Below are 72089 nucleotides of genomic sequence, written 5' to 3' on the forward strand. Positions count from 1 at the left end.
CAGACCAGATTCCCCTCCCCAAAGAATCAAGGGATCACCCTTCTTTTGTAATTCTGCCTCATCCTCTGTCGGTAAGCCACTAGCCTGGCTGGCGTCCGCTCGTGAATTTCGTTAATAAAATCCAGCTCTGACAGTCGCCGCTCGGTATTACCTTCATCATATAGCATCCGTCTGACGGAGGGTACCCTAATCTCTATAGGTACCACTGCCTCATTACCATAGACCAAATGAAAAGGCGTGAGTCCGGTACTCTCTCGGGGAGTCGTACGATATGCCCAGAGGATACTAGGAAATTCCTCCACCCAATCACCTCCGACATGATCTAACTTCACGTTCAATCCTCAAACGATTTCTCGATTGATAACTTTAGTTTGTCCATTGCTTTGCGGATATGCCACGGAGGTGAATGCCAGACTTATACCAAATCCCTGACACCAGACCCAGATTTTACAGCCCTGGAATTGTCTCCCATTGTCAGAAATCAGTTTGTGGGGTATTCCAAACCTACAAAGGATATTTCTCCATAAGAACTGTATGATAGCTCCCTCCGTGATCCTGGCCAGAGCTTCTGCCTCCACCCATTTAGAGAAGTAGTCCACAGCCACGAGCAGGAATCGCTTTTGACCAGGTGTCATAGGGAACATCCCACAATATCCATGCCCCATTGATCGAAGGGCAGGAAACTATGGATGTCTTCAGTAGGGCGGTTGGATGATGCATCAGACTTTGATGTTTCTGACAGGACAAGCAAGTATTTACCAACCGCTGAGCATCTTTCTGTAGGGTGGGCCGGAAATATCCGGCCAACAGCACCTTTCGAGCTAACGTCCTTCCTCCAGCATGACTGCCACATCATCCTAGATGTATTTCTTACAAAGCATATTCCGCCTCCTCCACGCCCAAACACTTGAGTAGCGGCCTAGAGAATGCTCGCTTGTACAATTGATCCCCGATCATGGTATAGGCATGAGCTCTTTTCTTGACCAGTCGCGCTTCCTCAGGATCCAACGATAAGATGCTCTGCTGAAGGTAACTGATCATTGGTGCCCTCCAGTCAATTGGCTCCTCCACGTTGTTTTGGAGATCTATTTGAGTTATTAGGAAGGTCTGAGCTATTGACTTGTCCAACACCCAAGTAGTCAAAGAGCTAGCCATTTTGGCTAACTCATCCACTCTTTTATTTTCTGCTCTGGGAATCTTAGCTATGGTGACTTCTTTAAACTCCCCCCTCATCTTCTCATAAGCCTCTTGGTATACTTGCAGCTTATCACTGTTGACTTCAAAGTTGTCTGCTACTTGTTGGGTTACTAATTGAGAATCTGAATAGCTTATCACTGTTGACTTCAAAGTTGCCTCCCGTCAAGAAATCTGCCAGAGCTTGCGCTTTAATGGTCGTGCGAGGTTGATATTATATATCATATTCTCCCAATTTAGTCGCCCACTTGATGAGCCAACCGACAACTTCCACATTAGTAAGGGCCTTACCCATGGTGCTATTAGTCAAGACCATGATGGGATGTGCCAGAAAATAAGACCTCAAGTGTCGAGCCATGAGTATCAACCCGTAAACTAACTTTTCTAGGGTTGTGTATCACGACTCAGCCCCCTTCAATAAATGGCTAAAAAAGTATACGGGCCGTTGTACATTATCTTGTTCCTTCACCAGCACCGCCCCCACTGCCTCAGGGGTGGCTGATAGATAAGCCCAGAGCGGCTCCCCCGTAGCGGGCTTGAATAAAGAAGGTAATGTCTCCAGATACTTCTTCAGTTCTTCAAAATATTGAGTGCAGATTCTTTCGCAACCAGCGGTTGAGTCTACCATCTGGTCAATTCTGGGAAGAGGATAACAATCTTTAGGGCTGACCCGATTGAGATCTCGAAAATCGATGCAAACTCTCCACTTATTGTTGGGCTTAGCTACCAGGACTACATTAGAAAGCCAAAACAGGAATTGTACTTCTCTAATGTGGCCAACTTTCCTGAGTTGGTCCACTTCAGCTTTGATGATTTTATTTTGATCGGTCGAGAAATTCCTCTTCTTCTGTTTTACCGACCGACAATCGAGCAGGAGATGTAATTTGTACTCTGCTACTTCAAGTTTAACCTCGGGTAACTCCTTGGGGGACCAGGCGAAGACATCTCAGTTGTGAGTCAAGCACTAGATTAGCTCATCTTTAAGCTCAGCGGGTAAGTCACTCGCTATACAAGTGAGACTCTCTGGACGTTCGGGATGTAATTGAACTTCCTCCTAGGGGATGAGCTCTTCTGCTACAGGGAGAGGTTCCTCTTGAATGGCGTGGACGCCTCTATCTTGATTCCTTTGTGCCTTGCGGGCCTCCACTTTGACCATATCTACATAACACCTACGGGAGATCAGCTGCTCTCCCTTAACCTCCCCAACTTGATCTCCCACTGAGAATTTGATTTTATGATGAAAACTAGAAACCACGGCCCAGAACTCATGTAATGTTGGTTTACCCAAGATGACGTTGTAAGACGAGGACGAATCCACCACAATAAATGTGCTTCTTCTTGTTCGTACCAGTGGTTCATTACCCAGAGATATAGCCAACTTGATCTGGCTCATGGGTTTCACTTCGTTGCCAGTGAAACCATATAAAGAGGTGGCCATTAGTTGGAGTTCACCGACGTCAATCTGCATTCCTTCAAACGCAGTTCTAAACAGCACGTTGATAGAGTTTCCGATATCAAAGAAAACTCTGGCCACGCGACTGTTGGCTATGATAGCTTTGATGATGAGGGCATCATCATGTGGTAGCTCAACCCCTTCTAGATCTTGTGGTCCAAAACTGATTACAAGGTCGGCAGCTTGCTCTTGATTGTATCTCACGACATGAATTTCCAAACGACGCTCATGAGATTTCCACGCTCTGCCAAAATCCCCATCTGTGGACCCTCCGGAGATCATGTCTATCTCTCGAATGGCTGTATTACCTCTATTCTCCTCCTCCCGAGCTTCTTCCTACCCTTGATCCTGAGCATATTGCTACATATTTGGACCGACATGATATGATCAGGATCTGCCTGCTTGACCAGCTCCAACACCTTGGCCATCCATCATCCTTAGTACCTGAGGGGCAAGCTCGGGGGTGGGAGACCTAACTCGGCCGCGCGTCTAGAGTCACGAGCGAATTGGAAGCAATCGTTGGTAGCATGCGTATGAGACCGATGATAGGTGCAATAACATGGACCCACAGACCAAGCCTAGGACAGTGGACTGCTGTGACTCATGGAGCCGGCCAGGAATCCTGACCAGGCGGGAAAGGAGGTCGGGTTTCCCAAGCACACAGAAGAGGCTGGGCTGGCGGCTGGGGTATCCTTATTTCTGGCTTTTTGACAGGCTCCGAAGCTTAGTCTGCTTTCCTGCATGCTGCCTGCGCCTCCTCCACGTTGATATAGCTGGCAGCCTTTTCCAACATCTCATAAAAATTTTTCACGGGATTTCTGCTGAGATCTCTAAAGAACTCTCCTTCTACCAATCCATGAGAAAAGACACTCATCAATATTTCTGAATTGGCAGACGAGACATCCTGAGCCACTTGATTAAAACGCTTGATATAACTCCTCAGGGGCTCCATGGACCCCTACTTAAGGGCAAAGAGGCAATGGTATGTTTTTTTAATATTTCCGACTACTGGCGAAGTGATGCAGGAAAATGATTTTAAAATCTTGGAAGCAAGTGATAGACCCATGGGGTAGTCCATCGAACCATTTTTGCGATGAGCCTGATAAAGTGTTCAGGAATACCCGGCACTTGACAGCAGCACTGTACTGATGTAGCAGGGTTGCATTCCTAAACTTGCGAAGATGGTCCTCGGGATCCTTGCTACCATCATATTCCTCGATAGCAGGGGGCTTGTACCCTTTAGGCAGCCTTTCTTCTAGCACCCTCAAAGAAAAGGACACTTGCTCTTCAGGTTCTGGTTAAGGCTCCTCCCTGAGGACGATAGCTTTTCCTTTCTTGGAGTTCCTGGGTGGAGAACTTTCCGCTATGGAGGTCTGTGGTTGCTCCTTCTTGTTGTTGAGGCACCTCGGGCCTTGCTGATAATAACCCAGACCGGGATCTCTATAGAAGGCAGGGGGAAATTCCTCGGACTATTTTCTCTTCGATCCCCGATTAGAAATATTTGTCGGCTCCTTAGAAACTTTAGGCAATTTGTGAGGTCTGGAAATAGTGGTTTGCTTTGCTAAAGCCACTCGTCTCTTAGCCTCCTTGAAGAGCTCGTACTCTTCGGCTGTCATGCTGATGTTGATTTTGTCGGTATCCTCCATCATTACGTTCCGAAACAGGTAAGTGTGTTCCCACAGACAACAGAGGGTGACTGAGACCCTCTCCTGGTACAATACTTCAAGGGAGGATCTCCGCGGGTTGCTGACAGGTGCAATGACGAGGAATACCAAGTGAAAGTTTTCTGCACACACTCGAACAAGTACACGGAGCTTTAGAGACCAAGAACCAGGGGAAAAGTCCCCAGAGCAGACCCTCCGACACTCAAGTCAGGTATTTTTTCCCCAGAAAAATAGTGAATCAAAGGAAACAGTAAAGGACCAGTGCGAAAAGGTGAGTGAACGTACCTGCATAAGGAAGAGGGCTTCCCTTTTTATATGATAGTGGGTAGGAACCTGACAAGTATCAGGGAATGTCGGGTGTCAGGTCTTGTTCACCAACGAATGACACGTGGCCTCCTTTCACTGGCAAGGGGAGCGTTCCATTAGCGGAAAATCTTAGACCATCGGAATATTCCCTGACATGCGATAGTTATTCCCTGACAGGTGGCTACGATTCTCTGGCTTGATTGTCGTATAGTGCCTGATCAACCAGGTCAGTTTATCCCGACCTGTGTATCCAGTCCTGTAAATCCTGACCTATGTATCCAACCTTGTAAATCCTGGCATATGTATCCAACCTTGTAAATCCTGACCTGTGTATCCAACCCTGTATATCCTTATTCGTGTATCCAGCCCTGTAAATCCTGACCCGTGTATCCAGCCTTGTAAATCCTGACCTGTGTATCCAGACATGTAAATTCTGACCTATGTATCCAGCCTTGTAAATCATGACCTGTGTATCCAGCCCTGTAAATCCTGACCTGTGTATGCAACCTTGCCCCCTTATCTTCTGATTGCCACGTCTCCTTAACTTTTGACTGCCACATCCTCTTGACTTCTGACCGCCACGTCCCCTTGACTTCTGACCATCACGCCCTCTTGACTTACCCTCATCTCACCTCCCGGGGCCCCACTATTATGCACCGTATCAAGTACCATATTAAACTCTATCAATGAAATCATCCCCATATATACATAAAGTCTATTGTCCTCTTCCAAGAAAGATGTCATACCCCATGTAGTGTCTGTCAAAAGAAATTTCGGTAGCATCTCCCTTGTACACGTGACAATCTGAGACATTCTACATACAAAATATACATCAGCCACATACGACTGGAATATATATACAACAACGCAGTTTATATCATCAGCCCACTCAGCTGGAACAGAAAAAAATAACAACTATATATATATATATATATATAAACAACCCACTCGGTTGTAATAAAAACAAGAACACATTGGAAAATGATAGAAACCATCACAGACAAAAAACATGACTGCTAGCCGACTAGGCTACACACCACAACAACAACACAAAATACCACATCACAATAATTCAGAAACAAAATCGGAGGATACAATGCTAAGTACACTTAGTACATAAAACAAATACATACAAACGAAACCATAAAACCAGTCTTTTGATGTGACATGGGAACCGACAATCAGGATACTCCAAGCGACTCCACATACCTCTACTTGGTATCTGAAAAAAAAAATATCCACTGGGTGAGTCCAAGAACTCAGCGGATACCAGATAGATAGGCATAATAAGTTATAACTAACAGCAATAATCATGAGGTACAGTTTTCTGACAAAAGTAGGAAATGCATATTGAAAAGAGCTGAAGAAAACTGTACTCACCAGGACCTCCTATCAGGAAACAAGGGTCATCAGACCAAATACAAAATGTCACCTATATGCATGTCAAACATATGCAACATAAACAAATGCAACAACCAATATGCAGCAATCACAAGTAATATATGCAATCATACAAAATGATGCAAAATGACATGGTCACCCCTGACGCCAATCATCCATCTCGCACATGATGGTGAGACCGAGTGGGTAGGGCTATGACAATTGTGCACTCTACCGTCACTGCTCCTGAGTGACCGAGTGGACAGGATGCTGTCGGAGTATACCTATCCTCATACCCCAAATAGAGTGGGGGAGAGCAATGCCCTCATCTCCCTGAGACAATCTAGAGGAGGGATCCCTGACGTGCTACCATGCTGCGACACGCTACCCATGAGTGAACCAGCGGAGCACTGACAGAGCAAATTGCACACACTGCTTGATGTATCACTAACCCATGAGTTGTTGTACGTGCAGAACATGTAACTGATGATGTACTCAACATTAATGGAGCCGCCAATCGCACAGCATGCAATCGTGCAAGATGGTGCATGATACTAAACATGTAGATACAGACAGTATACAACTCCATATAAAATGTACCAAAAAAAAAATAAATCATAAAATGATCCAGGTAACAAATAACTAGGTACTCAAATCAGATATGTCAAATAACAAGTCTATTATACAGTAGGTCAATGTATGCCAATATTTCTAAGAGCAAGAGTGAACATGGCAACTAACAAGAGAATATAAATATGAAGGCATAACAGATAACAATCAAGACAGTCTACATGAACAGAGTAGTGACATACCAAGCAAACACAAACATAACCATTACTACTAGAAATAAACTATTATGCATATCTAAAAATGACTATATCAAAGATAAGTCAGAGGTACCCGCCTCAAAGAAAGTCGAATCCAGAAATCCTTCGTCGAGACGCCCGTCTCGAATCAAAGTCCTGTAACGCATGATATATAGATTTAGCTAATTCGAAGAACCAAATCCAAATTTCCTATTAAACCAAGAAATCCTAATTCATCATTTAATCTCGGTTAGCTCGTTAACCCAAATCTAACTTGAATCCTAGATTAATTCCTGAATAAATGTTTAACTCCTTTAATCACGTGGGTTGATCAATCTAGAGTTAGCTCGATCACATAAATCAACCTAACTCATCCAAAATTGACCTATCCTTTACCCATGCAATCAAACTCATAAATTTCTGGAAGATTACCTGCTTATTCATTGTCGGAGCGCGTTCACCGCTGTAAAGGTGACCGAATGATAACGAGTCTGTCACACTCGTAAAACAAATTAACAATGTATTATTCCATGAACCCCTTATCTACATAATCATGTTGTAATAACAAGCCCAGGATCGAACCTCGAGGAACTAACGGTAGGATGTAATCTAGGATTGTATTTTATTCCTATTTTTGGAGTTTTAAACATGAAAATGGGGGTTTAAACTTTGAATCTAAATCTAACAATTGACAAGCAAGTAAATAAGAAACTGATTTAATGCATAAATGAAATCTACCTAGGTGCCAACAATTAAACCATAACGCATTGTCACTCTACGTTGTGATTAAATCATTAACACGTTCAATCTAAAAATGAAATATAAAACACAAGATAAATCTGATCTAAAGCATAATTAAAATCCTAACTTAGAAATTAAACACTTAACAATTAACTAAGCATCAAACAAGAATTAAACTAAATTGTATCAACGAAATTACAACTACTAAACATGAATTAAACTTCAACAAAACAAAGAAATGCTAAATTACTTGCATAAAAACATAACAAGCATAAAAAGAATATGTTCTAAGCTATAAAACAGTACCAAAATGAAATAAAACCCTAAACCAATCCATTCTCACAATCAATTCCACAAACTTCACTCTCTTGCCGTCACACAAGAGGCCAAAGTCGAGAACACCCAACTCCGGACCTCAATGAAGAATCTCAGCTGTGTCTCAGTTCAAGGAATGCTCAGCAACGCCGACGGATCACCTCCGGCGAGCTTGAACAACCCTAAACCCAAGAATGGTCCGAAAATCTGCAAATCTGAGCTCTGGATCTGTGATAAAGTTGCGGATGATGGTTTGTTGCCGGATGGAGCTCAGGAACACCGGAGGACTACCGCTGATAGTCTCTGATGGGAATCGGAGTCTCAGATGTGGAGGAACACCTCATATCTGAGCTGAACAGAGAGATACGGAGAGCCAAATTCCACCGGAGGGAACACCCTTCGATGGCTCCAGAAGATCGGGATGAGCTGCCGTGAAGCTCTGCACTGAAGTTGAAGCTCGAGAGATTGATCGGGGAAGGAATCGGGGTCAAAATCCACCGGAAGAAGAACGCGCGATGCCAAGAACAGCGGAGGAGATCGACGAAGCCACGAAGCTACTGTAGTTTCTCTTTTGAATCTGATCCAGATCTGAACGGATGGCTGTGATTAATTTGGCGCTTGATCAACGGTGAAAAGTCACCCAAAATCCGATCCGGAGGTACTAATTTTGATCTAGGGTCTGGATCTACTCTCCCTTAGGTCGGATCGACCAGATCTTCACTGGATGGTTCAGATCTGTCTAATCTTTGATGAACGGTTCATAATGCTCCGCAGCTTGATCTTCTCGTTTAAACTTCGATTCGAGCACAATTTCGATTCAAATAGATCCACATCCACGATCTTTTGATGTCTACAAAATAAGAATCAAATATTAACATCAAATAATATCAAAAATAAAATAATTTACAATTAGGTCCAAAAATCGATACAATGCATAAAATATGATGTAACCATGATTTAAACTTATGAAATCAACATCAAATCATGTATATATGAATCAAAATAATACAGTAAAATCATGGTTATCACCGAACCAGTGCGATATCACTGTCCAACCTCGGATTTTAACAGCTAAGAAGGGATTAGCGATTGAAAATCTGTCCAACAACTCCCTTCAATATCAATGAAGACAGCCAACTTAAAAGAACAAAATATAGGGGAAGCTTGAGACCTCACCGTGGATTGATCTAGGCAAAGGGCACTAGGGCAGCGACACTGCTAGGGTTGAGAGACGGCAGCGGCGTTAGCAGGAAACAGTGGCGACAGTCGGCGCTAGGGCAGAGATGGAAACTCGACCGGTGCTAGGGCTGAGGAAGACGGCGGTGGTGGCGTCGACTATGGCAATGGAAAAGCTGCTGCCAGCGGTGCTCGGCTCGGAAGGGAAAAGGAGATCGGGCGGGTGTGCTTGCGGGAACTCGCGAGGGAAGGAAGAAGGAGCTCGGCCGACGGTGGCTCGAGTGTCTCAGGCGCTAGGGCAGAGGAACCGTGGCCTGCTCCGGTCGAGAGACGACAGCGGCGATCGATATCAGGCCGTGACAACCCGAGCGACACGAGAGGCGATCGGCGTTTGGGTTTTCGGCGAAGATCGAGGAAGATGAGGGCTTGGCGCTGCGCGGAGGAGAGGATCGGGATGAGGGAGAGCTGGGATCGGCGGCGCGAGAAGATGAGGGAGAGAAGGTCGGGCTCGGGAGGAAAATAAGGGGACGAAGGGGAGAAGGAAAAAAAAATAAAAAGAAAAAGGAAAGTTTAATAAATTAAGAAACTTAGATTTATTTTAATTAAAGACTAGTTATTTCAACTCCCATATTTGGATAGTTTAACTGGCGACGACTCATTTGTTCCCAAACTCGCCTCCTAAAAGTCTTCAAATAATCTTCCACTCCTTAATTTAATTGTTTATTTTTAGCAAAGTGTAAGGATTAGGATTTATTTTTTTTCTTAAAGACGGGATTTAGCTGGCACGATCAGGTCTCAGGCGTTATTTTCAAGTACTATTTATACCTGATCTCCATGCTTTCATCTGCGCTCTCGTTTCCTTCTTTTTTTTTTTTCACTCCCGCCCCGTTTTGTTTTTTTTTATTCTACTTGGATTTTTTTTACTAGGCGTTTGGTCGGCCGGCGGGGGATGGGACCGCGGCGGGGAGCTGGGTGGGTGCTGGCGCTTTTGGCTCTGGCACATTGGTGGGCGGTGGCCATGGAGGCGTCGCATGCAGTCTACGAATCACCTCGGTCCGCGCCGCCCGCCGCTACCGTCAGCAGCGAGCTGAGGACCAGGTACCACTTCCGGCCGCCGAGAAATTGGATCAACGGTTCGTTTCATCGCGCCTCTTCCTCTCCTCCCCTTTTTACTTTTTTATGTGTTCGCGGAAGCTTCGTACGGTTCCCCGGTCGGTGTGGATCCCGCCGGCAAGATCCACGGCGCACGTTAGATATGTACTTCTGGCGTTGGATAAGGTGCTCCGGAGTGGACCCCCGCTGGGCAACCTCGACGCCGGGAAACCAACCGAATAGTGCTACCTACATAACCGTCTGCAGCTTGCACGCATTTTTTTTTAATTAATGCGTCAAAACAACTTTTTGTTTTCAATAATTTTCTACGCCCATAATTGACGCGGTTGCTGTTTTGACTTCTCCTCCACGTTCGCAACCGAACTTGAATGTTCAAATTACGGACGCAATTGTGCGCAGATCCGAATGGTATTCACTCTCACCAACTCGCTTATTATTATTATTATTGCTATTTTTTCCCAATTCTGTCCAATTCGATTGTCGTAAACGAAACCCAGGCCCGATGTACTACAATGGGGTCTACCATCTGTTCTACCAGTACAATCCTAACGGTTCGGTCTGGGGCCACATCATCTGGGCCCACTCGGTCTCCACCGATTTAATCAACTGGGAGGCGCTCGAACCGGCAATCTACCCCACCATCCCGTCCGATATTAACGGGTGCTGGTCCGGATCCGCCACCATCCTGCCGGGCAACCGCCCCGTCATCATGTACACGGGCATCGACTCGCAGAACCGCCAGGTCCAGAACGTGGCGTACCCGAAGAACCTTTCGGACCCGTACCTCCGCGAGTGGGTCAAGCCCGAGTACAACCCGGTGATCGCGCCCGGTTCGGGAATGGACGCGAGCGCGTTCCGCGACCCCACCACGGCGTGGCTCGGCGGCGGCGGCCACTGGAAGCTGGTGGTCGGGAGCAAGTGGAACAAGAAGGGGGAGGCGATCCTTTACCGGAGCCGCGACTTTGTGCGGTGGATCAAGGCGAAGCACTCGCTGCACGCGGCGAGGGACACCGGGATGTGGGAGTGCCCGGACTTCTACCCGGTGGCGCTACGCGGCCAGCGGGGGCTCGACACGTCGGCGGCCGGAGGCTCCGACGTGAAGCACATCCTGAAGGTGAGCCTGGCCCTGACGCGGTACGAGTACTACACGATCGGGACGTATGACCACGTCAAGGACAAGTACGTGCCCGACGGCACGTCGCCGGACGACCACACCGGGCTGCGGTACGACTACGGCAACTTCTACGCGTCGAAGACGTTCTTCGACCCGAAGAAGAACAGGAGGATCTTGTGGGGGTGGGCCAATGAGTCCGACACCGTGGACGACGACGGGGCCAAGGGATGGGCAGGAATCCAGGTCAGTTCAATTCCCTATACGATTCATTTCATTTAAAGTTAAGAACTTTTTTCCTTAATTATTCAAATATTGCTCTCCTTTTATCTTTAGGCTATTCCAAGAACTATTTGGCTTTCCAGAAACGGCCGCCAGCTTATGCAATGGCCCATCGAGGAGCTCGAATCTCTACGAAGCAAGCACATCGTTGTCCAAAACACGCAGGTGCCGAGAGGTGGTTTCTTGGAAGTGCAGGGAATTGATTCCTCTCAGGTCCTGCTCTTTTCCCATGCTTAATTAGCACACGAAAACAGAATAACATAATGATCGTAATTTGGAGTGCAGGTGGATGTAGAGGTGACTTTTGAAGTGACAGGGCTGGAAAAAGCTGAGGCCTTCGATCCTTCATGGACGACTAATGCCGAAGCACTCTGTGGCCAGAAGAGAGCAAACGTTAGGGGTGGAGCCGGGCCATTTGGTCTCCATGTTCTAGCTTCAGCCAACATGGAAGAGAGAACTTCCGTCTTCTTCAGAATCTTCAAAGCTCAAACAAAATACAAGTTCCTCATGTGCCATGATCCTACCAGGCAAGTTCCATGTAGCTTCTTGGATGAGCTAACTGTTATCTAATAGACCAAATATTCATCCTTTTGCTATCGTGCATAGGTCAACGCTGAGACCAAATATGTACAAACCGACGTTTGCGAGCTTTGTCGATGTCGATATACCTGAAAGTGGCAAAATATCTCTGAGGAGTTTGGTATGCTCGATTAATCTTTTGGACAATGGTTTTCCTTGTATCATAATGTATATTTCTTTCTATTCGAACCTGGTTAAATGCCATATTACAGATTGACCACTCTGTGGTAGAGAGCTTTGGGGTTGGGGGGACGACATGCATTACATCCAGAGTTTATCCCAGCACAGCCATCGGAAGAAACGCTCATCTATTTGTGTTCAACAATGGATTAGCCAATGTGAAAGTATCAAAGCTCAAAGCATGGGAGATGAAGAGGCCCTTCATGAATGGAGCATGAGGCTGCATTCATCGTAATGTCCTCTCGAAGGTTTCTTAATTTATTTCGGACTGAGAATTTGATTCGTAATGTTGAGCATATTATCTTCTGTCACTGTCATATATAACAGATAAATGAAAGTCAGGATATATTTTCTGATATGTATGTATATATACGTAGGCCTGGGTTGGTACGGTATACCGTATCCAAAATTGAATACCGTATACCGGACCAACATTTCGATATACCGAAATGTCGAAACGGTATCGGTAAAATACCGACATGCCGAAGTTATATATATATTACATATAATATATAAAAAATAATTTTCTTGTAATGAAGGGCGGTTATCACTATTCATCAATACAAAATAAATCCTTCAAGAAACTCAAAGAGAACAAGAAAGATATATACAACAAAATAAATTCTCAGAACAATAAACACCAACCATGAATAGAAATAAAAAAAAAATGAAAACTCAAGTTTTCGAGTCGAGAGCACGTCGTATGGCAGCACGAATTCACTAGATCATATACAATCAAATAACATGAAGTTTAAACAGTCGTGGAGCAATTTGCTTGAGCAATAACAGAAAATTTAAATAGTGGAACAATTAAATAACATAAAGAGATACTCTGGCTATTCTAACGTAAAAAGATTGGAGCAATCTGAATTCGGTTTGGGGAAGAATTTAGTCGTTTAAGGTTTGGTTTAGGCTTTAGGGGAATCTAAATTAATCATTTAATCTATAGTTACTCGGTATTTCGGTATACCGAAATATTTTAAATCGTTACCGTTACCGTTACCATTACTAAAAAATTCGGTACGATATGATACCATACCAAATTTTTTGGTATACCGAAAATTTGGATATATATGGTATTTTTTCGATATGATTTTTTGGTATTTCGATATTTCGATAATTTTTTCCAACCCTATAATATACACAATCTGTTTCCAAAGATATACGAGTACACTTTCAATGGACCAAAATAAATCGAAAAAACATGGTCCACTACCACAGTGGATCAGAGTGTAGTGAGAACCCATGTGGAGATGATCTTGTTGAGATATCAATAAATATTGGAACAACTTGATATTTTGACAAGACTCATGGTTGGCCAACTTGCTTTAGTTTTGAGAAATTAGTGTCTTTTACAACTCCACTTAAGTATCCATTGTCAAATGTGTCTGTTCTTTACTATAATTAATTTATTTAATGTTATAATGAGGTTCTATACTATAACTAATTTATTTATATTTTAATTTTCCAGTGTTTTTAAGGTGGTTCGTGTGTACCATCGAGGAGCTCGAATCTCTGAGAAGCAAGCACACCATTGTCCAGAACATGCAGGTGCCGAGTGGTGGTTTCTTTGAAGTGCAGGGAATCGATTCCTCTCAGGTCCTGCTCTTTTCCCATGCTTAATTAGCTTACGAAAACAGAGTAACATAATGGTCGTAATTTGGAGTGCAGGTGGGTGTAGAGGTGACTTTTGAAGTGACAGGGCTGGAAAAAGCTGAGGCCTTCGATCCTTCATGGTCGACTAATGCCGAAGCACTCTGTGGCCAGAAGAGAGCAAACGTCCGGGGTGGAGCAGGGCCATTTGGTCTCCATGTTCTAGCTTCAGCCAATATGGAAGAGAGAACTTCCGTCTTCTTCAGAATCTTCAAAGCTCAAACAAAATACAAGGTCCTCATGTGCCATGATCCTACTAGGCAAGTTCCATGTAGCTTCTTGGATGAGCTAACTGTTATCTAATAGACCAAATATTCATCCTTTTGCTATCGTGCATAGGTCAACGCTGAGACCAAACATGTACAAACCAACGCTTGCGGGCTTTGTCGATGTGGATATACCTGAAAGTGGCAAAATATCTCTGAGGAGTTTGGTATGCTCGATTAATCTTTTGGACAATGGTTTTCCTTGTATCATAATGTATATTTCTTTCTGTTCTAACCTGGTTAAATGCCATATTGCAGATTGACCGCTCTGTAGTGGAGAGCTTTGGGGCTGGGGGGACGACATGCATTACATCCAGAGTTTATCCCAGCACAGCCATCGGAAGAAATGCTCATCTATTTGTGTTCAACAATGGATTAGCCAATGTGAAAGTATCAAAGGTCGAAGCATGGGAGATGAAGAGGCCCTTCATGAATGGAGCATGAGGTTGCATTCATGGTAATGTCCTCTCGAAGGTTTCTTAGTTTATTTCGGACTGAGAACTTGATTCGTAATGTTGAGCATATTATATCCTGTCACTGCCATATGTAACAGATAAATGAAGTTAGAATATATTATTCTGATATGTGTGTATATATACGTAGGCCTGGGTCGTTACGGTATACCGTACCCAAAATTGAATATCGTATACCGTACCGAAAAAATCGATATTTTAAGAAATAATACCGTTACCGTACCGACATTTCAGTATACCGAAATGTCGGTACGGTATCGGTAAAATACCGTCTTGCCGAAGTTATATATAAATATTACATATAATATATAAAAAATCATTTTCTTGTAATGAAGGGCGGTTATCACTATTCACCAATACAAAATAAATCTTTCAATAAACTCAAAGAGACCAAGAAAGATATATACAACAAAATAAATTTCTCAGAACTATAAACACCAACCATGAATAGAAATAAAAAAAAAATGAAAACTCAAGTTTTCGAGTCGAGAGCACGTCGTATGGCAGCACGGATTCACTAGATCATATACAATCAAATAATATGAAGTTTAAACAGTCGTAGAGCAATTTGCTTGAGCAATAACTGAAAATTTAAACAGTGGAACAATCAAATAACATAAAGAGATACTCTGGCTATTCCTACGTAAAAATATTGGAGCAATCTGAATTCGATTTGGGGAAGAATTTAGCCGTTTAGGGTTTGGTTTAGGCTTTAGGGAATCTAAATTAATCATTTAATCTATAGTTACTCGGTATTTCGGTTTATCGAAATATTTTAAATCGTTTCCATTACCATTACCATTACTGACAAATTCGGTACGATATGATACCGTACCAAATTTTTCGGTATACCGAAAATTTTGATATATAAGGTATTTTTCCGGTATGATTTTTCGGTATTTCGATATTTTTTTCCAGCCCCATAATATACGCATTCTATTTCCAAAGATATACGAGTACACATTCAATGGACCAAAATAAATCGAAAAAGCATGGTCCACTACCACAGTGGATCAGAGGGTAGTGAGAACCCATGTGGTGATGATCTTGTTTAGATATCAATAAATATTGGAACAACTTGATATTTTGACAGGGCTCATGGTTGGCAAACTTGCTTTAGTTTTGAGAAATTAGTGTCTTTTACATCCCCACTTAGGTATCCAGTGTCAAATGTGTCTGTTCTTTACTATAATTAATTTATTTAATGTTATAATGAGGTTCTATACTATAACTAATTTATTTATATTTTAATTTTCCAGTGTTTTTAAGGTGGTTCAAGTGTACCATCGAGGAGCTCGAATCTCTGAGAAGCAAGCACACCTTTGTCCAGAACACGCAGGTGCCGAGTGGTGGTTTCTTTGAAGTTCAGCGAATCGATTCCTCTCAGGCCCTGCTCTTTTCCCATGCTTAATTAGCTTTCGAAAATAGAGTAACATAATGGTCGTAATTTGGAGTGCAGGTGGATGTAGAGGTGACTTTTGAAGTGACAGGGCTGGAAAAAGCTGAGGCCTTCGATCCTTCATGGACGACTAATGCCGAAGCACTCTGTGGCCAGAAGAGAGCAAACGTCAGGGGTGGAGCTGGGCCATTTGGTCTCCATGTTCTAGCTTCAGCCAACATGGAAGAGAGAACTTCCGTCTTCTTCAGAATCTTCAAAGCTCAAACAAAATACAAGGTCCTCATGTGCCATGATCCTACCAGGCAAGTTCTATGTAGCTTCTTGGATGAGCTAACTGTTATCTAATAGACCAAATATTCATCCTTTTGCTATCGCGCATAGGTCAACGCTGAGACCAAACATGTACAAACCAACGTTTGCGGGCTTTGTCGATGTGGATATACCTGAAAGTGGCAAAATATCTCTGAGAAGTTTGGTATGCTCGATTAATCTTTTGGACAATGGTTTTCCTTATATCATAATGTATATTTCTTTCTGTTCGAACCTGGTTAAATGCCATATTACAGATTGACCACTCTGTGGTAGAGAGCTTTGGGGCTGGGGGGACGACATGCATTATATCCAGAGTTTATCCCAGCACAGCCATCGGAAGAAATGCTCATCTATTTGTGTTTAACAATGGATTAGCCAATGTGAAAGTATCAAAGCTCAAAGCATGGGAGATGAAGAGGCCCTTCATGAATGGAGCATGAGGCTGCATTCATCGTAATGTTCTCTCGAAGGTTTCTTAGTTTATTTCGGGCTGATAACTTGATTCGTAATGTTGAGCATATTATCTCCTGTCACTGCCATATGTAACAGATAAATGAAAGTCAGGATATATTCATCTGATATGTGTGTATATATACGTAGGCCTGGGTTGGTACGGTATACCGTATCCAAAATTGAATTCTGAAACCGTACCAAAAAAATCGGTATTCTAAGAAATAATACCGTTACCGTACCGACATTTCGGTATACCAAAATGTTGGTACGATATCGGTAAAATACCGTCATGCTGAAGTTATGTATATATTACATATAGTATATAAAAAATAATTTTTTTGTAATGAAGGGCGGTTATCACAATTCACCAATACAAAATAAATCCTTCAAGAAACTCAAAGAGACCAAGAAAGATATATACAACAAAATAAATTTCTCAGAACAATAAACACCAACCATGAATAGAAATAAAAAAATATATGAAAACTTAAGTTTTCGAGATGAGAGCACGTCGTATGGCAGCACGGATTCACTTGATCATATACAATCAAATAACATGAAGTTTAAACAGTAGTGGAGCAATTGGCTTGAGCAATAACTGAAAATTTATACAGTGGAACAATCAAATAGCATAAAGAGATACTCTGGCTATTCCTACGTAAAAAGATTGGAGCAATCTGAATTCGGTTTGGGGAAGAATTTAGCCGTTTAGGGTTTGGTTTAGGCTTTAGGCTTTAGGGGAATCTAAATTAATCATTTAATCTATAGTTACTCGGTATTTCAGTATACCAAAATATTTTAAATTGTTACCGTTACCGTTACCATTATTGACAAATTCGGTACGATATGATACCGTACCAAATTTTTCGTTATACCGAAAATTTTGATATATACGGTATTTTTTCGGTATGATTTTTTGATATTTTGATATTTTTTTTCCAGCCCCATAATATACGCAATCTGTTTCCAAAGATATACGAGTACACATTCAATGGACCAAAATAAATCGAAAAAGCATGGCCCCATAATTAATTTATTTATATTTTAATTTTCCAGTGTTTTTAAGGTGGTTCGTGTGTACCATCGAGGAGCTCGAATCTCTGAGAAGCAAGCACATCGTTGTCCAGAACACGCAGGTGCCGAGTGGTGGTTTCTTTGAAGGGCAGGGAATCGATTCCTCTCAGGTCCTGCTCTTTTCCCATGCTTAATTTGCTTACGAAAACAGAGTAACATAATGGTCGTAATTTGGGGTGTAGGTGGATGTATAGGTGACTTTTGAAGTGACAAGGCTGGAAAAAGCTGAGGCCTTCGATCCTTCATGGACGACTAATGCTGAAGCACTCTGTGGCTAGAAGAGAGCAAACGTCAGGGGTGGAGCCGGGCCATTTGGTCTCCATGTTCTAGCTTCAGCCAATATGGAAGAGAGAACTTCCGTCTTCTTCAGAATCTTCAAAGCTCAAACAAAATACAAGGTCCTCATGTGCCATGATCCTACCTGGCAAGTTCCATGTAGCTTCTTGGATGAGCTAACTATTATCTAATAGACCAAATATTCATCCTTTTGCTATCGTGCATAGGTCAAGGCTGAGACCAAACATGTACATGTTGGGGCAATATTTCCTAGGTCAAGGCTGACCTGGTTGACTGAGCTTGAATTGAGTCAAGCTCGAGTCTTGATGTTTGGATTTCGATGTTTGACAATACATATAGACAACACATGAAGATTGCAGGTGCAATTGTTCATGTGGGAAGATTGTGAAGGAAAGTCAAGTAGGTCAAGGTTGACTGGATATTTGACTGGAAAATCCTAGTGAGTGAAGCCAGGTGAAAGACCTAGTGAGTGAAGCTAGACAGAAGGAAATCCTGATGAGTGAAGCCAGGTGAAAGTCCTAGTGAGTGAAACTAGGCAGAAGAAAATCCTGGTGAGTGAAGCCAGGTGAAAGACCTAGTGAGTGAAGCTAGGTAGTTGGAAGTCCTGGTGAGTGAAGCCAGGCAATTGGGAAAGTTCTAGTGAGTGAAGCTAGGAAGAAGAAAATCCTGGTGAGTGAAGCCAGGTGAACGACCTAGTGAGTGAAGAAAGGCAGTTGAAAGTGTTGGTGAGTGAAGCCAGGCAATTGGGAAAGTCCTAGTGAGTGAAGCCAGGCACGAGGAAATCTAGATGGATCAAGGTTGATCGGACGTCTGGTGTTGGAAAGTCCAAGAAGGTTAAAGGAATTGACTGGATACTTGGCACGAGTTGGAAAGACCAGGTAGGTCAAAGGGATTGACTGGATACTTGGCATGAGCAGGAAAAGTTCAAGTGGGTCAAAGGGATTGACCGGACACTTGGTGAGCGAGTCCTAGCAGATCAAGGGTGACCGGATGCTAGGCATGATGGACCAACAGGTCATGGTTGATCAGATGTTGGTTTAGGAGGCTTTGGACTTGTTTTTGGGCAAAAACAAGAAGCTGGATCGATCAGCCGATCGATTGGCAGATGCCCAATCGATCGGCCGATCGATTGGGTGAGTCCTCGCGACAAACCTCCTCCCTATCGATCAGTGGATCGATTGGGGAGAAGCATCACGAGAACAGAACAGCTCTGGATCGATCAACCGATCGATCCAGAGCCCCCAATCGATCGGGCGATCGATTGGGAGCTGCGACTTCACGCGATAAGCCCTGGATTGATCGGTCGATCGATCCAGGTAATTCCCGAGAGCACAGAGGCGCTCTGGATCGATCTGTTGATCAATCCAAAGCCTCCCCAATTGATTGGGAGCAATCCAATCGATTGGTATCTGACCGTCGGCGTCGTATTTAGCTGCTGGCGAGCTGTTCTCTCGGAAGATCTTCGACGGCTTCGATTCTTCTCTTCAGCGATCTTCACAGCAACTCCACAAAGTTCTCACCACCAGATCTTGAGGGTTCTTGGAGGCATTTCCAAGTCAAGAGGCGGATCTACAACAAGAAGAAGAAATCTAGGGTTAGGGTTTTCTTGTGCAAACTTGTAAGCTTTTGCTTGTATTTTGTTCCCTTTCCTTTTCTTCTTGTAGTGTGAACTTGTAGGGCTTCTCCGCCTTCGGTAGTTACCGTAAAGGAGTGTTTTATTGGTGGAGGGTGCGTGAGTGTGTGGATTCTTGGATTAGTCACCTCTTGTGAGGTGGATACCAAGTAAATCCTCGAGTTAGCGTTGTGTGTTTTGTTTCTTTGTATTTTCCGCTGCATTTCTTTGAAGAAATAAGCAACGACGAGAATGAGATCGCGCCGAGCTATTCACTCCCTCTAGCTACATATTCGGTCCCAACAAGTGGTATCAGAGCAAGGTTGCTCTTCACCAGAATCATCGCCGGAAAGGGAAAAGAGCTAGAGGGTGAAGAAGTTGGAGCAAAATTCTTCAAGTCAAAGATTTTATCAAGCTCAACTTCAATGGAATTCCAAGACGGACTTGGATTCGATACAAGGGTACCTCCATCATTTATTTCAACAAGCTTCGATCTTTGGAAATCAAGGATCGATAATTTCTTGATGATGGAGATAGAGCAATGCTTTGCTCTAATGGAAGGATTTGAAGCTCCAACAAATTCCAAGGGCAAAATTCTCAAGAGCAGCAAGTGGAGCCAAGAATAAATTCAAAGATGTGAGGCCAATGACAAAGTGACCAAGCTTTTGATCAATTTATTGCCAAGCAACATCTTGGAGCAAATTGGAGATTTTGAAGATGCCAAAGAGCTATGGAGCAAATTGGCAAAGATTCATGAGATCCCCTTCACTGTACCAAACCAAGAAGAATCCAAAGAGGGTGACTCATTGGATCAAGATCAAGAGGAAGAGGACTCCGAGGTTGAGAGATGCTCAACTTCCGAAGAAGAAGTCCAAGAAGCTTCATCTTCAAAGGAATTCAATGAAAAGAGCAAAGAGGGAGCATACTCTTTGTTCCATGTACAAGATGAAGATGATGAATCCTCCACCTCTAGGATTGAGGGGGAGCGATTTTCATTAACACCGGATCAAGAGGAAAAAGAAGTCTCCACATCCGGGTCAAGAGAAGAAGAGGATGAAGAAGCTTCCACCTCCACAAGTCAAGTCAAATCTATTGGAGGAGCATCATTATCGGATCAAGAGGAAGCTTCTACCTCCGGATCCAAAGGAGAAGATGCCACCCCTACATGTGAAGGTATAAATATTTCAATTAAAAATAAAAATCATATCATATGTTTTGGATGTAGGGAACATGGGTATTATAAGAGCAAGTGCCCTAAATTGACCAAGAAGAAGCGCCAAGTGGCACCAAAGGGCAAGGAGAAGTCCAAAGAGACCGCTCCCGGAACAAAGAAGAGCAAGGAACACATTGTTTGCTTCTCTTGCAATCAAAAGGGACACTATCGAAGTCAATGTCCCAAGGGGAAGAAAGTGGTCAAGGCTCAAGGAGGAAGCATGAGTCAAGGAGGAGCCTCCAAGGTAAAGCGAAAGGTATCATTTATTGAGCCTACTCTTTTGAAAAATGGTAAAAAGCATGTTAGTTCAAATTTTTATCATTTTAATGTTATTTACCATGAAAATAGGAAGCTTGATGCCATTCAAGAAAAACATGTGGCTTTACATGCTAAAACTACCACACCTAGAGTTAGGAAGGTAGATGAAAATCTAGGCAAGAAAACTAAGGATTTGAGTTATAGGTCTAGAAATAAAAATGCTCATGGATTTAATGAAAAATCAAAAACTAAGGACTTAATGATGGAAAATCAAGTTTTGAGGTCAAGACTTGATAAATTAGAAAAGACCCTAAAAAGGATGAAAAATATCCAAAAAGGGCAAAATGAGCAAAACCTAGGTTTATGACAACAAGGGTCATCCAAGGGTCATAGAGGTTTGGGATACAAACATAAAACCAAAAAGGATGTGACTTCTTACCATAGAGTTTCATATAGTTATGGAATTAACCCTAGGTCTAGTGGTCAAGTCAAAAATACAAAGGAAGTTATCCCTAGAAGTATTTTTGCAACAACAAACGTGACTAAGACTTCTAAAAAGTCTAAGAAAGTCACTAGGAAGGTCACAAGGGAAGAAATCCCTAGAGTTCATCTAGAAAAAGTGACCAAGGCTTCTAAGAAGCCAAACAAGGTCACTAGGAAGGTATCTAGGGAAGTTATCCCTAGTGAATACCTAGAGCATCCAAGGAGCACCAATAGATTTTGGGTTCCTAGGAGCATTTTCTCTACCCTTAGATGGGTTAGAGAGTGTCAACTCTGATGAGAAGGGTAGTTAACCCAACTTTGATGAAGTTGACACTCGGAGAGCATTTTTAAGGTTATTGTTAACCTTTGAAAATGAAAAGGATTTTGATCTACTCTTGGAAAGAGTAAGATGTGCCATAACGTGAGAAATTTAATTTTACAATCAATCTGGCACATTTGGAAAAATCATAAGAACTATCAAGTTGGGATTTTGGTATGTTCTTAAGGAATTAAAAGCAAATCCGGGCCTAAAATTTTAAATGGTTACTCTTGGAAGAGTAAATGGTGCCAAAATTTGAGGAATATGTTTAATTTAAATTGACATAAAATTAGGAAAATTAAAAGAAATGTCCAAATTGGGTTTTGGCATTTTCTTGAGAAATAGTGGGCAATCTAGGATTTAAAATTTTTAAGTTTGCTAAGGTTAAGGATACTTGGATAGGTAATCTAGGTATTTTATGTATGCTAATTTGCCATGTCTTGTTTGCCCATCATATGTCATGACATCATACTTATTTATTTGTTTCTGCATTCATGTGTTATTATGAAAAATACAAAAATACCATGTCATGTCATACATACATCATATAGTTATAGGAAATTTTCTTTCGAAAATTACTTCTTTTTGATGTATGCCATAACATCATCATGCATTATTTTTATTTCCTTGTAGATTAAGGACTAAATGACATTTATCAACAAGTAACATCCTTGGTGGATGTTCACAACTCAAAATGCCTAGGTAGATATGCATGATCCCTAGATTAGGGCAAACACCAAGTTTACATCTCACTAAAGACCTATAAGATGCCTCGTATGTGGTTTTGTACACATTAAATACAAGTGAGATATTAGGATGATGAATAAAACTCAAGATGTTGATTTAGTGCATTTATTTGAGTTTTAGGTTCATCAAAACACATAGCTATATGTTTTCCAATCATTGGGAAAAGCTAATATACAAGTCATGTGCATTGAGACCAAAGAACATGGTTGGATATTGGTTTTGAAAATGATTTTAAAATGCTTTTGGAAAACCTTGGTGAAGGCTATCCTTTGATAGTAATCATCATTGAATAGTTGAACACAAACTTGAAGAAAACACTAAAGTTTTTACAAGTTTTCAAGTTTGTGTCAATCTTTGAAAATATGAAGTATTTTCTTAGAAAACTATTTTTCCATGATAATATATACCCTAAATAATGTCTACAACGGTTTTCATGATTTTTAGAATTTTGTAGAATTTTTGGGAAGTTTCTGAAATTCACTGAAACGAACTTTCAGTTTTTCAGAGCTCCAATCGATCACCCGATCGATTGGAGTGCCTCAATCGATCGGGCGATCGATTGAGAGGAACTTTCCCGTGATCAGAAGCTCGTTGGATCGATCAGCCGATCGATCCAAGCAGTCTGAATCGATCAGTGGATCAATTCAGCAGGGTTCAATCGATTGGAACCCAACTCCAATCGATTGGGAATGCTGATTTTGGCTGGGAAAGCCTGATTTTAGCATTTTGGACCATGTTTTAGTCTATGTAACCATTCCTTACCCCTCAAAACATATTTTTATACATCTAGGGTGAGTTTTCATGATGAAAACTAGGATGGATTGGTTAAGGAAGACTAAGTAGAGGTTAAGGTTGAGGTTTGGTTTCATTATTGAATTTATGAACCTCAAAACTTCTAAATTTGAGTTTCCTAAAGGTTTAGGGATTCCAAGTCATTGTTGGTACAATGACAGAAGTCACGACCATATTTTTGGGGGGAGTTACTCTTTAAGGACATGAAAATTATTTTCCATACACCTTGGAAGGTGGTTAACCTTCTTTCGTGAGAATGCTCAAGGTTGGACATTTGACTACAATGGAGAGTGGATATCTTCATTGTTTCAGTGATATATGCTCAAGGATGAGCATGTGATGAAAATGAAGGACATGGGACCTTCATTTGAATCGTGTGAATATACCAAGTGGTACATGCTCAAGGATGAGCGTTGAGAATAATGAAGGGTATGAGACCTTCATTATTGTGTTGTGAGCAACGAGTGAAGTTGTAAACAACGAAGGATAACTCTTCAGGAGGAGAGTTTGTTTTTGATGTGTGCCCAAATATGGGGAATGTTTGTGATGTGTGCCAATAGGGGGAGAATGTAGGGTTTAAGTTAGGCCTTCATTCCCTAAATAGGGGGAGAATGTGCATCGCCCTATGGGAAAAGGGAAGGATGAAGGGAATCTTCATTCATATATTGGCATGAAGGAAGTTTAAGCTATGAGATTAGCCTAACTAAATAAGGTATTGTCAAACATCAAAAATGGGGAGATTGTTGGGGCAATATTCCCTACGTCAAGGCTGACCTGGTTGACTGAGCTTGAATTGAGTCAAGCTCGAGTCTTGATGTTTGGATTTCGATGTTTGACAATACATATAGACAACACATGAAGATTGCAGGTGCAATTGTTCATGTGGGAAGATTGTGAAGGAAAGTCAAGTAGGTCAAGGTTGACTGGATACTTGACTGAAAAATCTTGGTGAGTGAAGCCAGGTGAAAGACCTAATGAGTGAAGCTAGGCAGAAGGGAATTCTGGTGAGTGAAGTCAGGTGAAAGTCCTAGTGAGTGAAGCTAGGCAGAAGAAAATCCTGGTGAGTGAAGCCATGTGAAAGACCTAGTGAGTGAAGCTAGGTAATTGGAAGTTCTGGTGAGTGAAGCCAGACAATTGGGAAAGTCCTAGTGAGTAAATCTAGGCAGAAGAAAATCCTGGTGAGTGAAGCCAGGTGAAATACCTAGTGAGTGAAGCTAGGCAGTTGGAAGTCCTGATGAGTGAAGCTAGGCAATTGGGAAAGTCCTGGTGAGTGAAGTCAGACACGAGGAAATCTAGATGGATTAAGGTTGATCGGACATTTGGTGTTGGAAAGTCCAAGTAGGTCAAAGGAATTGATCGGATACTTGGCACGAGTTGGAAAGACCAGGTAGGTCAAAGGGATTGACTGGATACTTGGCATGAGGAGGAAAAGTTCAAGTGGGTCAAAGGGATTGACCGGACACTTGGTGAGCGAGTCCTAGCAGGTCAAGGGTGACTGGATGCTAGGCATGATGGACCAACAAGTCATGGTTGACTGGATGTTGGTTTAGGGGACTTTGGACTTGTTTTTGGGCAAAAACAAGGAGCTGGATCGATCAGCTGATCGATTGGCACATGCCCAATCGATCGGCCGATCGATTGGGTGAGTCCTCGTGACAAACCTCCTCCCAATCGATCAGTGGATCGATTAGGGAAAAGCATCGCGCGAACAGAACAGCTCTGGATCGATCAACCGATCGATCCAGAGCCCCCAATCGATCGGGCGATCGATTGGGAGCTGCGACTTCGCGCGATAAGCCCTGGATCGATCGGTCGATAGATCCAGGCAATTCCCGAGAGCACAAAGCCGCTCTGGATTGATCGGTTGATCGATCCAAAGCCTCCCCAATCGATTGGGAGCAATTCAATCGATTGGGATCCGACCGTTGGCGTCGTATTTAGATGCTGGCGAGCTGTTCTCTCGGAAGATCTTCCACGGCTTTGATTCTTCTCTTTAGCGATCTTCACAGCAACTCCACAAAGTTCTCACCGCTAGATCTTGAGGGTTCTTGGAGACATTTCCGAGTCAAGAGGCGGATCTACAACAAGAAGAAGAAATCTAGGGTTAGGGTTTTCTTGTGCAAACTTATAAGCTTTTGCTTGTATTTTGTTCCCTTTCCTTTTCTTCTTATAGTGTGAACTTGTAGGGCTTCTCCGCCTTCGGTAGTTACTGTAAAGGAGTGTCTTATTAGTGGAGGGTGCGTGAGTGTGTGGATCCTTTGATTAGTCACCTCTTGTAAGGTGGATACCAAGTAAATCCTCGAGTTAGCGTTGTGTGTTTTGTTTCTTTGTATTTTCCGCTGCATTTCTTTGAAGAAACCAGCAACGACGATCACGAGATCACGCTGAGCTATTCACCGTCCCTCTAGCTACATATTCGGTCCCAACAGTGCAAACCAACGTTTGCGGGCTTTGCCGATGTGGATATACCTGAAAGTGGCAAAATATCTCTGAGGAGTTTGGTATGCTCGATTAATCTTTTGGACAATGGTTTTCCTTGTATCATAATGTATATTTCTTTCTGTTCGAACCTGGTTAAATGCCATATTGCAGATTGACCACTCTGTGGTGGAGAGCTTTGGGGCAGGGGGGACGACATGCATTACATCCAGAGTTTATTCCAGCACAGCCATCGGAAGAAATGCTCATCTATTTGTGATCAACAATGGATTAGCCAATGTGAAAGTATCAAAGCTCAAAGCATGGGAGATGAAGAGGCCCTTCATGAATGGAGTAGGAGGTTGCATTCATCGTAATGTCCTCTCGAAGGTTTCTTAGTTTATTTCGGACTGAGAACTTGATTCGTAATGTTGAGCATATTATCTCCTGTCACTGCCATATGTAACAGATAAATGAAGTTAGGATATATTCTTTTGATATGCATGTATATATACGTAGGCCTGGGTCGGTACAGTATACCATATCAAAAATTGAATACCGTATACTGTACCGAAAAAATCAGTATTCTAAGAAATAATACTGTTACCGTACCGACATTTCGGTATATCGAAATGTCGGTACGGTATCGGTAAAATACCGTCATGCTGAAGTTATATATATATTACATATAATATATAAAAAATCATTTTCTTGTAATGAAGTGCGGTTATCACTATTCACCGATACAAAATAAATCTTTCAAGAAACTCAAAGAGATCAAGAAAGATATATACAACAAAATAAATTCCTCAGAACAATAAACACCAACCATGAATAGAAATAAAAAAAAAATGAAAACTCAAGTTTTCGAGTCGAGAGTACGTCGTATGGCAGCACATATTCACTGGATCATATACAACCAAATAACATGAAGTTTAAACAGTCGTGGATCAATTTACTTGAGCAATAACAGAAAATTAAAATAGTGGAACAATCAAATAACATAAAGAGATACTCTGGCTATTCCTACGTAAAAAGATTGGAGCAATCTGAATTCAGTTTGGGGAAGAATTTAACCGTTTAGGGTTTGGTTTAGGCTTTAGGGGAATCTAAATTAATCATTTAATCTATAGTTACTCGGTATTTCGGTATACCGAAATATTTTAAATCGTTATTGTTACCGTTACTGACAAATTCAGTATGATATGATACCGTACCGAATTTTTCAGTATACCGAAAATTTCAATATATACGTTTTTTCGATATGATTTTTCGGTATTTCGATATTTCGATATTTTTTTCCAGCTCTATAATATACACAATCTGTTTCCAAAGATATACGAGTACACATTCAATGGACCAAAATAAATCGAAAAAACATGGTCCATTACCACAGTGGATGAGAGGGTAGTGAGAACCCATGTGGAGATGATCTTGTTGAGATATCAATAAATATTGGAATAGCCTGATGTTTTGACAGGACTCATGGTTGGCCAACTTGCTTTAGTTTTGAGAAATTAGTGTCTTTTACAGCCCCACTTAAGTATCCAGTGTCAAATGTGCCTGTTCTATACTATAATTAATCTATTTAATGTTTTAATGAGGTTCTATACTATAATTAATTAATTTATATTTTAATTTTCCAATGTTTTTAAGGTGGTTCGTGTGTACCATCGAGGAGCTCGAATCTCTAAGAAGCAAGCACATCATTGTCCAGAACACGCAGGTGCCGAGTGGTGGTTTCTTTGAAGTGCAGGGAATCGATTCCTCTCAGGTCCTGCTCTTTTCCCATGCTTAATTTGCTTACGAAAACAGAGTAACATAATTGTCGTAATTTGGAGTGCAGGTGGATGTAGAGGTGACTTTTGAAGCGACAGGGCTGGAAAAAGCTGAGGCCTTCGATCTTTCATGGACGACTAATGCCGAAGCACTCTGTGGCTAGAAGAGAGCAAACGTCAGGGGTGGAGTCGGGTCATTTGGTCTCCATGTTCTAGCTTCAGCCAACATGGAAGAGAGAACTTCCATCTTCTTCGGAATCTTCAAAGCTCAAACAAAATACAAGGTCCTCATGTGCCATGATCCTACCAGGCAAGTTCCATATAGCTTCTTGGATGAGCTAACTGTTATCTAATAGACCAAATATTCATCCTTTTGCTATCGTGCATAGGTCAACGCTAAGACCAAACATGTACAAACCAACGTTTGCGGGCTTTGTCGATGTAGATATACCTGAAGTGGCAAAATGTCTTTGAGGAGTTTGGTATGCTCGATTAATCTTTTGGACAATGGTTTTCCTTGTATCATAATGTATATTTCTTTCTATTCGAACCTGGTTAAATGCCATATTGCAGATTGACCACTCTGTGCTGGAGAGCTTTGGGGCAGGGGGGACGACATGCATTACATCCAAAGTTTAATCCAGCACAGCCATCGGAAGAAATGCTCATCTATTTGTGTTCAACAATGGATTAGCCAATGTGAAAGTATCAAAGCTCAAAGCATGGGAGATGAAGAGGCCCTTCATGAATGGAGTATGAGGTTGCATTCATCGTAATGTCCTCTCGAAGGTTTCTTAGTTTATTTCGGACTGAGAACTTGATTCGTAATGTTGAGCATATTATATCCTGTCACTGCCATATGTAACAGATAAATGAAGTCAGGATATATTCTTCTGATATGTATGTATATATATGTAGGCCTGGGTCGGTACGGTATACCATATCTAAAATTGAATACCGTATACCGTACCAAAAAAATCAGTATTCTAAGAAATAATACCGTTAACGTACCGACATTTAGGTATGCTGAAATGTCGGTACGGTATCGATAAAATACCGTCATGCTGAAGTTATATATATATATTACATATAATATATAAAAAATAATTCTCTTATAATGAAGGGTGGTTATCACTATTCACCAATACAAAATAAATCATTCAAGAAACTCAAAGAGATCAAGAAAGATATATATAACAAAATAAATTCCTCAGAACAATAAACACCAACCATGAATAGAAATAAAAAATAAAAATGAAAACTCAAGTTTTCGAGTCGAGAGCACGTCGTATGGCAGCACGAATTCACTGGAACCTATACAATCAAATAACATGAAGTTTAAACTGTCGTGGTGCAATTTGCTTCAGCAATAACAGAAAATTTAAATAGTGGAACAATCAAATAACATAAAGAGATAATCTGGGTATTCCTACGTAAAAAGATTAGAGCAATCTAAATTCGGTTTGGGGAATAATTAAGCCGTTTAGGGTTTGGTTTAGGCTTTAGGCTTTAGGGGAATCTAAATTAATCATTTAATCTATAGTTATTCGGTATTTCGGTATGCCAAAATATTTTAAATCGTTACCGTTAACGTTACCGTTACTGACAAATTCAGTACGATATGATACCGTACCAAATTTTTCGATATACCGAAAATTTCGATATATACGGTATTTTTTCGGTATGATTTTTCAGTATTTTGATATTTCGATATCTTTTTCCAGCCCTATAATATACGCAATCTGTTTCCAAAGATATACGAGTACACATTCAATGGACCAAAATAAATCGAAAAAGCATGGTCCACTACCACAGTGGATCAGAGGGTAGTTAGAACCCATGTGGAGATTATCTTGTTGTGATATTAATAAATATTGGAACAACCTGATGTTCTGACAGGACTCATGGTTGGCCAACTTGCTTTAGTTTTGAGAAATTAGTGTCTTTTACAGCCCCACTTAAGTATCCAGTGTCAAATATGCCTGTTCTATACTATAATTAATTTATTTATATTTTAATTTTCCAATGTTTTTAAGGTGGTTCGTGTGTAACATCGAGGAGCTCGAATCTCTGAGAAGCAAGCACATCATTGTCCATAACACTCAGGTGCCGAGTGGTGGTTTCTTTGAAGTGCAGGGAATAGATTCCTCTCAGGTCCTGCTCTTTTCCCATGCTTAATTTGCTTACTAAAACAGAGTAACATAATGGTCGTAATTTGGAGTGCAGGTGGATGTAGAGGTGACTTTTGAAGTGACAGGGTTGAAAAAAACTGAGTCCTTCTATCCTTCATGGTCGACTAATGTTGAAGCACTCTGTGGCCAGAAGAGAGCAAACGTCAGGGGTGGAACCGGGCCATTTGGCCTCCATGTTCTAGCTTCAGCCAACATAGAAGAGAGAGCTTCCGTCTTCTTCAGAATCTTCAAAGCTCAAACAAAATACAAGGTCCTCATGTGCCATGATCCTACTAGGCAAGTTCTATGTAGCTTCTTGGATGAGCTAACTGTTATCTAATAGACCAAATATTCATCCTTTTGCTATCGTGCATAGGTCAACGCTGAGACCAAACATGTACAAACCAACGTTTGCGTGCTTTGTCGATGTGGATATACCTGAAAGTGGAAAAATATCTCAGAGGAGTTTGGTATGCTCGATTAATCTTTTGGACAATGGTTTTCCTTGTATCATAATGTATATTTCTTTTTGTTCGAACCTGGTTAAATGCCATATTGCAGATTGACCACTCTGTGGTGAAGAGCTTTGGGGCAGGGGTGACGACATGCATTACATCCAGAGTTTATCCCAACACAGCCATTGGAAGAAAGGCTCATCTATTTGTGTTCAACAATGGATTAGCCAATGTGAAAGTATCAAAGCTCGAAGCATGGGAGATGAAGAGGCCCTTCATGAATGGAGCATGAGGCTGCATTCATGGTAATGTCCTCTCGAAGGTTTCTTAGTTTATTTCGGACTGAGAACTTGATTCGTAATGTTGAGCATATTATCTCCTGTCACTGTCATATGTAACAAATAAATGAAGTCAGGATATATTCTTCTGATATGTGTGTATATATACGTAGGCCTGGGTCGGTACGGTATACCATACCCAAAATTGAATACCGTATACCGTACCAATAAAATCGGTATTCTAAGAAATAATACCGTTACCGTACCGACATTTCGGTATACCAAAATGTCGATACGGTATCGGTAAAATATCGTTATGCCGAAGTTATATATATATATATATATATATATATATATATATATATATTACATATAATATATAAAAAATAATTCTCTTATGATGAAGGGCGGTTATCACTATTCACCAATACAAAATAAATCCTTCAAGAAACTCAAAGAGACAAAAAAAGATATATACAACAAAATAAATTCCTCAAAACAATAAACACCAACCATGAATAGAAATAAAAAAAAAAATGAAAACTCAAGTTTTCGATTCGAGAGCACGTCGTATGCAGCACAAATTCACTGGATCATATACAATCAAATAACATGAAGTTTAAATAGTCGTGGAGCAATTTGCTTGAGCAATAACAGAAAATTTAAATAGTGGAACAATCAAATAACATAAAGAGATAATCTGGCTATTCCTGCGTAAAAAGATTGGAGCAATCTGAATTTGGTTTGGGGAAGAATTAAGCCGTTTAGGGTTTGGTTTAGGCTTTAGGCTTTAGGGGAATCTAAATTAATTATTTAATCTATAGTTACTCCGTATTTCAGTATATCGAAATATTTTAAATCGTTACCGTTAACGTTACCGTTACTAACAAATTCAGTACGATATGATACCGTACCGAATTTTTCGGTATGCCAAAAATTTCGATATATACGGTATTTTTTCGGTATGATTTTTCAGTATTTCGATATTTTGATATTTTTTTTCCAGCCCTATAATAACGCAATCTGTTTCCAAAGATATACGAGTACACATTCAATGGACCAAAATAAATCGAAAAAGCATGGTCCACTACCACACTGGATCAGAGGGTAGTGAGAACCCATGTGGAGATGATCTTGTTGAGATATCAATAAATATTGGATCAGCTTGATGTTTTGACAGGACTCATGGTTGGCCAACTTGCTTTAGGTTTGAGAAATTAGTGTCTTTTACAACCCCACTTAAGTATCCAGTGTCAAATGTGCCTGTTCTATACTATAATTAATTTATTTAATGTTTTAATGAGGTTCTATACTATAATTAATTAATTTATATTTTAATTTTCCAATGTTTTTAAGGTGGTTCGTGTGTACCATCGAGGAGCTCGAATCTCTGAGAAGCAAGCACATCATTGTCCAGAACACGCAGGTGCCGAGTGGTGGTTTCTTTGAAGTGCAGGGAATCAATTCCTCTCAGGTTGTAATGACCCAATTTTCCTCATTAGGAGTTCTAAAAGTTCTTAAAAATATTTAGAAATACCTTAGAAATATTCTAGATATTTTTAGAAAATTTTAGAGTATTTTTATGCAATTTTTGGAGGTCGTTTGATATTTTTACTAAACGAAGGAAGTTTTGACAAAAAAATGTCCAAGCTGAGGTTTGAATCAGCAACCTTTGACTCGATCAAAACCCAACTGACCAAGTGTGCTGGCGGTCGTTGCTGGTAAAATAGGAAGTGAGATTTAATTAAGCAATGATTTAAAACAGAAAATAAAAGGGGAAAAAGGGCGCGGCTGAGGAATCGAACTCGCGACCTTTGACTTAATCAAAACGCGGCTGACCTGGTGTTCCAATGAATGTTTCGTATTAATAGGGAAGCGAAATATTCTTAAGCAATAACAGAATACCCTAGTTATAAGAAAGGAACTTAGGTTTTCCCTTTTGGCCCGAGAACCTTAATTCCTCTCTTCTCCCTCACGCGTGCGCGACGTCGACGATTTCTCTCACGGCGGAAACGAAGAAGCAGGCTTAGGGCTTCACTCCGGCGGCCGGCGAGCTCCCTCCTCCGCGAGTTCTTCACATATCCGAGCTCCTCTCGGCAAGGTGAGCGCACGAGCACAAGAAGGGGCTGAGATCTTCATCCCTCCAAACCCTAGCAGCCCTTCCTTCGGTTGTAAGTCCAAGAACGATGTAAGTACTACTCACCTGTGGTAGGAGTTGCTCCGAATTTAGGGTTTCCGTTTCCCTTTGTTTCGGATTTTGCTGTGCCGAGTAGTATTGTATGCTAGAGCTTTTCCTTTCTTTGCTTTGTTTATCTGGCCGAATTTCTAAGGTTGAGTTGCTGTGCCGAACTGCCATGCTAGGGTTTTTCTTACCATCCACAGCATGCTCCTTTGTTTCGGATTTCACTGTGCAGAGTGGTTGCTAGGGATTTAGCCGTGTAGTTAATGAGCATGAACAACTCCTTAGTCAAGTATGCAGTGTTAGTTTCCTTGTTATTTGATTAGCATGAGAATTTTGAATTTTGTGATTTATATGCTTCAATTGTGATAATCTGAACAGCCTCAAATTCTAGCACGTAGTTATGCTTTAAGCATGCCTTTAGCACTTGAATGGTGTATTCTTGTATGTCTACCTGCTGTCCATAAATTCCAGCAAGCTTGTCCTTCATTTGGGCCGTGCAGATGGGCGTAAACAGCCCTCGATCATTAGCATTTCAAGTGTAGGCAGTCCTGGATGATTGGTAGGCATGATCAGCAGGTTATCTAAGTGAAAATTTTAGTTTTTGGTGCTGTATAGTGGCACGAACAGCCCTTAACCTAGATACAAAGTGTTAATTTCTTTGCTATTTAATAAATATGATCAGCCCTATTTAATAGCATTTCAAATTCAGCCCTTCATTATTTTGTAAGCATGATATTCTATTGGGTATGTGCAGCATTGATCCCTTTATTACTAGGTTTCATTTGCTATTAGTTATACCTGGGCAGACTTTCTAGTTTCCCATTTGCTATTGGAATAACATGAGCAGTATTGAATTATAATTCAGTTGCTAGTTTCTTGTTTTGATACATATGCATATATGTGTTAGTTAGCTTCTAATAGCTCTTTAATCTAAAGCATATAGTTAGTTATTTTTGCTATTTTAATAAGATGAATATCCATGTATTTTAGTGGAATGATTATGTGCCCTATTAAACCTTTTGAGGATTATGGATAACTACAAGTAAGAAAAAGACCAAGGTCTAGTTAGAAAAGATAACAAGTAAATTAAAAGTAAGAGGCTAGTACCCGATTTCCGAGGTTGTCGTTAAACAAATCCAGGTGACCAATTCCGAGGTCTTGGCCCTGGTAAGACCGAGGTCTTTATCCTCATAGGACTGGAGGCTCGCTACCCCAGTCACTATTAGAGAGCGCGCATAAGATGATACTAAGTCTGGGCCCAAGAAAGAGAAGAAGAAAGTTAAGAATTAATTTCAAGTATAAAGCTATAAGTAAATGAAACAAGTATCACATATGTTTAGAACTAGCCAAGATTATCTCTTTTAATTCTAAGCATATCGTATTGGTTTTCATTTGCTTTCCTTATGAGTTTATTGAGCATGATTAGCTTTATTTCTAGCATGCAGATTTATTCTTATATCATGAGTATGCAGATTTATTCTTATATCATGAGTATGCAGTTTATTTTAGTGCTTTGCTATTAGATGAGTATGTTTAGCCTTTTCTTTTTAGCATTTCAGTCTCAGCATCTTTTGCATCTTATGCACTTATGAGCTTTTGTGAGATAGATTAGTACTTACTAAGCGTTTCACTTATAGATTTATTTTTCCTCCTACTGCAGATAAAGGAAAAGCTAAAGTATAAAGAAGAAAGTGACAAGGAGGATGCATGATGAATGGTGTGTGATGTTGAACTATGGAAGCCTCGGGACCTGGCTAAGAAGTTGTTTAGAGTCCTTTACTATTATTACAGAAGTTGAGATTGTTAAAGAGTCATTTCCTTTTCTTATGTTGCTAGTTGAGAGTATTCCACATTGTTAGTTTGGCTGTTTTCTTTTCTTGGAGCTTTATTCGTTGATATTGCTAGAATAGTTTTATTTTTTAGTTGTTGTGTCTTATTACTGCGTGGTTGTGAGATACATATATACCAGCCGCATGTGGCTGATTGTATTATTTTGCATGTGATATGGGTTAGGTTTTAAGGGTCTTCAGATGAGGAAAGAAAAGGAAGAAAGAGTCAAAGGAGGTAGGCCAATAACGGCCGAAACATACTTTCAGAACAAAGGTAGGCCAATATCGGTCGATACATGCCTGCCGTATGAAGGTAAGTCAATATTGGTCGGGACATACCTTCAGAACAAAGGTAAACCAATAACGACCGATACATACTCCAGAGCAAAGGTAAACCAATAACGGCCGATACATGCCTGCCGAACGAAGGTAGGCCAATATCGGTCGATACATGCTTGCCGTATGAAGGTAAGTCAATATTGGTCGGGACATACCTTCAGAACAAAGGTAAACCAATATCGGTCGATACATGCTTGCCGTATGAAGGTAAGCCAATAACGACCGATACATACTCCAGAGCAAAGATAGACCAATATCGGTCGATACATGCCTGCCGAACGAAGGTAGGCCAATATCAGTCGATACATGCCTGCCGTATGAAGGTAAGCCAATAACGACCGATACATACTCCAGAGCAAAGATAGACCAATATCGGCCGATACATGCCTGCCGAACGAAGGTAGGCCAATATCGGTCGATACATGCCTGCCGTATGAAGGTAAGCCAATAACGACCGATACATACTCCAGAGCAAAGATAGACCAATATCGGTCAAGAGGGTTCTTTCGAGCAAAGAACCCACACAGCTCCTTCAAGGAATACCTTAGAAACATGTTGAATATTATTTTTTGACACAACAAAGATACAAACAGAAGTCACATGAAGAAGAATCATACATGAATATATCAAATAGAATAATTCATGATAGAGAATATATATTCTGGCGGGAAATATGCTTTCAGCTTGTCTTGCAGGTGCTAAACGACAAAGAAAGTACATCTGGGGTACAAAAAAGATTCCTTAAAAATTATCTTCCGCAAGGGCGCAACTGACGTCATCTCATAACGAACTCTAACAAACCGGGGTCCACTTCATGGCTACGGAGGTTACATGAAGTGGTATAAAAGGGGGAATCCTCTCCGTTGGCTAGGTAAGTTCACATCATTGTGTACTTTCACAACCCTAATTTTCTGGCTACTGTTCATCTTATTTATTCTTCCTTCCTTGACATCAAGAGAGATCACTGATTTAAGCGTCGGAGGACCTAGCCAGGGATTCCCACCCCGGTTTTAGGTCACTGACGATAGTGTTGGTTGGTCTCTTGTGCGCAGGGAGCCTCGGGAGCTTGGGAGTTCGACTTTCGCCTATCTGAACGGAGATTTCTTCCTACTTATCAGATTTCCTTCGGTGACTCTGGTTTTCTTCCGATCCGCTTTGGGTTTCTTGGGTCGAGGTTCTACTGGCATTATTCTTCATCAATCTGTTTCCTTCCGGATCCCTGATTCCGGTATCTTTGGCGCTCAAATCTGTCAGGAAATTCACCTGAATCTGAGACTACGTGATGGAAGAAGCTGGGAAGTCGAACCTACTTACTATTAGTCGCGAGGATTTGGATCTCCTCATTAATTCTCATGTTCAGAAAGCCCTACAACAACAACAACAACAACTGCAAGCTCATACTGGGGCCAGTCTGCCGACGGCTCATCATCCGGCGATATCAACTACTGAACCTCAGAAAGGAAAGGAGATAGAAGAAGAATTCTCCAACCAGGCGTCCACGAGCCTTTCTTCGCACTCCCTTAGATCCAGGGGGTAAGAAGCTTGTGTTCCAAGAGTCCTCTGGCGAGGTACCGGACAGAGAGAAGCGTAAAGTCAAAATGATAACTAGTGATAGTTCACCAGAAAAGGTCATCTCCCCATTCTCACAAAGTGTATTAGATGACCCACTTCCTAAGCGATATCAGAATCTTCAAATTGGAGAATATACCGGAACCACAGATCCGGAAGATCACTTGTTGAAATTTGAGAATGTAGCCTTGTTGCAACAATTCTTTGATGGGGTGAAGTGTCGGATGTTCCTCACTATTCTTGGAGGAGCAGCACAACGCTGGTTCAAAAGATTACCTGAAAAGTCTATTCGAAAATTTAAAGATTTCAAGAAAGTCTTTCTACATCATTTCTCCAGCAACAAAAGGTATCATAAGACCCCGTGGAGCCTATTCTCAATTAAGCAAACATCTAAAGAATCCATCCGGGCATATATTAAAAGGTTCAATCAGGTAGCTATAGATGTACCTAATGCTACTACTGAAATATTAGTAAGTGCTTTCTCTCAGGGTCTAAATGATAATGATTTCTTTAAAGATTTGGTAAGAAATCCTCCTGTTAATTTTGATTCCTTGATCGAGTGGGCTACTGAGTTCATTAACGTAGAAGAAGCCCAAGCTGCTCGTAGGAAAGAAGGTGTTCCCTCTTCTCCTACTCACGCTAAAGAGAAAGCTCCGACCCCAGTACCCCCACCAAGAGGGCCTAGAATAACTCATTCGCCTCATCGACAACCAGATTATCGTCCACAAGCTGTACAGCATGTAGAGATGCAACCGGAGGCACCAAGGAGATGGTGCACTTATCATAAAACTAGCAGTCATCACACTGATGACTGTTTTGTTTTGAAAAATATACGAGTCAATAAAGAGAGATATCAGAGACAAAACTATTACCAGCAACCGTACCCTAGGCAGCAGAGTCCGCTCAAGCCGGAATATCGCCCGGATGGAACTCGTCAAGAAGCAATACCGGTCCTGGTGGGTACTAGCCAAGTATCCGAGAAAGCACCTTCTGAAACCACAATAGCCCGTCAGGAAGAAAATAGAAACAATGCTGCTAGGGGCAATATCAACATGATTACGGGCGGACCCACTGATGGGGATTCTAACAGAGCCAGAAAAGCACATGCCCAAAGATTGGAGATTCATGCAGTAGGGTGCAGCATGGAAAGGGCGGCCGATCCTGAAATAAGCTTCGGGCCCAAAGATCTGGAGGGGGTAGAGATACCTCATGATGACGCATTAATCATCAAAGCTGTGATAGCTAACTACGCCATCGCTCGTACCTTCATAGACACTGGCAGCTCTGTCAACATTATATTCAAAAATGCTTTTGATCAGCTGCAAATTGATCCAATGGAACTTCAACCGATTGCAACTCCTCTGTATGGATTCACAGGCAATGAAGTGCAACCTCTGGGGCAAATAAAGTTGGTCATTTCTCTGGGGGAGGAACCCCTGATGAGAACCAGGAGATCTTATTTTATGGTGGTAGATGCTCCATCTTCTTATAATGTGATATTGGGTCGGCCTGCCCTGAATGAGTTCAGGGCGGTCGTTTCTACTTTCTGTCAGAAGATTAAGTTTCCTGTGGAGGATCAGGTCGGAGAAGTACGGGGCGATCAAAAGACAGCCCGGAAATGTTATGTAGAAATCATTCGGACTGAGGCTAACACCGCCCGGAAGATTCAAAGAATGGAAGTTAATGTCATTCGGGAAAAGCAACCCGTCCTGGTTTATGAAGAAAAGGAAGAAGTTCAGATTCAGACCGAGCGGCCAGAAGCTACCACTTATGTTGCAGCCGACCTTGATCCTGATCTTAAAGCTGAGTTGGTGCAATGTTTGAAGAAGAATAATGATGTGTTCGCCTGGACTCCCAAAGAAGTTTCAGGCATTTCTCCTGCTGTCATGGAACATTCCTTGCATGTCTTCCCGGATGCCCGCCCAGTCATGCAAAGAAAGAGGAGTTTTAGTGCGGAACAGAATCAGATTATCAAGGAAGAAATAGCCAAGCTTATGGAGGCCGGATACATCAGGGAAGTTCAATTCCCAAGCTGGCTGGCCAATGTGGTATTAGTCTCTAAACCCGGGAATAAATGGCGAGTGTGCATTGACTTTCGGGATCTCAACAAAGCTTGCCCAAAGGACTATTATCCACTACCCAGAATCGATCAGCTGGTTGACTCCACTGCCGGATGCGAATATATCTCTATGTTGGATGCGTATCAAGGTTATCATCAAGTCCCCTTGGCTAAAGAAGATCAAGAAAAGGTTAGTTTTATAACACCCGAAGGCACTTATTGTTATAATGTTATGCCCTTTGGACTAAAAAATACAGGAGCAACCTATCAGAGGCTTATGAATAAGGTCTTTCAGAAGCAGATTGGGATGTGGAAGAAACTTGCAAGACATTAAGACAGTATGGGCTCAAATTAAATCCAAACAAATGCTTGTTCGGCGCGAAAGGAGGAAAATTCTTGGGATATATGGTGTCCGAGAGGGGGATAGAAGCCAACCCGAGCAAAGTCAAGGCATTACAGAACATGGAGCCACCTCGCAACATGAGGGAAGCTCAAAGATTGACAGGCCGAATCATAGCCTTGTCTAGATTTATTTCTAGATCAGCCGATCGTAGTTTCCATTTCTTTAAAATACTCAGAAAGGCTAATAAGTTTCAATGGAATGAAGAATGTGATAAGGCTTTCCAAGAATTGAAAGATTATTTGGCTACCCTCCCTGTATTGGCTAAACCTATAGCAGGAGAAACTCTGTGGGTGTATTTGTCGGCTAATGAAAACGCCGTGGGTTCTGTATTAGTCAGGCAGGAAGGAAAAGAGCAACAACCTGTGTATTTTTCTAGTCATTTATTAAAGGGAGCTGAGTGTAGATACACTACACTAGAAAAATTAGCTTATGCTCTAATATTGACTGCTCGGAGGTTGCGCCCATATTTCTTAGCACATGAGATTATTGTCTTAACCAATAGCACTCTTGGACGGGTATTACTCAACCCCGAGGCGTCAGGACGCTTAATTAAATGGACAACCGAGCTTGGGGAATATGACATTCAATATCAACCCCGCTCAGCCATCAAGGCGCAAGCTCTAGCAGATTTCATCATAGAGGTTCAGGGCCCAGAAGAAGAAGATACCTGGAAGGTTTATGTGGATGGCTCTGCAACTAGACAAGGCAGTGGAATTGGTATTCTCCTTATATCCCCGAAAGAAGATAGACTCCAACTTTCCATCAGGTTGAATTATAGAGCTACCAACAATGAGGCAGAATATGAAGCTTTAATAGCTGGCTTACAAGCTGCTCGACATGTAGGGGCAGCTCGAGTCCTTATATATTCTGATTCTCAGCTAGCAGCTCAACAATTATCAGGTAATTTTGAAATTAATAATGACAGGCTTAAGTTATATGCTGAAGCATTCGATAAGTTGAAGTCTCAATTCCAATACGTAAACATACAAAAAATTCCTCGATCTGAGAATCAGGTGGCAGATGAATTAGCTGAACTAGCCTCTGCTGTAGTGCCATGGAGTCTTGATTGACCAGTGGAACAGACTCTGTTAATTTCCTGTATTGAGAGACAAACCGATATAGAAATTCAAGGTGATTGGCGAACTCAAATCATATTATATTTACAGCAAGGTCTTCTTCCGAAAGATACAGAACAAGCCAGGGTATTCAAGAAACAAGCTGCTCAATATACTATGGTGGGGGAGCAATTATATAAAAGGGCTTTTTCCAGACCCTTGCTCAAGTGTGTGGGCACAGAAGATACACAATTTGTTTTACAGGAGGTGCATCAAGGTTCTTGTGGTAGTCATATAGGAGGAAGATCTTTGGCTCGTAAAATCTTCTTAGCGGGATATTTCTGGCCTACTCTACATGAAGATGCCGCTAAACTGGTAAGAACTTGTATTTCTTGTCAAAAGCATCAGAATATATTACATCACCCTACCTAGTTATTGAGAACCTCTATAGTCTCGTGTCCCTTTGATCAGTGGGGTATGGACATAGTGGGTCCATTTCCTATGGCTGCTGCACAGAGGAGGTTCTTGTTGGTGGCTGTGGATTATTTCTCTAAATGGGTGGAGGCAGAACCACTTGCTAGAATTATAGAAGACGCGGTCATTAAATTCTTATGGAAAAATATAATCTGCATGTTCGGCATTCCTCATAAGTTGGTCTCTGATAATGGAAGGCAGTTTCAAGGCGATAGAATCCTAGACTGGTGTCAAAGTTATGGGATTACCCAGGCCTTCACCTCTGTAGCTTACCCGCAGAGCAATGGTCAAGCAGAAGTAACTAATAGGGAGATTATTAGAGGACTGAAAACTAAGCTAGTGTTGGTTGCTACTCGGAAAACCTAGAGGTTCCACTGTACAAAAATTTTGTACAAAGGTCTGAACATTTTCCTAGCTACCATGTGTTCTTTTAAATTAAATTTTGGATCGCCTGCGGAACTTAACACGTTTGATCCAAAACTTAATCTATTTATTCTTTTAGGTTTTGACTTGGATCTCCTGCGGAACTTAACACGTTCGACCCAAATCACCTTAAGTTATTAATTCCATTAAATATTAATTTCCATAATCGGTTCCCAGTATTGACGTGGAGAGGCACATGGCCTTCTTGGATATGGGAGCAACCACCACCGACTAGACAAAACCTTTTATAGAAATCTAATATTTAATTTCTTAAAATAACTTTAGGTTAACCGAAGAGAACAATCAAATCACAAGGAAAAGAAAAAATAAAAGAACACAACATCGAAAAACATATTCGAAATTCTAGAACGTAAGCCTCTTGTATTTGGTATTATTTCCATAAATAACTAGTATGATGCGGAAAGAAAAATTACTAGTTATACCTTTTAGAAAGACCTCTTGATCTTCTACCATATTCCTCTTCTAACCTCGGACGTTGTGTGGGCAATGATCTTCCGAGATGAGAAATCACCAACCACATTCTTCTCCTCCTAGCTAGGTTCGGCCAACAATAAGGAAGCTTCACCAAGGAAGAAGATCAAAACACCAACCAAGCTCCAAGAGATGCTAGCTTTCTCTCCTTCTTCTTCTTCTTCTCCAAGTAGTATCCGGCCACCACAAGAACTCTAAGAGGGATGAAGTATTCGGCCACCACAAGAGGAAGAGAGGAAGAAGATGATGGCATACCACAACACCAAGGAAAAGAGGGAGAGAAAATAATAGAGGTTGTTTTTCATGAAGGCACCCTCACCCCTTCTTTTATATTCCTTGGCCTAGGCAAATTAAGAAATTTAATTACAATAAAATTTCCTTAATTCCCTTGACATGATTTAATTGAGAAAAATAAAATAAAATTTCCCCAATTAATCTCTAATGGTCGGCCACATCAAAAGAGTAAAATTAGACAAGTTTTAATCAACAATTAAAACTTCCTAATTTGTTTCAGGAAATTTTAAAATTAAAATTTATCTTTTTAAAATCTCTTCATGGTTGATAAAAGGAAATTTCTATAATTTTAATTCTATCAACATGTGGATAATTTTAAAGAGAAAATAAAATATCTCACCAATCTACAAATAAGGAAAGAGATCTAATCTCTTTCTTTAATCTTTTGTAGATCTTTTACAGAGATATTTTAATTTTAATTCTCTTTAATAAATTATTTCTTCCACATAATAAAATTAAATTAAAATTCCTTTTTAATTTAATTTGGCGGCCCCACTAGCTTGGGTTCAAGCTAGGGCCACCCACTTATACCTAGGCCAGCCCTAGCTTGGTTCCCAAGCTAGCTTGGGACCCTATTGGTGGGTATAGAAGGTGGGTATAGTACTCTATAAATAAGAGGCTACGATAGGGACCGAGAGGAGGAATTGGTTTTGGTCTCCGATAAAATTAAGCATCCGTGTTCGCAACACACAACTTAATTTATCAATAATAATCATTCCACTAGAGAACTATTATTGAACTACCGCACAATCCCAAATTACATTTTGGGCTCCTTCTTATTATGAGTGTGTTAGTCTCCTGTTTAAGATATCGAATGTCCACTAATTAAGTGAGTCTGACAACTCATTTAATTAATATCTAAATCCAAGAAGTACCACTCAACCTTATCATCATGCTCAGTCCACCGCGAGGTTTAACATGACAATCCTTATGAGCTCCTCTTGAGGACATTATCAACCTAGTATCTCTAGGACACAGTTTCCTTCTATAATCAACAACACACACTATAAGTGACATCATTTCCCAACTTATCGGGTTTATTGATTCATCGAACTAAATCTCACCCATTGATAAATTAAAGAAATAAATATCAAATATATGTGCTTGTTATTATATTAGGATTAAGAGCACACACTTGGTCTTTGTTCCTTCATAAGGTCAGTATAAAAGAAACGACCTCAAATGGTCCTACTCAATACACTCTGAGTGTACTAGTGTAATTATATAGTCAAGATAAACTAATACCTAATTACACTACGACCTTCTAATGGTTTGTTCCTTTCCATTTTTGTCGTGAGCTACTGTTTATAATTTATAAGGTACTGATAACATTATCTTCTGCATGTGACACCACATACTATGTTATCTACAATATAAATTAATTGAACAACTACAACTAAATGTAGACAATTTGACCAAATGTGATTCTTTATTCATAATGAATGTTTACAAAGCTTAGGCTTTCAGTATACACTCCAACAGCTAGATCGTGTCGGAGGTAGCTGGGTAGATGAATTACCCAGTGTTCTCTGGGCATATCGTATTACACCTCGTGAAGCTACAGGAATCACTCCTTTCCAGTTAGTTTATGGAGGAGAAGCAGTAATCCCCATTGAGGTAGGAGTAGAGTCTTACAGAAGACAATTGTATGATGAGGATAATAGAGATCGACGACTTATGGAGCTGGACCTGATCGAGGAAATAAGAGATAAAGTTGCTACTCGTCTTATATCTTATCGACAGCGGATGAGACAGAATTATAACAAAATAGTTATCCCCAGATTCTTCCAAGTAGGGGATTTGGTTTGGAAACGAGTTAAGCCTGTGGGAGATGTCAGTAAGTTGGCACCACAATGGGGAGGGCCTTATAAAGTAATAGAAAAGCTCGCGTCAGGCTCATACTATCTCCAAGATGCCGAAGGAAGAATGTTGGAACGCCCTTGGAGCGCTAATCATTTGTAACCCTATCGAGCCTGATTTGATCCTGCTACTTTAAATATGTTCACAGTGACGAATTGAGATACTTGCAGTTTATGTACTTTGTTTCTTTTGGTGAAAGCCAAGCAAGATAAATATTGACACAGGAAATAAATGTGGTTCATACAAATTGATAAGCATCAGGAGAAACCTCCTTTCTATTTTTCAAGCAGTAAAATAAGGGGAAATCTTAAAGGTCTATTCAGCTCCCCTCAAGGAATTACAAGCCAACATGAGGTTATCCCAAATATTATACTTTCCTATAAACCAAAGTCGATCGGAAAATTCTATGAAGTAACCCGAATGGGCCTTCATAGGAAGAATCGGAGACTCTAAACTATTCCAGAGAAAAAGTCGATCAGAAAAATTCTATGAAGTAACCCGAACGGGCCTTCATAGGAAGAACCGGAGACTCTAAACTATTCCAGAGAAAAAGTCGATCGGGAAATTCTATGAAGTAATTCGGTCGGGTCTTCATAGGAGAAACCGGAGACTCTAAACTATTTCAGAGCAAAGTCGATCGGGAACACTCTATGAAGCAATCCGGACGGAACTTCATAGAAGAAACCGGAGACTATAAACCAGTATAAACCAAAGTCGATCGGGAACACTCTATGAAGTAATCCGGACGGAACTTCATAGAAGAAACCGGAGACTATAAACCAGTATAAACCAAAGTCGATCGGGAAATTCTATGAAGTAATTCGGTCGGGTCTTCATAGGAGAAACCGGAGACTCTAAACTATTTCAGAGCAAAGTCGATCGGGAACACTCTATGAAGTAATCCGGATGGAACTTCATAGAAGAAACCGGAGACTATAAACCAGTATAAACCAAAGTCGATCGGGAACACTCTATGAAGTAATCCGGACGGAACTTCATAGAAGAAACCGGAGACTATAAACCAAAGTCGATCGGGAAATTCTATGAAGTAATTCGGTCGGGTCTTCATAGGAGAAACCGGAGACTCTAAACTATTTCAGAGCAAAGTCGATCGGGAACACTCTATGAAGTAACCCGGACGGAACTTCATAGAAGAAACCGGAGACTATAAACCAGTATAAACCAAAGTCGATCGGGAACACTCTATGAAGTAATCCGGACGGAACTCCATAGAAGTAACCGGAGACTATAAACCAGTATAAACCAAAGTCGATCGGGAAATTCTATGAGGTAACCCAGACGGGCCTCCATAGGAAGAACCGGAGACTCTAAACTATTCATAGAAAAAGTCAATCGGGAAATTCTATGAAGTGATTCGGTCGGGTCTTCATAGGAGGAACCGGAGACTATAAACCAAAGCCGATCGGGAAATTCTATGAAATACATCAGGCAAGATTTCACAGAAGAAATCAGAGATTTCAAACTAACGCAAGGCATAATTAATCAGGGAATCTCCGGGTTTCGAAGCCTAATTAAGCAGGAATTGAGAAGGGATTCTATACGGGAGACCAGATATATGAAAGTCTTTATTCAAAATCCGGCTGGGATATTATACTCAGCCTGAAGATCAATAATTTTATACAATTCCGTATCCAGTCTCAACTAAGATCATTCATCCTCGGGGAGATACAAAGCATACCGGATGTTACTTAAGGAAGAATCCATCAAGACACGACTTAACTCTGAAAGATGAACAAGGGATTTTTCTAATAAAGTTTATATTTAGCAATCAAAAGCATGTCAGGAAGGGGTATTCTTAAACTAGCATAAAGGAGAAGCAAGTAAGTGTTAAAGTTTTCTTACACCTTGCAAGTACTTAATTACTCAGTATCAACTGCACTTTTTCCCACTGTCAGTTCTTACTTTACAAGTTTTTATGAATAATTTCCTTAAACATTCGGGAAAGGGCCTTTCAAATCTGAGGGTAGTTCTTCATTGAGCCTGCGGCGATTTATGAAGGAAAGGGGAGGTTCCCTGAGTAGATATCCACCCTCTTTTAGCTGTCGAATAACCCCCGATACGGAATGATTTAGCGCCCCCACTATCCTGCGAACAAATTCCCGAGCAAATGCTGGGGACTGCAAGTAAGCTTGCCGCCAGTCTTCCCATCGACTCTTTTCCTGCTCCTTATAATTCTGGAAATCAGCTTGCAGCTTTGTGTTTTGTTCTTTTAAAACATCCTTCTCCGATCTTAGCTGTTCCAATTCCTTCTGGAGCAGTGATAATTCGTTATCTTGAGCTTTCCTCAGCTCTTGTTCCTGTAGAATAGTGAAATCATGAGAAGCCAGGTCCTGAGCTTGGTCAGAAAGACAGGCATTATGAAGCTTCTCTACTTTCTCTAAGATAAGACTTTTCTGAGAAGCATCTAAGAGAGCTTTCTCTTTTAGAGCGATCTCCAATCGAAGACCGGAATGCAGTCGATCCACCTGTAATTCTAAGGTTTTTCTAGACAGCTCTTTGTCTTTTAATAGTTGCTGGCATTCTTCCAACTCTTGTTTTAGGATCCCCAACTGTTGATCCTGTAAGGCCACCTTCTCTTGTAATTGAGGCAGGTCACTGGTAGAAGAAGGAGGCGCGGCCCTCAATGTTTCCAATTGAGTTTTTAACTTCTGGTTCTCCTGATCTTTAGCTACGAGTAGCTGGCCAATTTGTAAACTTGAGGCAAGTAACTAAACAAAAAGGTAAGGTAATTAGGAATCGGTAGACAAAATTGATAGCATGTAACCAGAAATGCTTACTGCTACTGCCTGGCGACTGTGACGATCAGCTCGATGAGGAAGACTGAGGCCCCTTAGCTGCTCTTGACCTTGTGACCAAGATTCAGCTAATAAGCCCTGTAATTGTAACGAGCCATAGCTAGACAGTTCAGAGGGTCGTCCCAATTGAGAAGGAAGACCCAAAGCTTGTTTGAACAAAGGTCGGGGAGTGGGGGACACAGGAGGTAGAGAAGAAGAAGAAGACGCAATAGGAGGAAAAGCAGAAACAAGAGGAACAGAAAAAGAAGTAGATGGAATCGATGGTAAGACAGGGGAGGGGGATTCAACAGCTGAAGGACTAACATTTGGAGAAGATCTCCGACAAGGCGTCCATTTAGCTCGAGACTTAGAGGCCAAGGGGGGCAAGGCCAATGCCAAAGAAGCAGAAAACGCAGGAGGAATATCATCCTTCTCAGAAGCAGAAAGCGGGGAAGCTGAAACAATAGAAGAAGAAGGGATAAGCAGGCCAGGTCTCATCATCCTAAGAGCAGGATTAGAGATAAGATGAGTGGGAGCTGTCGGGGCCTTACCTCTCTCAAGAGAGATGGGTGCTGGGATAAGAGGAGTTTCCACAAAAGTACCAAAGAAGTCGCTAAAAGGAGAAGTCTTAGTAAGATTTGGCTTCTGAACTAAGGTAACAAAAGGTTCTTCTTCTTCCTCTTCGGCAAGTGAGGCAGCCTCTGCCCGTCGTTCTTCCTCTGAAAGCAATCCCAGAGTAGAGGGATTAGGATCGGATCGGCGGGAATGTAACCATTCTTCCCCAAGGCTATTGATAAAAGACTTAGTCATAGCAGAATTTTTATACATGAAGGCTGGAAGAAGAGCATCAGCTGCAATATAGATATCAAACACCATTATAAAAAAGGATACGCTAATTAGTATAGGCAAGACAAAATAATTATACCTACCAAAGGAACTGTCCAAGGGAGTGTCAATGTGGCCTATCCCAAAAGGAAACATCAAACCCTCTTCGATCAGATGCGGCAAACTGAACTTTGCCCCTCGCAGTTTAGGTAGAGCAGACGCGACAGAGGGATCATTGAGGAGACCATGAGTGTTGGGAAGCAGGGGTAGGTCATGTATCCATTGAATAGGAAATGGAGGAGGAGAAGGAAGACGCATATAAAATTTTTTTTTATACCATTCACCTTGAGGGGGAATGCAATTGAATAGAATGACCTTGGGACGAGACTGAAACTTAAAAACACCAACATCTACCCGACGAGGGATGAAGAAGTGATGGAAAAGACGAGGAGACAGCGGGAAATCTAACAGTTTGGATACTCCAACGAAACCTATTAGAATGGAAAAGGATTGAGGAACGAACTGGTTGAGCGGGATAGCAAAATAACGGCTAACCTCACAAAAGAAAGGGTGAAGGGGGAATCTGAAACCTTGCAAGACTTGGTCCCTGAAGATGGAGATGCATCCTAAGGGAGGAAGGTGAGGACCCTCATGAGGAGCAGGATGGATAATGTAAGAGGGAAAACCATAAGTGGCCTGTAAGTCCACTTCTTCTGTATCTATGAGGTTGGAAGAACACGAGAGGAACCACGCCGGAGGAGAAACCGCCATAAAGAGAAGAGGTTAAAAGAAAAGGAATTGAGAAGTGAAAAGATGAACAGAAGGAAGCAGAAGAAGACTCCGTAAACCCTTGTCCCTCTTCTAGTCCTGTGCTAAAACCTCTATACAGAAGAAACGAAAGGGAAAAGGAGAATAAAAGGTGCTCAGAATGTCAATCGTCATAAATAGGTAATAATATCAGAGAATAAAATCAAGGGAAAGAGATGAAGTCAAATAAACTTCCTCGGAAAAGGTGTAAAGTTTCCTTAGAAGTAATTTTTGAAGAGACTTCATAAAGACAAAGCCAAAATTAGTATTATAAACATAGGCTCAAAGCATGGGTATAGTAGAATATAAGTTGAGCATCGGATATTGATCAATAGATGAAACGAGGTTAAATCAAACCATCCTGATGAATCGACCGGGACCAAAAGTAACCCAGATCCGCTGACTAAAGACTCAGTATAAGCCATCACATAAGATGCGTAATGTTAATACCCATAAGACCTGACAAGGAGGTAAATCGGTCGATTAAGATAAATCGACCGATATCGGAAGTCCCCTTGAAATATCGGGCGGTACTTATATATCGGCCGAGTTGTTGGAGAATTAGTCGTAGAGAAAGATTGAGCATGGATAAGCCAAGTGACATTTGGTACATTTACCTGAAACCAACAAATTATCTAAAGATAAAGTAAGATTAGCAATACAGGGATACCATTCAGAACCACATAAGTTTGTCGGAGGATCATGGCAAAGTCTCGATCCCCCTTCTTTACAATAACCGAAAATTAAGTTAAAGTTAGTTTTAGGTACAAATCAGGAGGCCTTTCTTCAATAAGTTTGCGACGGTTCAGGAAATTGAGAGGAGGAATGCGCGCTAAGTACCCCCCTCCTCTTCCAATTGTCGAATTGCTCCTTTGGCCCCTGCAGTAAAAGCAGACAAGATGGATCTCACAATCGGTCGGTTGAATTCATTTGACTCAATCATGACAGTAGCTCGTTCTTTGTAACGAACATCTTCATGCTCCTTATAGACCACCAACGCCATCTGAGAGGTTTTCAATTCATTTTCCCTAGCAGCAACCTCGTCTTTGGTCAAATCAAGGGAACTGTTTAGAGATGCCACCTCGTTTTCTTTCAATTGCAAGGCCTTCAACTTCTCACTCAACTCTGCTTCATAATTATCTTTTAACTCGCCAAGTTTTGAGGTCAACTCTTGATTGAGGTCCGTAACTAATTTGAATTGGGCTTCAAGACTCTCAATTTGAGTTTCAAGTTGCTTCTTGGCGGTAGCAGAAATTTCAACAGAAGATAGTTCGATAACTTGCTGTTGAAGCTTTTTGTTCTCCGATTTCAATTTTTCGTTCTCAGTATATAAGATGTGTAATAGTCGAGAGAAACCCATGTTCTCTAGCCACCGCTGGGAGCATATCCAAAACTGTGAGGTAGTATTTCAGAAACAGAAAGCAGGAGTATTTAATCATACCTTATTCTCTTTATGAGAAAAGCGGTCAATCGCTTCAGGGATGGAAAGCCCCTCGAAAAGGGGACGAACCTCATCCCAAGAATTAGCAAAAGAGCCCCCCAGTAATATGGGGAGGACAGGGATGGTAGAAGAGCCAGCTGAGAAAGAAGAAGTAGGGATAGATGGTGGAGCAAAAACCAAGTAAGAATAAGGCGAAGAGGGTAAAGATCCGGAAGTCGGAATAGAAAAAGGAAAAGTAAAAGAAGCGTCGCCAGAAGTACTAGTTTTAGGAAAAGGAGAGGTAGGAAAATTCAAGGAAGGATAAAGTTCTGCTAATGTGGGCTCATCGGAAAGAAGATCAGTTGACACAAAATCTTCTGAAGCTAGCTCATCGGCAGAAAGAATGAGCCTCCTTTTTGGAGGAGGAGCCCTGGTTAGCTTGCGTCCCGGACGCTTGCCCGTAGAAATTTCAGTTATGGGTTTATCAGAGCTACCAGGGGATGTAAGCTCAATAAGAGGAATAGAGGCAGATGAGGAGACAACAACAGCTGCGGAAGACGGAATAGTGGAAGTAGGATCAGGGAGGATCTGCGCAGCAAGATCCCTAGAAGAACCTCCTGGAGCCTCATGAAGCCCTGACGAGCTAGGCACTTCGGTTAAAATAGTTGGCCCTTCACTTATAGGGGGAGGGGCCAGAGCAGCTAGGAATTCAGCCTCCTTAGCACGAAGTAGGTCCTCCTCCACGCGTAGTTCGTCATTGATCAAAGCATCATAGAAGTTCTCCACTGTATGAAAAGAAGAAACGGTTTAGGTAATTAAAAGCAGTAAAGAAGAGGCAAGATGTTACCTAAGGAAATGGGGGTATCAGGTTTGACGGGGCTTAAGCAAAATAAATATAGAAGTTCAACTTTCAACCATTTTGAAATAGAAAGCCGGTGACCTAGTAGCTTCTCACAATAAACGGGAAAAGAGGGAAGCAGATGAAGCTCTCTAACATCGGGCAGAGGAGGTGAGAAGGATTTCCAAGCATGATACCAAGGGATGGGTCCGGGAAACTTTAGGAAGAAAAAATGGGATTTCCAGGCCTTGAGAGACGATGGCATATCACCAAAAAGAACCATTTTAGTTCGCGACTGGAACAAGAAAACACCAGGCTCAGAGAGTTTGGGGTAGGAAAACATGAAGAAATTCTGAGGTGTAGGAGGAATGTCTCGTAAACAGAAGAGCATGTAAGTGCCACATAGATAACGAAAAGCATTAGGTGCAAATTGTTGCAGGGGAATGTCGAAATATTGACTTATTTCAATTAAGAAAGGAGGAATGGGGAACATTAAGCCCCCTATCAACTGATCCCTGAAAAAAGTCACGCAGTTATCAGGGGGATGATGAGGTCAATCCTTCGGTGTTGGGAGTATGATTTTATATTCCTTAGGAATTTCATATTGACGACGGATGGATAATCTAGCATTCTTATCAAAGATAGAAGACATATGGACATACCAAGGAGCAATTGCTTCTTCAGCCATGGACAAAGGTTGGGGCTAGGGAAACAATGGATTACTTACTGGAGCCAAGAAAGAGGATCGTCGAGAAACGGTGAGCACAAAGTCTGGTTGAAGGCAGCAACAGGAAAAGAACTCTAGAGAAGAAAAAAGGAAGGACAAGGTTTAAAAAGAAGATGAAGGGTTTAGGGTTTGAAAAACGCACAACTGTCGTCAGATCAGAACCATGGTATCTCAGTAGACGCTGAGGATCGTAACAGAAAGGCAAAAGACCTACGTGACGTGGCGGCCAGAAAGGGTACGTGTCAGGTCATCATGAAAAAGAAGGGCATTTATATCAGATGTGATGAATCGGATCACGATAGGGTTGGTAGTACCTCGAACATTCTCTCACCCAAAGGAGAACCAATCACCAGTTCAGAAACCTCGAAAGAAGACGTGATCGACTGGGCATAATAAATTAAAAAGGACTGAACTTTTTGATCAAACCCAGGCTATAGACAAAAACATTTTAAGGATAGAAATTTAGAAGAATAACAAATTTTTAAATTATCCTTATAAAACGCAACTTAATATTTATCGAAATAAATTTATATTGACGAGGGAAACTGTGGTTATGCTAGATAAGTATGATATTGACTTTAGTCAATAAGACAACATCAGTTGGTATAACATTGGTTATAATACTAAAAGTTAAGATAGCCTTAGCTATGATGAATAACACATAGGATACACGAAGGAATGATGAACACAACACCACATTTTATAAACATAGGAGGATTCGATAGAATCATTTGATTAGATACAAAAGTTTATTTTTACACTTAGAATCTGATCAAATACATAGCATTACATTTCCCTCAGGAATAGTAAACCTCGAATAGATAGCAAATATTACAAGCATAAACTCTTAGAGCACTTAGAAAATTTTAGTCCCACTGGATTCAAACTTACCATGGAGCAGAGAGGGAAATAGCCCACTTCGTCCGAGCTTGTCAAGGCTCATAAGAGGTAATATTTTGCCCGGGACGAAGAAAGCAACAAAAAACAGAAAAGCTCAAGGACGACGAGGCAGGGAAACATTGATTCATTCCATAATGGAAAAATAAATGTAAAAACCACTTCTCGTATGAGCTCACAAAGAAGCAACCAAGCCAAAGGTGACATGTGTCGCCCTTCACACAACACCCGCCATTTACCCCCTATAAGTAGAAATTTCTCCGGTTTAGGGTCCTTGAGCACCCATCTTTGGATAGAAGATTTGAACTGTGAAGCTTCCTCTCTTAAGACGATCCCTTGAACCCCTGGAGTAACCGGAGCAAAAATCCCAATAAACTCATATATAGATCTCACCTGGTCCAACAAAAGTTGCCTCCAAAAAGGAGGATCCACTACCATGGCCTTAGCAACAAAAAGTGGCAAGGAAGAAAAAGAACTGAGAGGGGTTGTGGGTGAAGAGAAGGTTGTAGCCCTATTTAAAGGAGAAAAAGGCTCACAGGATTGCTAAACTTAATTTATTAAGATAGTGGTACACAAAATCTGTGAGGTCATTTCAAAATCTGGAGCAGAGTCATGGGTAGGAAAAGACAATACCATACTTATGTCTAGTCAGTCGTCTACACCTCCTTCGACTAGACTTAAGGGGAAGGCTAGTGATATGGGTTAGGTTTTAAGGGTCTTCAGATGAGGAAACAAAAGGAAGAAAGAGTCAAAGGAGGTAGGCCAATAACGGCCGAAACATACTTTCAGAACAAAGGTAGGTCAATATCGGTCGATACATGCCTGCCGTATGAAGGTAAGTCAATATTGGTCGGGACATACCTTCAGAACAAAGGTAAACCAATATCGGTCGATACATGTTTGCCATATGAAGGTAAGCCAATAACGACCGATACATACTCCAGAGCAAAGATAGACCAATATCGGCCGATACATGCCTGTGAAACGAAGGTAGGCCAATATCGGTCGATACATGCTTGCCGTATGAAGGTAAGTCAATATTGGTCGGGACATACCTTCAGAACAAAGGTAAACCAATATCGGTCGATACATGCTTGCCGTATGAAGGTAAGCCAATAACGACCGATACATACTCCAGAGCAAAGATAGACCAATATCGGTCGATACATGCCCGCCGAACGAATGTCGGCCAATATCGGTCGATACATGCCTGCCGTATGAAGGTAAGCCAATAACGACCGATACATACTCCAGAGCAAAGATAGACCAATATCGGCCGATACATGCCTGCCGAACGAAGGTAGGCCAATATCGGTCGATACACGATACATACTCCAGAGCAAAGATAGACCAATATCGGCAGATACATGCCTGCCGAACGAAGGTAGGCCAATATCGGTCGATACATGCTTGCCGTATGAAGGTAAGACAATAACGACCGATACATACTCCAGAGCAAAGATAGACCAATATCGGTCAAGAGGGTTCTTTCGAGCAAAGAACCCACACAGCTCCTTCAAGGAATACCTTAGAAACATGTTGAATATTATTTTTTGACACAACAAAGATACAAACAGAAGTCACATGAAGAAGAATCATACATGAATATATCAAATAGAATAATTCATGATAGAGAATATATATTCTGGCGGAAAATATGCTTTCAGCTTGTCTTGCAGGTGCTAAACGACAAAGAAGGTACATCTGGGGTACAAAAAAGATTCCTTAAAAATTATCTTCTGCAAGGGCGCAACTGACGTCATCTCATAACGAACTCTAACAAACCGGGGTCCACTTCATGGCTACGGAGGTTACATGAAGTGGTATAAAAGGGGGAATCCTCTCCGTTGGCTAGGTAAGTTCACATCATTGTGTACTTTCACAACCCTAATTTTCTGGCTACTGTTCATCTTCTTTATTCTTCCTTCCTTGACATCAAGAGAGATCACTGACTTAAGCGTCGGAGGGCCTAGCCAGGGATTCCCACCCCGGTCTTAGGTCACTGATGATAGTGTTGGTTGGTCTCTTGTGCGCAGGGAGCCTCAGGAGCTTGGGAGTTCGACTTTCGCTTATCTGAACGAGGATTTCTTCCTACTTATTAGATTTCCTTCGGTGACTCTGGTTTTCTTCCGATTCGCTTTGGGTTTCTCGGGTCGAGGTTCTACCGGCATTATTCTTCATCAGTACGGTGGGTTTCCTTCTTCCGGATCTCCTTCAAGGTCAGCTTCTCAGACAGGATCAGCATGTATTGTTGATTTTATCACCGGTACAGGGGAGATTCTGCTGAAATTTTTCGGTAGAAATTCCTCTGGGGATGTGATAAATCTAAGTGTTGCTAATAATAGCATAAGTGACACTAGTAAGTAGAGTAATAGATAAGTAACGGTCGCCCTTAGAGAGTAGTAGTAAGAAGGGTGGGCGTTACACAGGTCCTGCTCTTTTCCCATGCTTAATTTTCTTACGAAAACATAGTAACATAATGGTCGTAATTTGGAGTGCAGGTGGATGTAGAGGTGACTTTTGAAGTGACAGGGCTGAAAAAAGCTGAGTCCTTCGATCGTTCATGGTCGACTAATGTCGAAGCACTCTGTGGCCAGAAGAGAGCAAATGTCAGGGGTGGAACCGGGCCATTTGGTCTCCATGTTCTAACTTTAGCCAACATGGAAGAGAGAACTTCTGACTTCTTCAGAATCTTCAAAGCTCAAACAAAATACAATTAAGGTCCTCATGTGCCATGATCCTACCAGGCAAGTTCTATGTAGCTTCTTGGATGAGCTAACTGTTATCTAATAGACCAAATATTCATCCTTTTGCTATCGTGCATAGGTCAACGCTAAGACCAAACATGTACAAACCAACGTTTGCGGGCTTTGTCGATGTGGATATACCTGAAAGTGGCAAAATATCTCTGAGGAGTTTGGTATGCTCGATTAATCTTTTGGACAATGGTTTTCCTTGTATCATAATGTATATTTCTTTCTGTTCGAACCTGGTTAAATGCCATATTGCAGATTGACCACTCTGTGGTGGAGAGCTTTGGGGCTGGGGGGACGACATGCATTACATCCAGATTTTATTCTAGCACATCCATCGGAAGAAATGCTTATCTATTTGTGTTCAACAATGGATTAGCCAATGTGAAAGTATCAAAGCTCAAAGCATGGGAGATGAAGAGGCCCTTCATGAATGGCGCATGAGGCTGCATTCATCGTAATGTCCTCTCGAAGGTTTCTTAGTTTATTTCAGACTGAGAACTTGATTCGTAATGTTGAGCATATTATCTCCTGTCACTGCCATATGTAACAGATAAATGAAAGTCAGGATATATATTCTTCTGATATGTATGTATATATACGTAGGCCTGGGTCGGTATGGTATACCGTATCCAAAATTGAATACCATATACCGTATCAAAAAAATCGATATTCTAAGAAATAATACCGTTACCGTACCGACATTTCGGTATACCGAAATGTCGGCACGGTATCGATAAAATACCGTCATGCCGAAGTTATATATATATTACATATAATATATAAAAAATAATTCTCTTGTAATGAAGGGCGGTTATCACTATTCACCAATACAAAATAAATCCTTCAAGAAACTCAAAGAGACCAAGAAAGATATATATACAACAAAATAAATTCCTAGAACAATAAACACCAACCATGAATAGAAATAAAAAAAATATATGAAAACTCAAGTTTTCGAGTCGAGAGCACGTCGTATGGCAACACGGATTCACTAGATCATATACAATCAAATAACATGAAGTTTAAACAGTCATGGAGCAATTTGCTTGAGCATTAACAGAAAATTTAAACAGTGGAACAATCAAATAACATAAAGAGATACTCTGGCTATTCCTACGTAAAAAGATTGGAGCAATCTGAATTCGGTTTGGGGAAGAATTTAGCCGTTTAGGGTTTGGTTTAGGCTTTAGGGGAATCTAAATTAATCATTTAATCTATAGTTATTCGGTATTTCGGTATACCAAAATATTTTAAATCGTTACCGTTACCATTACTGACAAATTCGGTACGGTATGATACCGTATCAAATTTTTCGGTATACCAAAAATTTCGATATATACGATATTTTTTTGGTATGATTTTTCGGTATTTCGATATTTCGATATTTTTTCCAGCCCTATAATATACACAATCTATTTTCAAAGACATACGAGTACACATTTAATGGACCAAAATAAATCGAAAAAGCAGGGTCCACTACCACAGTGGATCAGAGGGTAGTGAGAACCCATGTGGAGATGATCTTGTTGAGATATCAATAAATATTGAAACAGCCTGATGTTTTGACAGGACTCATGGTTGGCCAACTTGCTTTAGTTTTGAGAAATTAGTGTCTTTTACAACCCCACTTAAGTATCCAGTGTCAAATGTGTCTGTTCTATACTATAATTAATTTATTTAATGTTATAATGAGGTTCTATACTATAATTAATTTATTTATATTTTATTTTTCCTGTGTTTTTAAGGTGGTTCGTGTGTACCATCATAAAATTTCTATGGTAAATTGAACAATTTCTTTAATTCTTAAAATTCATTAGTCATTGATGGAGCGGAGCTCTATTGTCACTGGTGAGCTGTCTTTGATGTTGACCAAATCGTTAAACGCTAATGGAGGATTTTCGCAAAGCTAGCAAGAGAGAGAACGAGAAGAAGAGGGTTAGGATGAAGGTACCTTCAAGTCAAATTTCCAACAGATAAAGGATAAAACATGAATAGGAATAAATATGTAAGTGTGGAAGATGTGTTAGAAAATGTTTAATGTACCTTTACCCACAGAAGCGAACTCCTTTTATATATCTGACGGGGAAAGGAGACCTTATATCTCTCTGGGTATTAATTAATGAGACATCACATCCTAGTAGGGAAATGTCACGTCATCATATCGATGTCGTATCATATAGTCATGTTACCCATATTCTGTATATGTATAAGATCGTGTAGGGTCATGGTATGTCAACCATATATACTATTTCACATACGTACTCTGACAACCCACATGTTATCTTACGTGGTATGTCACTCCACGTGTTGTCCCATGTACTATGCCATCCCACGTACTATGCCAACCCACATGATATGGGGATAATTGGGTCGAAGGTATAACCCATTAAGTAAAAGAGTGTCAGATTGGCATGGCCAAGAGGATCATCAACAAAATCAAGAGGGTCACCGGTCAATGGAATCGAGAGTATTGTTGGTCGGTGGAATCGAGAGGATTGTCGGTCAATGAAACCGAGAGGATCGTTGGTTGGCGCGATCAAATCAGTGAATCTGATCCGACTGAGTGGTGCGGTTAAATCGGTGAACCTGATCTGATTGAGTGGAGTGGTCGAATTAGTGAACCTGATCCAACTGAGCAGTGTGATAAGATCGATGAACCTAATCCGATTGAGCAAAGCAATCGGATCAGTGAATATAATCCGCTGAGTGATGAGATTGGATCAGTAAATCTGATCCGACTAAGTGGGGCGATTAGACTGGTGATTCTGATCTGACTAAGCTAGACAATTGAATCGATGAATCTAATCCGACCGAGTGGTGCAATCGGATTGGTGAATATGATCTGACTAAGAGGGGTGGTCGGATTGGTGATTCTAATTCGATTGAGAAGTGCGATCGGATTGATGATTTTGATCCAACTGAGTGTGTCGATTAGATCGGTGACTATAAGATTTTGTAGGGTCATGACATGTCAACCATACTACTTCACATATGTGCTCTGATGACCCACGTTCTATCTCACGTGCTATGTCACTCCACATATTGTCTCACGTACTACGCCAACCCACGTACTAGGTCAAACCCACATGATATTGACATACTTGGGCGGAAGGTATGACCTCTTAAGTAAGGAAGTGTCAGATCGACAGGGTCAAGAGGATCATCAGTGGAACGAGAGGATCACCGGTTGGTGGAACCGAGAGGATTGTCGGTTGGTGGAACCAAGAGGATCACCAGTCGGTGGAATCAAGAGGATTGTCGGTCGGTGAAACCAAGAGGATCACCGGTCAGTGGAATCAAGAGGATTGTCGGTCGGTGCAACTAAGAGGATCGTTGGTCAGTGCGATCAAATAAGTGGTTATAATCTCGACTTTAACCTCCCTCTCAACCTTGTAATTGACTTTTTTTTGAACATGTGGAAGCTTCTAATACTTGTCACATCACAAGTCTCTCCCTCAAATTTAGTCGAAGGAGGTGTGAGTCCGACTGATTAGATTATTATATTTTTGATGAGAGAGGGTTGCCATCTCAGCATGCATTTGCTTGTCATTGCCTCCGTTAACAACCAAGGAGGACATGTACTAGGATTGTGAATTCTATGCGTGATTCGAGCACCGCCGCATATTTGCCCTGCATATTTAATGTAGTCATTCTCATTTAATGTCAGCATGTGCTATCAACCTCGATCTTCGAGTCAAGTGCCCCACTAATCACTATAATTGTACCTTTATGAGGTCGTATCAATCAATGTGATTTGACCGACTAAAGGGATCGAGGCATCATACATATTTTAATGATTAATTAGATTTTGTTTGGTCCCGTGCCCGATCGGATGGTGGTTAATTCATTTTGCCTTTTTGGCTTCAAGATTTAACAATCGCGGCAAAACGAGCGAAACTATATTAGGTTGAATAGAGAGGCAGCGCCACCTCCATCATCTCTTTTGCTTCTCTTCCTTTGCGAGTTCTCCTCTTCTCCGAGCTTTTTATCTTTCGTTCTCCGCTTTCATTTTCTTTTCCACCCGGATAATGGCTTTCGATGAACCATTGAGCTTTTGGTATGAGTCGATACAATCGTCTCTAACTAAAGAGATCTGGGATGAGATGAGGCTAAACTTTGGTATCCCCTTAGATCATAGAATCCAATTACCTAGGCTAGATGAGCATCCTCATTAACTACTAGCTAGCTTTACCACTTTCTTCCACCATCAAGTTTTCAATAGTCTTTGCTTTCCAATCCTTGAATTCTTTAGAGACATCTCTGAATACTTCCATATCCCTCTTTTCATCAACTTTCTCCCAATTTCTTTCGCCTCTTTTGCAGAGTCGTTATCATCTTCCGATTGTACAAAATTCCCCTAAGTCCCTTCCTTTTATATTATTTCTTCTACCCGAAATGAATGGAACTTGGGGTTTTCTACTATATGGTAAGGTTGGGTTGTCACTTTATGGACAAATACCTGACTTCTCATAAGAGATGGAAGTCTCATTATTTTTCTTCGTGAAACCATCCATCCCTTTTACCTTCTGACTATCTGGCAAGCAGACCTATCAACTCAACCCTAGCTCGGGCGATATAAAAAGGAGTTGTTGTATCTGGAGGCAGGGGATATCTTGACCGACTTGTGCTTTAATATGATGAAGTTGATTGAAGATGAGGGTTTGCTCTACCATGGCCGACTAAACCCAAATATCACTGCTCTATCAGAACCTCTCGATAAACTAAGTATATCATTTTTCTTCTGTGATAACTAATTGATGTCATTTTTGTGATGTACCTGACGCCATGATGAATGACTCCATTAGCAAGCATCTGAATTGGAACCAAGTGATGATAAAAGCATTAGTGACCCCAGAGATCTTCAAAGATGCTTTCAACGAGGCTTAGGGTTCAGACGACTTGCCTCTATTTTGATTGTCCATTGCTCCTAGTGGCGTGACGGAACCTTTAAGTCAAGCAAGTGAGGTAGTGGAGCCTACTGAGGTGATGATAGATCCATCTCTCGAGAGTGAACCCTAACCCGGACTCGACCCCGACCCAAGAAATGGAGTTGACGATAGTCTCTGAGCTGACAAAGCAAGGCATTTTAAGTTCAGCCTGCACCTTTGGGTTCTATCATTATTCTTGGGGAGCTTGACTCATCTGTTGAGGAAGTTTAGATTAGTAACTCTACCAGCTAAAGTATGTCACAGAAAAGGATGACAATCTCTCATCCAGCCATCCCCGAGCTAATACCTCCCGAATCAACAAGGTATATTAACTGCCCATTTAGCTTGTGGCTTGTTGTCACTTTTATGGAACCCAGACAAGCTATTCAAGCAACTGCTCGAGCCAACTTGCTTGTTCAAATCAGAGCAAGCACCTCATCCGAGGCTTTGAAGACCCTCAACATGCTGGAGATCAGCCGAGTCGATACTGAAGGTATGTATTCAAGCATTACTTAGATGTCAAATTGTTTTATTAAAACTTTGATGCTTGTTGCTTTAGTTGGAGCACCTGGAGATTCATAATCGATTGTCCCATCTATATAGGGCAAGTGGATGAGCTAGAAGCTAAGTTGGCTCAACCAACTCAAGAGATAGAGGCGACCAATGCTGAGGCTATTTGATATCAAGAAGAAGACAAAGCTCTAGCAAAATTGACAATGCAGTTAAAGGAGGAACTTGAGTCGTCTTGGGCAAGGACGACCACTTTGGAGCGAGAATTGGAGTTGGCTACAACAAAAGAGCAAGAGGTGCTCCGGACTTGAGTGGCTTCCTTAGAGTAAGAGAGAGAGCGACTAGTGAGCTTAGTGACCTTTGAAGAGACAAGGATCATTGGTTTGGAGGCCAACATTGTTGAACCCTGTGGTTGTTTTGATGTGATCAACCAAGTTGGTTAGGTCCTGCTTTCTGTTTGACCCTTGTGTCTGAGTGTGCAGGAGCTTAGGAGCGTAGGAAGTCGAGTGGAAGACGCAGCTAGCGAGAAAAATGACACGGAAAGGGAGCCGACGGGCTCGGTGTGTTCGAAGGACGAGAGAGCTGTGGAAGAGTACACCGGTGGGCGAGAAAAACGTGCGCGACGTTCGAGGAACGTTAAGCCGGGAGGAAGGCTGCTCGAGGAGAAGGCCGAAAATTGGGTTCGGGTGAGCCCTATTTCGGTTGGCCGGAATCACCCAAAAGAACGGGACTTCAGAAGACGAAGCAAAGAAGCAAGCAAGCTGGAAAAAGCTGCCAGCCAGCTTGGAGGTGCCTCCATCAGGCTTGGAGCCGCCTCCATCAGGCTTGGAGGCACCTCCAGCTTGAGGGCGCCTTCAATGCCTGTTGGAGGCGCCTCGGACCTGGCAGAAGTGAACGTTGAGCTTTCGGATAAAGTTTTATTCACTCTCTCGATGGAGGCGCCTCGGACATCCGAGATAGGATTTCCAGAGGCTATATAAAAGCCTCTGAAACTAGGAATTAGATATCAATTATTCCATCAACTCTGTAATCAATTCCTAGCAATAGTTCTGAGCTGTTAGAGTGTAAAAGACTTCTCCGCCTTCAGAGAAGGAGATTCTTCTAGTGTGCGCTTTTTCATCGCCCTGGATTAACAACCTTCTTGGTTGTAACTAGGTTAACTCCCGAGTCTCTAGCTTTATTGTTTTAATTTTATTATTATTGCTATTGCACTTTCGAGTTGAAAAATCCGAGGAGGGTAGTTTTAATTTGTGTAGACAATTCATCCCCACCTCTTGCCGGCCTCCGCTGCACCAACAAGTGGTATCAGAGCAGACCGCCTCAAAAGGACTAACCGCCGACTGAAGCACAACGATCAAGACGATGGCCGGAGCGAATATTCATCCCCCGAAGTTCGACGGAGACTTCGCGACGTGGAGACGCCGGATGGAGGTATTTTTCAAGGCAGAATTTGGCATTTGCTTAATTATGAAATATGACTATGCAGTTCCAAAAGATAAAGAAGAAAACACGTGGAGCAAGAAGGATCAAGCCGATTTTGTCGCCAACGGAAAGACAGAATTCCACCTGCTTAGCGTGTTGCCACCACAAGAGGTAAGTCGAATCGAAAGCTACGACTCCACGAAAGACCTTTGGGAAAAATTCCTGGAGCTTCACGAAGGTACCTCGGAAGCTAAGCTAGCGAGGCGCGACATCCTCTGGACCCAATTAACGAACCTTCGGATGAACAACGGCGAAAAGGTAGCGCAACTCCAAGCAAGAATCAAGGAGTTAATAACTCAACTAACCAACCATGGAGAAGAAGTAACGAACCGGGACTCAATCCGGTACGCGCTCAACACCTTCCCTAGAACTCCAGAGTGGGCCTCCTTAGTAGATGCGTACTACATCTCTAAGGACTTCGAGGTAAGTACTTTAGAAAATTTGTTTTCTACTTTAGAACTTCACGAATCTCGAGTTGTAGAGCCCAATGAAGTAGAGAAGACTAGTCAGAACATTGCCTTAAAGGAAAAAACAAATGCTTCTGACTCTGACGCATCGATTGACGAAAACGAAGCTGCGTTAATGGTAAGACGTTTTAATAAATTTTTAAAATCTAACAAATTTAGATCGCAGTCGAGTAAACGTCATCAAAAGACAAGGACAGTACGTTGTTACAATTGCAACGAAGAAGGGCACATCAAGGATGACTGCCCGAAATTGAAGAGCAAATAGAAAGAGAAGGAAAAGGTAAAGTACAAGAAGCCAGAATCCTCCAAATACAAAAACCTGAAAGCGACATGGTCAGACTCATCCTCCGAATCAGACCTCGAAGAATTCTCGGGGTTAGCACTAATGGCCAACCATCTCCTCGAAGACGACTCAAGCTCAGAGATGAGCATAGATGAAGGGGGAGGTACATCAGAAGAGGAAAGTTGCAATGAAGGGGGAGCATCACCAAATCAGGTAAGTAAGGTACGTGCTCTAACCCCTACTCAGTCGTTTAAATTTATCAAATCTCTTTCTAAAGATTTGTTTAAATTAGAAAAAGAAAATACTGAATTGAAAATGAAATTAGCAAAAGCATGTCCACTTGAGATGTATGATAATCTAAAATCAAAAAATTAAAAATTAAAAATTGAAGTTGAAAAATTAAAAAATAATGCATGTTTAAATAAATTTCCAAAATAAAAAATTAGAATTTATGGAAAATTGAATTGGTACATTAGAAATCATCAGGGTCAACTTAGAAGAGTGCCCAAGAACTATGTACCCCCTAAATTTTTGAATAATCCTATAGGAAGGAACCTCTATTGGGTTCCGAAATCTGTGCTAAATTAATTTATTTAATTAAGGCCTTCAAGAGAGAAAATTAAACAAAGAATTTCTTTATGAAGCTTTGTCTAAGGAAGTAGTTGTTGCTCCAATAACCAAGAAGGCCTAGTGCCTCGACACGACCTGGAAGCTGAAATATTGAAATAAAAGGTTTAATTAACTTTTTGAAAAAGCATTAAACTAGAATTAAATAATACTTTAAAAGTTTTTTAACATTTTTGAAAAATTCTAAAAATTCAGTTTACTTAGAATTTTTTTTTAAAATTCTAAAAATGAATTTTGACTTAGAAATTATTTTAAAAAATTCCATTCTGTTTAGAAAATTTTGGAAAATTCATCTTACTCAAAATTCTTCTAACTTAAAAATCTGCTAAATATTTTTAATATCATATTCTTACCCCGTTTTGTTGTGATCAAAGGGGGAGAGATTAGTACAAGTCTAGGGGAAGATAAGTTTTTTCCAAATTTTTTTCTCTTAAACTTTTATTTAGTTACAATTTTACTTATTGCAAATTTGTGCTTAAAATGTTAGTTTAGTAATTCTCTTTAAAATTACTATTTGTCTATTTTTTACCCTAACTTGAACTTGGGTTGATGCACATCAAAAAGGGGGAGATTGTTGAACCCTGTGGTTGTTTTGATGTGATCAACCAAGTTTGTTAGGTCCTGCTTTCTGTTTGACCTCTGTGTTTGAGTGTGCAGGAGCTTAGGAGTGCAGGAAGTCGAGCGGAAGACGCAGCTAGCGAGAAGGATGGCACGGGAAGGGAGCCGACAGGCTCGGTGCGTCCGAAAGACAAGAGATCTGCGGAAGAGTACACCGGTGGGCGAGAAGAACGTGCGCGGCGTTCGAGGGACGTTAAGCCGGGAGGAAGGCTGCTCGAGGAGAAGGTCGAAAATTGGGTTCGGGTGAGCCCTATTTCGGTTGGCCGGAACCACCCAAAAGAACGGGACTTCGAAAGACGAAGCAAAGAAGCAAGCAAGCTGGAAAAAGCTGCCAGCTAGCTTGGAGGCGCCTCCATCAGGCTTGGAGGCGCCTCTAGCTTAAGGGCGCCTTCAATGCCTGTTGGAGGCGCCTCGGACCTGGCAGAAGTGAACGTTGAGCTTTCGGATAAAGTTTTATCCACTCTCTCGATGGAGGCGCCTTGGACCCCTATTGGAGGCGCCTCGGACATCCGAGATAGGATTTCCAGAGGCTATATAAGGGCCTTTGAAACTAGGAATTAGATATCAATTATTCTATCAACTCTGTAATCAATTCCTAGCAATAGTTCAGAGCTGTTAGAGTGTAAAAGGCTTCTCCGCCTTCAGAGAAGGAGATTCTTCTAGTGCGTGCTTTTTCATCGCCCTGGATTAACAACCTTCTTGGTTGTAACCAGGTTAACTCCCGAGTCTCTAGCTTTATTGTTTTAATTTTATTATTATTGCTATTGCACTTTCGAGTTGAAAAATCCGAGGGTAGTTTTAATTTGTGCAGGCAATTCATCCCCCCTCTTGCCGGCCTCCGCTACACCAACAAACATTCCTATGCTGCTAGCCTAGTTATCTGAGTATGCCCAAGGCATAGAGACACTAAAGTTGTAGGTTCAAGAGGAGATGGAGAGTCGAGAGTAATTAGTTATCGAATTGGAGATTGTGAAAACTTAGTCAGAGGGCTAGCAAGCTAATGAGGAGGAGCTATAGGCTAGCTTAAAGTAGCTTTTGCCTTCTAAAGAGTTCATTGACTTGCTTGAAGCCAGGACAACGAAGATTCTTTAGCATGGTTTCGAAGGTGCTCTCTAACAAGTTCACAAGGATGGACTTCTTCCACCAGGAACCTCTCTAGAGTTTCTTGATCTAAACAAGGTTTGTGAGGAGTAATCGACTTCAAAAAGGTTTGACCAGTGACTTAGAACCTTAGGTTTTATTATGACTCTCCTTGTAATGCACTAACCGTAATTTTTGAATTAATGAAATGTTTTATTTCCTAAAAAGCATGTATTCTGGTGTATCAAAACCCCAAGTGAGAGTGTAAATCTTCCCCCTATTGATAGAAGAGTCAATTATGAGAATCTGAGTGAGTGGTCGATGAAGAGAATATGACTGAGGAGCCATTGATGAAGGTATGGCTACGGAGTCACGGTGACGAAGGTGCGACTAAGGAGTCGGTGGTGAAGATCTGACTGCGAAGTCGATGGTGGAGATCTGACTAATGAAGATTCGACTAAGGAGTTAGTGATGGAGATCTAATTAAGAAGTCAATGGTGGAGATCCAACTGAGGATTCAATGACAAATATGTGCTTCCAAGTCTCAAATGTGTACAAGTATGGAGGGATGTACTCTACTTGCAACTGAGCTAAAGAGTATTAGGGCCCTGAGAAGGGATATGTGTGTTTGATTTGAGACTATATCCAAGTTAGAAGAGATTAGACCTTGAAAAGGATAAATGCTGATGGACGCCACTAGTTCGAGACCAGGGGAATATAAATGCTCGATTCACGACTATGTCTAAGTCGAGAGATTGTGCCCTAAAAATGATATTTGCTGATGGACGCCACTGCTTCGAAACCAAGGGGATATAAATGCTTGATCCACGACTATGTTTAAGTCGGGAGAGGTTGGGCCCTGAAAAGGATATTTTCTCATGGACGTCGTTGGTCCAAGACTAGGAGAATATCTATGCTCAATCCATGACTATGTTTAAGTTAGGAGAGGTTGTGTCCTGAAAACGACATTTATTGATGAACACCCAAGTCTAGAGAGGTTGGTCCTTGAAAAGGATATTTGATGATCGTTGGTCCAAGACCAAGGGAATATAGATGCTTGATCCATGATTATGTCTAAATTGGGAGAGATTTGACACTAAAAAGGACATTCACTGATGGGCACCGCTAGTCTGAGGCCAGGGGATATAGATGCCCGATCCATGATTATGTTTAAGTCGGGAGAGGTTAAGCCCTTAAAAGGACATTTGCTAATGGGCACCGTTAATCTAAGACCAGGAGATATATGAGCTCGATCGACATTGTCCAGTTGAGAGAGATTATATCCTAAAAAGGATATTTGTTGATGGGCATTGCTAGTCCGAGACTAGGAGATACATGAGCTCGATCTGCGTCTATATCTTAGTCGGGAGAGATTGAACCTTGAAAAGGACAATTAATAATGGACATCATTAGTTAAAGACCAGGGGATATATGAGCTCGATCTACGACTATATCCTAGTCGAGAGAGATTGAACCCTAAAAAGGATAATTGCTAATCAACACAATTATCCCAAGGGAATGTAATTTTGTAGAGATACGAGAGTCCAAGGGAGATGACCTTTTTGTGTGATAATAAACTAATATATTTTGAATTGAAATTATAAAATTCAAGTTCAGAGTTATCTGTTGAGATGACTTGAGCTTATAATTTATAAGCTTCAAAGTAGGGAAGAATGAGATGTTTGGGATGATTGAGCTACCTAGAAGATTGGGCTACCTTGTTTGGCTGTGTAGAGCTACCTAGAAGATTGGGTTGTCTTGTCTGGCCAAGTCGAGTGCCTAGAAGACTAGACTGCCTTGTTTGGCCAAGTCTGTCTACCTAGAAGAGTAGGTTGTCTTGTCTAACAGAGTCAAGCTACCTAGAAGATAGGACTATTTTTTCTAGTGTAGTCGAGTTGCTTAAAAGATTGGGCTACCTTGTCTAGCTGAGTCATGTGGAGTTGCCTTCCAAGTGGAGTTATCTTTTATGACTAAGCCGAGTGGAGCTGCCTTCTGAGTGGAGTTGCCTTCTATGGCTGAGCTAAGCTTCCTGGAAGACTGAGCCGAGTCAAGCTAACTTCTATAGCTGAGCCGAGCTGCTTGGAAGACTAGGCTACCTTGTCTGGCCAAGCTGAGTAGAGCTACGTTTTGAGTGGAGCTGCCTTCTATGGCTGAGCCGAATGAAGCTGCCTTCTAAGTGGAGTTGCCTAGATGAGTTGCCAAGTATGGTTATCCTTGCTTCAAGCAACTTAAGGAAATGATGCTTGGCCATATCAAATAGAAATTAAATAGTAATAAGCATTAATGCAAAGCATGTGAAGCCATAAGTGAATGAATGATGAATTCATTTAGATGGAGATATAGGAATCCTTCGATTATTGACACGTACAATTACAGTGCAAGATGCCAGTCTGATTGCTCCAAGCAAGGGTTTGGCAGAAGAATGTTGAGGCGGTGTGCACGAAACAATTGCAAGAAGGCTATATGCCAATCTTGATGGAGCTTATTTAAGGTTGAGCACCACAAAATCGTTGATGTAGTAGGGGAAGCTCGCAGGATTATTGTAGTTCAATAGGATCAAGCATTCATTGGAGAAGCTGAAACGGTAAAGGGTCATGTAGCTGCCACAAGATGGAGTCCAACCTCGCTTCCACACCTAAGAATCTGAAGAAGAAAAAGAAGAATAAGAGAAGAGGGCCAAGAGGCTATGCATATTTGAGGAAGAAGTTGAAGTCGAAATCAAAGCCAAACCGAAGTCAAAGTTAAAGGAGGGCTCACTGGGACATTTAGTCAATCAACTTCCTAGAAGGCGTGGACTTGGTTTGCTTCAATATCTCCTGACTATTCAGCTTCCCATGAAATCACATACTGATATCCTAGCAGACTCCCTGAATGTTGAAGTAGATCATATTTGGAGAAAAATGCCTTCAGGATTCCTTGCACGATGTTGATAAGAACAAACAACGTTTTCCATTGATCCTCTTTTATTGGCGGGGCTATGCTCTCGACAATTTTTCAGTGTCATCCATGTCAATGCCTCAGTTTAGGGTCTCAACTCAATGTTCTCACAAACGATGCTAATTTATTCTTGCTTGAGATTGTCGAAATATGAGACACTGATGAGTTGTCTTTGATGTGGGCCACATTGACAAAAACTAGGGGAGGGTTGATTACCTAGGAAGCTCGTTGTTCCTGCCTGAGATCTCCAAAAGATGAGCCACTGGTGAGTTATCTTTGATGTGGACCACGTTGGCGAAAGCTGAGGAAGGGTTGATCGATTGAAAATCTCGCAAAGCTAGAAAGAGAGAGAGAGAAAGAAAGAAAGAGAGTATTAGAATGAAGGCCGAGGGTGCTCTGCCTCATCCATTCCAATGCTCAAGTTAGGTCTCTGATAGAGGAGATGGAGAAGAAGAACAGTAAAGAGAATATAATGGGAATGTGAGTGCACGCATATACCTGTGTGCTTACCTTTGCCCAATGGAGTGTGTTCCTTTTATAACACTATTGAAGAAGGAATAATACTTCTCTTCTCATTAATTGAAGCCATATCCCAATAAAAAAGTATCACATCATTGTATATAGAAGATCTGTAATATAGAAGATCATGTATGTCATGCCATGTTAACCTTGTGGCTCCATGTGCTCTGATAATCCATGTGCTATCCCATGTGATACGCCAATTTACGTGTTGACCCACGTGCTACACCAGCTCATATGATATTGAGATTGTTCAGCCAAAGGATGTGGCCTATTAAGTGGAGGAGTGTTGGATCCAAGTAGGAATGAGTGGAGTGTCTAGTTGACGGGGCTTAGAGTATTGAATAGGACAGTCAGATAGACGGATCAGATCGATATAGAGCTGAGCCAACTGGGCGATGGTGTTGAGTTGATGGAGCTAAGATGACTAAGAGGGGCGGTCGGACTGGTGGATCCGAGATGACTGAGTAAAGTGGTCAAATTGGTAGATCTGAGATGACTGAATGGGACAGTTGAATCGGTGGATCAGAGATGACTGAGAGTGGCGGTTCGATCAGTGGATCTTTGCCAAGTAGGTAAGAGTGTCGATTCAGTGGATATGAGTCAATTGGTAAGAGTGTTGGTTCGGAAGAACTTAGCTGACTACGCAAGAGTGTTGGTTTAGTGAAGATGAGTTGATTGACAAGAGTGTCAGTTTGATGGAGCAGAGTTGACTAGAAAGAGTGTCAGTTTGGCAGAGATGAGCTGACTGGGTTGAAGGAACTGACATTCGTTAAGAAGACTCGGGAGTTAGCCTTTGTTGGGAAGACTCGTGAGTTGATCTTTGTGGGGAAGACTCTGGAGTTGGTCTTTCCTTGGAAGACTCCTCGAGAGAGGTCAAAACTCAGCTGGTTGAGTCGGCTTGGTAGTTGACACACCCTATGGAGTCTATTGACCAAGTTAAGAACCTATCACATGACCCTTATTTACCTTTGCTTCACTATAATTAATTTATTTATAATTTAGTGTTTAGTATTTTTACTGTGGTTCATGTGTATCATCATAAAATTTCTATCTTCTATTTTTTTTATAATCTAGGTATCTAGCTCTTCGAACTGACTAATTTTAGATGTGACTGGTCTGACCCCACGAAAATTTTCCTCTAGCCACTAAGATAAATTGGGAAGTTATCCCGAAGGCCCATCTAAGTGGCCATCTTTCTTAGGGTTGTCATCCCACTGGAGGAAGTTCCTGCAGTACACTACAATTGAGATTTGACTCTTAGATATTTGATTAACCATTTAGAAGACTTAATCATTATACCGTTGTCAGGGGCTTCTATCATCTATTAAACTTAGTATTTATTGTCACTAGCAACTGTAGGATCGGAGAACGCTCTAGAGGGGGGGGGGGGGGGTTGAATAACTCTCATTAATTGTTTACTTTTTCAAAAAATAAAGAATACATAGTAGAAAATAAAATAAAAAATTCGCTAACTCCTTTTGTTTTTTACTTGGTTCGAAGTTTATGACAACTTCTACTCAAAGGCCTGCACTCGTTGAATACTTTCAATGGAAAATCCACTAATGGCTAAAATATGACAAGAGAATTCAAAATTTTAAAGTGCAAGTAATAAAAATAAGTATACTGATGACTTTAGAGTAGAAAATTGAACGTCATCGTCGGAGCAGTGTTTTTGTGTTTGTTGGGATGTATACTATAAGCCTAACTTTTGTATGAACATCTGTTTTGAAATATTTTGAAATGAGAATCACTTTGGTCAAATATTTGCATTTTATATTTTTATATATGTCAATGCAGTTGTCCATTTAATTTATATTGTAGATAACATGGTGTGTGGTGCCACACAGAAGATCATGTTATTGGTTCCTTATAAATTATAAATAGTAGCTCACAACCAAGATGAATTGGGACAAATCATTAGAACGGTTGTAGTGTAATTTGATATTAGTCTGTCTTGGCTATAAAATTACACTAGTACACTATGTGTGTATTGAGCAGGACCATTTGAGGTTGTTCGATTTATACTGACTACGTAAAAGAACAGAACCTCTATTATTATGGATGTACATCCTCTTAATCCCTATATAATAACAAGTATGTATACTTAGTATTTATTTCTTTAACTTATCAATGGGTGAGATTTATTCCTTAAATCAATAGGCCCGATGAGTTGGGAAATAGTACTATTTATATGGTGTGTTGTTGATTATAGAAGGAATCTGTGTCCTAATTATTTAGGTTGATGATGTCCCCTTGAGGAGCTCATAAGGATTATCATGTAAACCATGTAGGTGGACTTAGTCCGGCATGATAATAAAGTTGAGTGGTACTACTCTTGGAATCAGATGTTAATTAATTAAGTTGTCAGTAACTCATTTAATTAACGAACATACGGTATCTTAAACACTGAGAGATTAACGCACTCATGATAGGAAGGAGCTCATATTGTAATATAGGATTGGTACGGTAGTTCAATAATAACCCTTTAGTGGTATGAGTTATTATTGATGGACTTGAGTTGGGTGTTCCGGCCGAACACAGGAAGCCCAAGCCCATCAAGAGGCCTAAACCAATTCCTCCTATAGGTCCCTGTTGTAGCCTCTATATAAAGCATCGCATCCACCCATCCGGTTTGATTTTTGTTTTTGGTTTTCTCTTCCTTACCTAGGTCCGGCGGCAAGGCTTATAAAAAGGAGTAAGTGGTGCCCCAAAAACCTAATTTTCCCACAAGTCTCCTCCACCTTTGCTTAGGGCCGGCGACACAATTCTTCCCCTCCTCTTTTATTGTGGTCGGCGCCCCCCTTCCTCCTCCTTGCTTAGGGCCGGCGCCCCCTCCTTCTCCTTCCTTGTGGCCGATGCCCCCCTTCCTCCTCCTAGCTTAGGGCCGGCGCCCCCCTCCTCCTCCTTGTGGGCGGCGGCTTGAAGAAGAGGAAGAAGAAGAGAAGGCGCCCCATCCTAGAGCATCTCCCCTTGGTGGTCGGTGGTTTGGAAGAGAAGAGTAGAAGGGTGGTTTTGTCTTGGTAGATCGTTGCCTACACGACGTCCAAGAAAAGGAGAGGAATACGACAGAAGATCAAGAGGTCTTTAGCTACAAAGGAAATGTACAACTAGTTCTTTAATTTCGTTGCATAATTAGTTTTGTTTTCTTTGTATCAATTTTGAATACCAACACAAGAGGCCAGCGATCTTGTACTTCGATCAAGGTGTGCTTTGATCCGTCAAGAACTTGCTTGATTGATCAAACACATGTCTAATCGAACATGTGGGTTGCTAGGAAAAGTTCTATTGTAATGATCCAAATTTCCTCATTTGGAGTTATAATAGTGGTTAAAAATATTTAGAAATACTTTAGAAATATTCTAGAGATTTTTAGAAATTTTTAGAGTATTTTTATGTAATTTTTGGAGGTCGTTTGGTATTTTTACTAAACGAAAGAAGTTGCAAAAAAATAAAAAAATTTAGCCGAGGTTCGAACCGGAGACCTTCGGCTTAGCAAAGCCTTTCATTGTCTCGGCTGACCAGGAGCCCAAGCAGGCGTTGCTGATTAAAAGAAGCATGAAATGTATTTAAGTAGTAGAAGTTAATAACAAAAAATAATAGGAAGAAAAGGGTTGCAGCCGAGATTTGAACCCATGAGCCAAGCCTTAAGCAACGCGCGGCTGACCAAGTGTTCACGCGGGCGGTTCTGTTTAGAAAAGGGTAGCAAATTTATTTAAGATAGTTAATAGAATATTAAGGTTATAAGAAGAGAACTTAGGGCTTAATTTTTCCTGTGACCTAATTTCTTCCTCTCCTCTCTTCGGTGTGCGACGGCGATTCTCTCGGGCGAAATCCACAGCA

The 72089-nt window shown here is 41.2% G+C and overlaps 3 protein-coding genes, 1 long non-coding RNA gene and 1 pseudogene across 4 annotated transcripts; all 5 read left to right on the forward strand.

The window, feature by feature from the left end:
• Nucleotides 1-9982: 9982 nt before the first annotated feature.
• On the forward strand, nt 9983-12572 carry LOC122023440 (beta-fructofuranosidase, insoluble isoenzyme 3-like). Its single transcript, XM_042581548.1, has 7 exons — nt 9983-10168; nt 10548-10556; nt 10646-11505; nt 11596-11754; nt 11827-12068; nt 12148-12241; nt 12333-12572. Exons 1-7 carry the CDS (start codon nt 9985-9987, stop codon nt 12516-12518), a joined length of 1734 nt encoding a protein of 577 aa, XP_042437482.1. The 5' UTR covers nt 9983-9984; the 3' UTR covers nt 12519-12572.
• Nucleotides 12573-13844: 1272 nt separating this feature from the next.
• LOC122023439 (beta-fructofuranosidase, insoluble isoenzyme 1-like) lies at nt 13845-16843 on the forward strand. Its single transcript, XM_042581547.1, has 4 exons — nt 13845-13899; nt 16152-16393; nt 16473-16566; nt 16658-16843. Exons 1-4 carry the CDS (start codon nt 13846-13848, stop codon nt 16841-16843), a joined length of 576 nt encoding a protein of 191 aa, XP_042437481.1. The 5' UTR covers nt 13845.
• A 10919-nt stretch (nt 16844-27762) lies between these two features.
• Nucleotides 27763-28008, forward strand: LOC122025592. The gene is made up of 2 exons (XR_006123769.1): nt 27763-27843; nt 27916-28008. It is a non-coding gene; the product is annotated as an uncharacterized LOC122025592 (long non-coding RNA).
• A 66-nt stretch (nt 28009-28074) lies between these two features.
• Nucleotides 28075-30765, forward strand: LOC122023269 (beta-fructofuranosidase, insoluble isoenzyme 1-like). The gene is made up of 5 exons (XM_042581334.1): nt 28075-28157; nt 29884-30001; nt 30074-30315; nt 30395-30488; nt 30580-30765. Exons 1-5 carry the CDS (start codon nt 28075-28077, stop codon nt 30763-30765), a joined length of 723 nt encoding a protein of 240 aa, XP_042437268.1.
• Nucleotides 30766-32050: 1285 nt separating this feature from the next.
• On the forward strand, nt 32051-55236 carry LOC122023270 (annotated as a pseudogene).
• Nucleotides 55237-72089: the final 16853 nt, after the last annotated feature.

Source organism: Zingiber officinale, chromosome 9B, assembly GCF_018446385.1.
Source record: "Zingiber officinale cultivar Zhangliang chromosome 9B, Zo_v1.1, whole genome shotgun sequence".
Classification (NCBI taxonomy): Eukaryota; Viridiplantae; Streptophyta; class Magnoliopsida; order Zingiberales; family Zingiberaceae; genus Zingiber; species Zingiber officinale.

Coding starts and splice junctions, on each gene's coding strand:
- LOC122023440 (XM_042581548.1), top strand. CDS start 9,985: ATGGGACCGCGGCGGGGAGCTGGGTGGGTGCTGGCGCTTTTGGCTCTG. Junction 12,069..12,147: donor ATGTGCCATGATCCTACCAG/GCAAGTTCCATG, acceptor TATCGTGCATAG/GTCAACGCTGAGACCAAATA. Junction 12,242..12,332: donor AAATATCTCTGAGGAGTTTG/GTATGCTCGATT, acceptor GCCATATTACAG/ATTGACCACTCTGTGGTAGA.
- LOC122023439 (XM_042581547.1), top strand. CDS start 13,846: ATGCAGGTGCCGAGTGGTGGTTTCTTTGAAGTGCAGGGAATCGATTCC. Junction 13,900..16,151: donor AGGGAATCGATTCCTCTCAG/GTCCTGCTCTTT, acceptor TTTGGAGTGCAG/GTGGATGTAGAGGTGACTTT. Junction 16,567..16,657: donor AAATATCTCTGAGAAGTTTG/GTATGCTCGATT, acceptor GCCATATTACAG/ATTGACCACTCTGTGGTAGA.
- LOC122023269 (XM_042581334.1), top strand. CDS start 28,075: ATGGAAGAGAGAACTTCCATCTTCTTCGGAATCTTCAAAGCTCAAACA. Junction 30,002..30,073: donor AGGGAATAGATTCCTCTCAG/GTCCTGCTCTTT, acceptor TTTGGAGTGCAG/GTGGATGTAGAGGTGACTTT. Junction 30,316..30,394: donor ATGTGCCATGATCCTACTAG/GCAAGTTCTATG, acceptor TATCGTGCATAG/GTCAACGCTGAGACCAAACA.